This window comes from Hydra vulgaris, chromosome 08, assembly GCF_038396675.1.
Source record: "Hydra vulgaris chromosome 08, alternate assembly HydraT2T_AEP".
Taxonomy (NCBI): domain Eukaryota; kingdom Metazoa; phylum Cnidaria; class Hydrozoa; order Anthoathecata; family Hydridae; genus Hydra; species Hydra vulgaris.
The window spans coordinates 6,030,613-6,102,701 of NC_088927.1; the positions used below are offsets into that span (position 1 = coordinate 6,030,613).

General features: G+C 27.3%; 4 protein-coding genes across 5 annotated transcripts in view; 3 read left to right on the plus strand and 1 right to left on the minus strand.

Moving 5' to 3' along the window:
• The first annotated feature begins 3,395 nt into the window (after window positions 1–3,395).
• On the plus strand, window positions 3,396–44,510 carry LOC100212233 (cytokine receptor-like factor 3). Its single transcript, XM_065802805.1, has 7 exons — window positions 3,396–3,470; window positions 12,355–12,599; window positions 29,304–29,385; window positions 40,269–40,440; window positions 42,212–42,473; window positions 43,644–43,798; window positions 44,144–44,510. The coding sequence occupies exons 1-7, from the start codon at window positions 3,409–3,411 to the stop codon at window positions 44,486–44,488; spliced, it is 1,323 nt and encodes a 440-aa protein (XP_065658877.1). The 5' UTR covers window positions 3,396–3,408; the 3' UTR covers window positions 44,489–44,510.
• Window positions 44,511–56,474: 11,964 nt separating this feature from the next.
• LOC136082946 (craniofacial development protein 2-like) lies at window positions 56,475–56,915 on the plus strand. Its single transcript, XM_065802365.1, has one exon. It carries the CDS (start codon window positions 56,475–56,477, stop codon window positions 56,913–56,915), a length of 441 nt encoding a protein of 146 aa, XP_065658437.1.
• Window positions 56,916–56,923: 8 nt separating this feature from the next.
• Window positions 56,924–57,970, plus strand: LOC136082948 (uncharacterized). Its single transcript, XM_065802366.1, has 3 exons — window positions 56,924–57,040; window positions 57,236–57,399; window positions 57,457–57,970. Exons 1-3 carry the CDS (start codon window positions 56,924–56,926, stop codon window positions 57,968–57,970), a joined length of 795 nt encoding a protein of 264 aa, XP_065658438.1.
• Window positions 57,971–67,576: 9,606 nt separating this feature from the next.
• LOC100205183 (uncharacterized) overlaps window positions 67,577–72,089 on the minus strand; it is an 8,042-nt gene continuing 3,529 nt past the window's right edge. Inside the window, exons 1-8 of one of the 2 annotated variants that reach the window (XM_065802829.1) lie at window positions 71,094–71,834; window positions 70,845–70,916; window positions 70,661–70,754; window positions 70,460–70,543; window positions 70,197–70,365; window positions 69,343–69,725; window positions 68,395–68,618; window positions 67,577–68,269 (exon numbers count right to left, since the gene is read on the minus strand). In XM_065802829.1, the coding sequence (XP_065658901.1) occupies window positions 68,021–68,269; window positions 68,395–68,618; window positions 69,343–69,725; window positions 70,197–70,365; window positions 70,460–70,543; window positions 70,661–70,754; window positions 70,845–70,916; window positions 71,094–71,252 (1,434 nt within the window). In that variant the 5' untranslated portion in view covers window positions 71,253–71,834 and the 3' untranslated portion in view covers window positions 67,577–68,020. Of the gene's footprint in view, window positions 68,270–68,394; window positions 68,619–69,342; window positions 69,726–70,196; window positions 70,366–70,459; window positions 70,544–70,660; window positions 70,755–70,844; window positions 70,917–71,093; window positions 71,835–72,089 lie in introns of those variants that run through there. The other variant, XM_065802830.1, reaches the window with a different exon arrangement.

Sequence of the window (72,089 nt, forward strand, 5' to 3'; positions counted from 1 at the left end):
ATAAATGTTTGGAGTTAAATATATATATGTATGTATAAAATCTTTGAGATCACTTAAACCTACTGCATCTAATGTTCCAGAAGGCATTCCAAATATTTTATTAAAATTCTGTGCCAAAAATTTAGCAGTTTCCTTATGTCATTTGTTTATTACCTCATTTAAATATGGTGTATTAAAGATGTTGTTGAAAATAGCAAATGTTGTTCCAAGTAATTATTGACCTATCTCATTGACATCTACTTGTTGTGTAATGAAAAGAATTATTAATAATGCGGTAATAAATTATCTTTTACTCAATAAAATTATCACAAAAGAGCAACATGATTTTATTCGTTAAAGCATTACTTACACTAACATTCTTGAAAGTCTTCATTAATGGGTTCATGAGTCTCCAGAATCCTAAATTACTAACAAAACTACCCACTTATGACACAATTGGCACTCTTCTGAAAGATAACCAATTTTTTACATACGAGATCTCAAGTAGTTAAGTTAAACAATGTTTCATCTCACGCAATATCTGTTACAAGTGATGTTCCACGAGGACTTTATTCTTATTGTTCATCAATGATATCAAAAACATATGTAAATAGCTTGGCGTTAAACTTTTTGCTGATGATACAAAACTTTATTTCACTTGTGATATAAAGTTCTGATGATACAAAACTTTATTTCACTTGTGATATAAGCATTTGTATGAATGAAGTTGTACATGGTAACTTCAGATAGCAACTGAAAAATGCTTTATTTGCACCATTACTAACCAGAATTAAAATTCAACTTATCATGTTTATAGTTTAAATAACTAGGAATTTAATATTAATATTATTTGAATTTAATATTAATATTATAATATTATATTATATTAATTAATTTAGTGTTAATATTATTGGCAATCTTAGAGTTATGATTGGTAGTCACTTGAAATTTGATCAGCATATTCTTCTTATTGTACATGATCTATGTTAAAAGTCTATCTTGTTCTGAAAGCTTTTCATGTACAAGATAGATCACGAATGCTAAATGCCTTCTTGTACTTATGTAAGTTATGTGAGAATATTGTTTCCCGGTATGAAATTGAGAAAGTACATCTGTTTTTTCACTAAAAAAATAGCTGGTCTGTGGTCAGTATCCTAGAATAAAGTGTAGTTGTTAATGATTTAGTTTTATGCTGTAAAATTCTTAATAGTAAAGTAGTCAAAGATTTATCAAATGTTTTTAAATCTTACTCAAATAATGAGGTCATATATAAATGGGTCATGCTTTTAAACTTTGCAAACTCTGTTTTAAGTTTAACGGTACAAAATTTTACTTTTCCAATTGTGTGATCAACTTATTGAATAGTTTACCAGACATTATAGTATCTGCATCGTCTGTATCAATGTTTAAAAACCGTTTTGTCCAACTACATTGTTCTATATGATGTTGTTCTATATGATGTTGTTCTATAATTTGGTCTTAACTATTGTTGATCTTAACACATATTTATTAAATTGTTATAATGTGTTCTTTCTTGTCAACCCAACTTTTATTCATAATTGTTTTATTAATTTATATGTAAGTTTGACAATTTCCATAAAATGTTGGATAAAATTACTTAAGATGACCAGTTTAGTCACATTTAAAGCCTTTTTAAATAATTTGATAAGACCTAAAAGTAAATACACATAAAAATGGGCCAAAAAGCAGTAAGTGAAACAACAAAGTGGCAAATAATAGGTATAAAGATGGCTCTATGATTAGTAATAGAGAAATAGCAAGAAAATTAAAAATTCTAGAGAATTGCATTAGATATACTCTAAAGACATTTAAAACGGCAGGTGGTATCCAACGCAATGCAGATTAGGAAGGTTATATTTCATTAAGTAAGAGACAATCTGATGTTAAGTTATTGTGAACTCACTGACGCATTCAATGAATACCATAAAAAAAAATATTTTGTCAATACAGTTAGAAACATTTTACTAAAGAAAAAAATTGGTGTCTATGCAGCTGTTCGAAAACTGTTGTTAATGGCCAGAGATTGGCTTATAGGATATAGGTTAGTAATTGGGTGATCTTTGCAGAAGTGGAAGCAAGTAATTTTTAGTGATGGAAGTAACTTTGAAGTAATAAATAGAAAAAGCAAAGTTCTTGTTAAAAGATTTAAATCAGAAAAGAGGTTGCAAAGTGACAGTTTTGATATTTATGAGACAGTTTTGGTATTTATGGCTGCTTTTTTCATAATGGAGTAGGAGACTGTAACATTTATACAGGTCGAATTAACCAACATACATATGTAGAGACGCTAGAGAACTGCATGGTTCCATCAATGGACTTGCTGATTAATTGAAACGAATAGTGGCAATTTCAACAAGATTTAGCGCCTGCTCACACAGCTCGTACAGTAAAAGCATGGATGAAAGGAAATGAAGAAGATTTATTCCCTGGCCAGCTCGATCACCAGATTTGAATCCAATCGAATCTATTTGGGCTCGGAAGGACAAAGAATTAGTCAAGGTGCAAACATGGTTCATAAATAGCCTAAAGCAAGAATTAGATACCTTTTGGAGAAGAGTTTCAAACAAAATCTGCAACAATCTTGTAGAATCAATGTAAAAAAGATGTTGCTTGCATAAAAGGTTGTGGGGGACGTTTTAAATACTAGCTTAGATGTTGTTTAATTTTTTATTTATTGCAGTTTTTTATTGATATTTTTGTTATTATCCTTGATAATGTTTTTATATACTATTTTATGCTCTAGTATGCCATCTAAGATACAAGGTTTGTTTAAAAATGATTTTTCTTGAAAATAAATAAAAAATTTGTTCAATATCTTCTTTAGTTTTTATTTTATGGTAGTTTGAACGTGATATATATATATATATATATATATCACGTTAAACGGTAGTTTGAACGTGATATATATATATATATATATATATATATATATATATATATATATATATATATATATATATATATATATATATGATATATATATATATATATATATACACACAGTGCTATCAAAAAAGAAAAAGGAAAATAGGCAAAGTAAAATTTTGTTGCTTAAAGCATTTAGCTTTAAGCAACAAAATTTTACTTTGCCTATTTTCCTTTTTCTTTTTTGATAGCACTGTGTGTATATATATATATATATATACTATATATATATATATATATATATATATATATATATATATATATATATATATATATATATATATATATATATATATATATATATACATTATATATATATATATATATATATATATATATATATATATATATATAAATATATATATATATATATATATATATATATATATATATATATATATAAATATATATATATATATATATATATATATATATATATATATATATATATATATATATATATATATATATATATATATATAGATGAATGATGCAAAAATAAATGACATGATTGACCGCTGTGAAAATCGTTTATCTTTTTTAAAGTAAGTACTTTATTTAATAAATGATAAATTAATGTATATTTGTATTAAATTATATATTATATCATTATTTATTATCTAAATGATATTTTTATTAACTATAATTATTAACTTGTTTTATTTATTAATTCTAATTATTTAATACTAATTGGTACCAAAATTTAATTAGATAAAATCAAGTCTTTAACATTCAGGTGCAATTACCATAAATGTGATTTCAATTCCATGATTAAATATCTTTAAAACATCGATTGTTCAAACGAGTTTAGCAACTTAAACATAAATGAAACTTAACTACAAATAAGTATATTTGTATCAAAAAATATCATATATCATATTTGTATCATAAAATATCATATCATAAAACAAGTTTATTTGGCTCAATAGTACACTATTAATGCTTAAAATTAAGTAAAATAGATTATGGCGGGAAAATCTTCTAAATAGAAGAGCTAGTTAAACAGTGAAAAAAATCTACAAATACAAAAAAGATTAAAAACTGTTAAAAAAATTAAACCTAGTTTAGATTTTAATACAAATAATTCCAAGCACAACAATAGCTCACAATAAATCAAATAAAGAATCAAATCAATTTGGAATAATCAGGAGTTGTTAGCAAAGATGGTAGATGGTAGTTGTTAGCAAAGATGGTAGACGGAAAAAAACATATCTAAACTTCTTACAGTATTTGCGTCAGTAAGTAGGTATAAATAGTATATATATAAAACAGTATGAAAAAATGTTTACAAATATCTTAACTTGCAACATGTGACTGGCTACACATCAGTGTTGTCAGTATTTAACCAAGAAATGCAATCAGATTATTTTATGAAATAAAAAAAAACAAATAAAAAACAACAAAGAAATTGGAATTTAGAAAAAGAACTTTTAATTATTTGCCATCCATCAGCGAGTCAAGTAAAAAGAAGAAGAATTGAAGAAGTTTAAGAATTTACAGTTATATTTGAAGTTGTATTAACTTTTTATTTTTATTTTTTACTGTTTTTTCTTTTCTTTTTTCTTTTTTTTAGCTCATTCAATTTATTTTCTTCTTTACTTATCTATTTTATCATATTAATTACATTATTATCAGCTATATAATTGTATATTTTATTATTAAGTGTTAGTCATATTTATAGTATTTATATTTTTATTATACATTACTATTACTTTTGTTATTACTGTTATTACTATTATTATTTTTACTATTATTTCTATTTTTGTGATTGTTATTACTATTATTGTTGTTATTATTATTGTATTGTTATATTATCCGTTATTATTGTTATATTGTTAATATTTTTATCATTAACTTCATCATTGTTATATTATTGTATAGTTACTACAATTGTTATATTGTTTCTGTTGTAATAATCTTATTATTATCAATATCTTTATTTCTAAATTAATTTCTACTTATTATTTTTTTAACTCTGCAAAATTTGTAATATAATTATTCGTGCTAATCATCATTCATTTCAATGCAACCACTGTCTAAGTTCAATCGACAAGAAATGCAGTTCTTTAAAAAATAATGATTTTAGTTTATTAAAAAACTCTTCCATGAATTATTGGCTCTGTATTACATGTTGCTACAGTATTTTTCCTTTTAGTTCTATATCGGGTAATGAACTACATCTTCAAACTTCAATTGACAATATATTACATCTCAATGATCTGCCAAATGACCTTTCCCTCTTTTCCTGCTCCCAAAAATCTGATACTTTTAATCAACTTAATAATTACTTTACTTATCAGCTAAATAACAACAACGATGATGATATGAACATAGTTGAGAATCCAATCAATTGTAAATATATCGATATTGAAAAATTTAACTCTTCAAACATCAATATTAATTGTTTTTCTCTATTTCATTTAAATATAGCTTTATTAGTTAAACATTTTGGCGAATTAACCTCACTTTTTTCTCTAATAAATTATGAATTTAGTATAATCGGAATTACAGAAACTAAGCTGAAATCTGATTTACTCCCAACAACTCCAATTAATCTTAGTGGATATGTTTATGAACATACTCCAACAAAAACTTCATTTAAAGGTGCTCTACTTTATATTTCTAATAAACTAGTTTATAAATCTAGAAATGATTTACTTATGTATTTGTTGAAATCATTTTCCTTGAAAAGTCTTATATCATAGTAGGCTGTGTTTATTGCCATCTTAACATGGATATTAATGAATTTATTGTTTCATATCTATTCTACTTGAAAAACTTGCTGTTGAAAAAAAAAACAATCTTTATAATTGGTGATTTTAATATAGATCTTATAAAAGCAAACTCAGATAATTCAATCTCGGAGTATTTTAACACCATTGCTTCAAACAACTTTCTTCCTTTTATATCTTTACTGACAAGAATTACCACTCACTCTAATACTTTAATTAATAATATATTTTCTAATTCAACTTCTAAAGATATTTTTTCTGGCAATCTAACTATTAGAATATCAGATCATTTGCCACAGTTTCTAATTTATTCATCTTTAAAAAAAAGAATTATTAATTCTCGAAAAAGCAGTATTATTCTTCGAAACTTCAAAAATTTAAATAGTGAAGAATTCAGGAATGGTTACTTAGAAATCAACTAGGATAAAGTAGTCAAAGTTTCCAATAGTAATACAAATAAATCACATGAAGATTTCTTCACTACCTTTAGCACTTTTCCAGACAAACGCACACCGCTAAAAAAAACTAAGTAATCATGGCTTAACTCAGAGCCTTGAACCATGGATTACTTCAGCAATTTTAACTTCAATAAAAAAACAAAACAATATATTTAAGAAGTTCCTTAAAACAATGGGTTTTCAATCCACAAGTAAAGTTATTAACTATGGTGTCCCACAGGGTTCTGTTTTCGGACCTTAACTGTTTTAATATATATTAACGATCTGCCTCACTCTATAAATAATTCGATTGTTCATCATTTTGCTGACGACACTAATCTTCTATGCATAAATAAATCACTTGCGCAGCTTGTAAAAAAGTTAATTCAGATCTCCATCATTTGTGTCATCGGTTAAATAGTAACCGTCTTTCCCTAAATATCAATAAAACTGAATTTATTATTTTTCACCCTCCAAAAAAAAAGATTGATAATAATAATGTGAAAATTAGAATTAATGGTAAAGGGCTTTTCCCATTGAAATATATAAAATACCTCAGGGTATTTCTGGACAAAAACCTATCATGGTACTATCGACTAATTCAATTAAATAAAAAACTCATGTGCCAATAGTATGCTGTCATTAATATGACACTATGTTCCCCAACATGTTCTAATATCAATTTACTATTCCTTTTCTCCTCACATCTAAGTTATTGTTGCACTGAGGTCAAAAAGGTAGTTTTCTATTACATCGTATAAACAGTTTACAATGCACTTCCTTAAGAATTATGACGTTTTCTCCTTTACAATCTAATATCGAAAATAGATTTTCTGAATCAAAAATTCTAAAATTTCAAGATCTTGTAAAGCTTTATAATTGTCTCTTTGTGTTTGATTTTCTTCAAAAAAAACTACCAAATTCAATCAATAATTTTAAATTCAATCAATAATTTTTTTATTAAAACAAGTGACACACAAATATTACACTCGAAATACTGAAAATTTTAACTTGCACACTTCCTTTTTCAACACTTCAAATATGGCAAGCTCTCTATTAAAAATCAATGTATTTTTCACCGGAACCAAATAATAGCATCTATAAAAAAAAGATTTTAACTAAATAACCTTTTATTACCAACATTCTTCTACTCAATTAAAACCAAATTAAGAAATTTTTATTTGAGTATATATTTAATGAATATTAATTTTATCTTTTATTATTATTGCTTTTTTTATATTACTGTATTTATAAAACTATTATTACTTTTATTTCATACTGTCTTTTTTAACTCTACTAATATTACTATTATCATTAATTTACCTTTGTTTTAAAAATCTTATTAATATTACTTATAATGATAGTGATGGTGATTCAATTGTAGTAATAGTTTTATGGTTATTGTCCTAATTTTTGCAATTGTTATGTTTATTTTAATAATTTCTGTCAAAGTTATAAACTTTACTATAATTATTTTTACCATAGTTTTTATCATTAGTTATAATTTTTAGTAAAGTTATCATGATATAGTTACTATTTGTAATGTTTTTTTATTCACATTATTATTATTTTTATTATATTATTATTGCAATTATTAATATTATCTTTATTTATTAGTGGTTTATTTTCCTTTCTTTCCTTTTTTTTCTTCTTTTTTTTCCTCTTTATTTTATTTTAAGTTCTTCCTATGTTTTATTTATAGTTTTTTTTTTTGTTTTACTTTTTTTTTTAGGTGTCACTCCATTGACTAGTTTTTAACTATATGAGTGACACCTAACCTTATTTATGTGAGTTTATAAAATATTATTGTAAATTTTCATATTTTATGGTTAAATAAATGGATTAAAAAAAAAGACTTCTGACACATAAAATGATCAGTTTTAATAATCTTTCTCACATTAATCTTTAAGCTGAAAATATATGGTATTGTTGGAAACTTTTTTAATTAAACATAGACTTTCTCTATAAAAGTAAACAGACTTTTTCTATAATAGTAAACAGCTTGGACTATTAAATGATGTACTGAATACTATCTCTGCTTTGAGTCAAGTTCTTTAACAAATTCAAAAATAACTAAAGTATAAATAACAACAAACCATTGTCATCACCAAGTTCTCTAAATCTATCATTCACTAAAATTTGTGGTCTTCGAAAAAACTTTTCTCTTCTGTTGAGTCTTATCTCTTGCAAAGTTCACCAGACCGACTTGCTCTTTGTAAAACTAATTTGAGTTCAACTTATCTTGTGATCTTAGTGTTAATGGTTATTTTCCTTTAATTTGTAAAGACTTGAATAACCACATGCTTGGCCTGATATTGATCTTTCTAAAACTCTTATCTCATTCTTCTTCATCATAAGAATTCCCATATTATTGTACCTTTTACAACTACCTTAAAGCTAACTAAGACACTTTCCTTGATTTTTTTTGTGATGGCTCTTGGGTAGAAATCTTTTGTCCTGGTGACAAATGTGTTTCTTATATAACTTCTTGGATTCAGGCTGGCTTGGAATCTTTTATTCCCTCTTAATGATTCTAAGTCAAGCATCCACGATATGCTTCTCATTGTGCTGCTGCAATTTCCAATCGTAACCATTACCTCTGTATCTATCACCAAAACAATTCTCTAGAAAACAGTCGTCTGTTTACTATTGCTAGAAACCATTGTAAAAATGTCTTGTCTAATGCCAAAGCAGGTTATTATCAGGTCATGAAATCTCATATTTCTTCTCAAAATATTTTCTCCCAAGACTTCTGGAGAGTCTTTAACAGTGTCTATAATAAGGGCAAATTTGTTATTCCTCCTTTCTTCTATGGTTCAGATTTACCTCACCTAAAGACAGAGCTGAATTGTTTGCTAAGAATTTTTCATTGATTTCATCTCTTGATCACATCCTATCTAAGAGAGAGATTATCTAAGAGAGAGACTATCTAAGAGAGAAATCCTATCTAAGAGAGAGTCCACCAAAAGGTTGATCCATTACTTGAAATTCATATCACTTTAGCTTCTATATCTAAAGAGATTTCCTGCTTAGACTCTTCTACAGCTTGTAGTCTAGACAACATACCTGTTATAATCTTGCAGAAGTGTTCTCCAGAGCTGTTGTCTATACTTTCAAAATTAATTAACAAGTGCTTATCAGAGCCTTGTTTAATAGCCTGCTGGAAAGCCACAGCTCTTGTCCCTATTTTTAAAAATTCTGTTATGACCATCTGACTGCATTGAAACAGGATGTTCACAATTTCACAATATCTAATGAATTAACAAAAAGTTGCAAGTTAGCTTATTCTCGATATGTGCTATATTTAAAAAATAAAAAGGAAAATATTATTACTAAAAAAGCAGAAAAAAGAAATCACTAAAGAAATTATTGGTGTAAAAAAGTGAAAGAAAGATATTCAGATATTCATAAAGTTATTGTTCAAAATTTTTAACTTTGTTAATTTAACTATTCATACAAAAGATTCATATCAGTAATTCTTGCACAAAAAAAGTTATAGTTGATCATTATTTGTTATTCAAAAACCTAAAATGTTTATAGTAAAGTTATTTTAGCACTTGAAGAGCTTAGTCCTAAAAGTACTAAAGTCACAAAATAAATGTTTTGAGAAAATCTACTTTGATCAGTTATTTTAAATCCTTATTTTAAAGTCTTTAAATCTCTGATCAAAGTAGATTTTCTTAAAACTTTTTTTTTTGTGTGACTTGAGCATTTTTACCTCTAAACTCTTCAGTTATTTTATGTGTATATAACTGTTATATATTTGTTAATAAGTTTATCTAATAAAGATTATTTTTACTATTTATTTTTGTAAAATAATGTGCATATTGTCGGTAAAATATATATTTTTTTCAAAATATTAAAAAGGGTAATTTTTTTTTCACAAAAATTAGAGATTGTCATAAGATTAGGGTAAAACACCTAGTACTTCCTATGCATTCTTGTCGTCGCTACTTGGTCTCTTAAAAGATACCTATACCTTTATTTTTAAAGTTACAGTTATCAAACTTTAGTCAGTTATAATGCAAACATCAGAGTTTTTTTCAGACATGATTTCAGAACTTACTAGCAATTAGTTTTTAGTTTGCATGTTTTTTAATGACCAAGTGGCAACAGCTAATTGCATGACAAATACTGAATACTTTACTCTAGTGATTTATCATAAAAATTTATGAAGTTCGTGAAAAGTCACGGAAAAGTCATGGAATTTCATTTTCAAATTTGAGTGGCCGCCCTGAATTGATAAACATTCAATCTCTCATTTTGAATCTTGAATCTAATAACTTACTTTCTGATCATTAACATGGATTTTGATCTTCTGGTGTTACTGCTGATTTATTAATGGTAATAACCAATAGGTTTTTGGTGCATTAATTAGATTTAGAGAGGTTAGGGCTATTGCTCTCAACATTTCTCAAGTCTTTGATAAAGTTTGGCATGCTGGTCTTCTCCATATGCTCTCTTCTTATGATGTATCAGGTAACATCTTTAAGATTATTGAATCCTTCCATACCAATTGTAGTATAAAAGTTGTCCTCGAGGAACAGCACTCTTCTTCATTTCCTGTAATTTCAAGGGTTCCTCAAGGTTCTATCCTTGGATATATTTTTTAAATTTACATTAACAATCTCCCTGAAATTCTCACATTTAAGGTGGCTATTACTGATGACTACTATTTATTCCTGTCATGATAAGTAGCCAACGCTCTCTAGTTGCTTGGAGAGGCATTTGAGCATGAAAAGGATCTCACTTTTGCTACAGCATGGGGTTCTCAGTGGCTGGTGCCTTTAACTCAGATAAAACTCAATTTTTTTTGGCTAACCGTTATTGTAACAATCTTGATCCTTCTATATTTATGAACGATAATGTACTCGATGAGTCATCTACCCTTCGCCTTCTAGGATTAACTCTTCCAATGTTTTTTTTGGAAACCATATATCAAATCAATTGCAAAATTAGCATCTGCTAAGGTTGCATCTTTTTATTGTGCTTGCCACTTTCTTACTCCGGACTCTATTCTTTATTTCTATAAATCTCAAATCTGTCCTTCTATGGAATTCTTTTAACTCTAATATTGGTTGCTTGAAGCCTTGTTGGATGTGAAGATGTTTAAAAAAAAACAAAAAACAATTTGATTCAAAAGTTTAAAATTTTAAAGTTTAAATTTTGCCCAGCCCAATCTGATAAAAGTGAACAGCTTGTACATAATATAAACATATATTGTGAACATTATCATTTCTTTAGTAATCTTGTTGCTAACCATTGAATTCACTCAATTATGCAATAAAAAACTGTTCTACAACAGACTAATTCAAATAAATGGTTGTCATTTCAATAAATTTGTCTATTTTAATTTTTTTCTGACTTTAATAGAAACTGTATCCTACTTGCAACTTGAATACTATTATTTTTAATAATAATATTAGTATTATGAAAAATATCACAAACAATATATTGATGTTGTAATAATATTGATAACTAAGAATAAATAATATATTGAAAATATGAAAATGTACTCAAAATAAGAAATAAGTATAATTTTCTAGGTTTTAGGTAGGTTTTAAATTTATATATATATATATATATATATATATATATATATATATATATATATATATATATATATATATATATATATATATATATATATATAATGTTAATTCACCTCCACAAGGTCATGAAGGTCACTACAGTTGAGGAGGCTCTTTTAGTTGTGGTTATAATCCTCTCTCAACTCTATATCTCCAAAACACAAACCTTGACAAACAAGGCTGCTTGTTTGTCAAGGTTTGTGTTTTGGAGATATAGAGAAACAAGTTGAGCAAGATACTACCAGGTACACAGTGGGAAACAAAGTTTTGAATGTTCGTTAAAAATTTTTTTGAATTGTTGTCTCTGAGTTAGCAAAATCTCTGAATTTCTATTGTGATGTATAAATTATGCTAAGTTACAATTGGAATCTTGTGACAAAACAAATTACAGTTGTTTTGTCACAAGATTCCAAAATTGTAATAATGTAAATATAATAATTTTAAACTAAGAATATTAGCAAAAATTTATGAGAAAAGTTTTTCTATAAACATAAAGAAGTTTTTTTCTACTTATTTATTGATCTATAATTAAATAAATTTATATTGTTTGTAAAAGTTTAATAATAAATAGTTAGAAATTGCTTAAAATATTTACTAAGATTTTTTTATCTTATAAATAAAAGTTTAGTTTTAATGTTAGTAGGGATTATTTTTACATTATTTTTTTAGTAATAAGCTTTCGGAGTATCGGAAAACAGGTCATGCAGTGCAGTTGACATCTGAAAATACTAAAAAGGCTCTGACAAATCATGTTACCCTTATTGAAGCATCTATAAGTCGTGCATTGAATAGCAAATTTAATGAACTGTGTCATACAATTGATGAAGCAGTTGCAAAAGATTTTCAACATTTAAATGAAGCAGAGATTGTTTTTCAAAAGGATATTGCTATTCTTAACTCATTGATAACTGAAGGTTTGAAGTTTTAATAGTTTTATTATAATGAAAATTGTTGTACTGGAAAAAAATACTGTTTATGTATATGTTAAAATTATAATATATCTCTATATATATATATATATATATATATATATATATATATATATATATATATATATATATATACAGGCTTGGTTGGGAAGCGGGAGTGATCGCTCTCGATTAATGACCATGGAAATAATATTTAGTTGGGAAAAACTGGCCAGGTTTTGTAGTCGTTTTGAGATCGTTTAAGTTTATGTATGTCTGTAAAAAAATTTTTTTGTTTTACAGACATACATGGAAACATACATAAACTTGAGTGTTCTGAAAACATCTTGGTGTGTTTTCCCGCCAAGTCTTTGAACAAACTATTTCTATTGGTTTAAAAAATACGCTGACTAAGCAAAATAAAGTTCAAAAGCAAAATAGAGTATTTTCAGTTCAGCACTGAAAATAAGACAAGAGTATATAAATAAAAGTTATATTAAACTTTAAATCGTTCGAGAGTGGATTCGATCGAGAGTGGATCGATCGAGAGTGGAATCGTTCGAGAGTGGATTAAATCGTTCGAGAGTGGATTCGAAAGGAATAGTAATTATTATTTTTTTTATTTTTATTTATATTTGTTATCTTAAATTTATATTTTTAAAATGGAAACTAATCGATTATTTAGGAATAATTTTGATAATAGCGCTTTGAATAATATTGACATAAGTAATCTTGAACCTTTCCTAATAAACAAATATATACCGTTAAAAAATCAATCAGATATAGATATTAAATTTTATAATGATGAGGAGGGATTATTAAATATAAGTCCTTATTACTATAGTTCAGATATCTCATGTATTACTGCTGACATAAATTTAACTGCATTATCTATCCTACACCTTAATATAAGGAGCCTCCAAAAAAATTTTGAGAAATTTAAGCAATTTTTATTCAGTGTCAAAATTAACTTTCAAATTATATGTCTAACCGAAACATGGTGCCGCGATAAGGAAATTGAAAACAATTCTAATTTTCAACTTAATAATTATAAAGTTTTGCATCAAATTAGAGACTCTGAAAAAACAGGCGGAGGATTATGCATTTTTATCCACAACTCCTTAGATTTCAAACTACGCAAAAATTATTTTGCTGTTACGCATGATTTTGAATTGTTATCAATAGAAGTTGTAAACAAAACTTGCAAGAACGCAGTTGTACACGTCATATACAGACCGCCTTCTGGTAATAAAAAAGCATTTAACAAACAAATTAAAAGCTTAATTATAAGCGAAAAATTATGTGGCAAATGCGTTAACTTCGTAGGCGATCTGAATTTAGATTTACTTGAATACAACAAAAACAAAGACGTCAGAACTTTTTTTAATATTATGTTTCAAAATGGATTTATTCCTACTATAAATAAACCTACTCGAATTACAAAAAATACTGCTACTTCAATTGATCAAATTATAACTAATAATTTCAAAAACATAAAAATTAAAACTGGAATATTTATTACAGACATATCTGATCATTTTCCGGTTTTTATAACAGCACAAAAATCGTTAAATCAACCTTCTAAAAAAGTAAAAACTAAAAAACGAGTAATTAAGGACGCTTCTCTTGTGACATTTATTAACCTTTTATCGACAACAAACTGGGAATCCGTTTTGAAAACAAAAAATGTTAATGAAGCCTATGATAAATTTTATCATATATTTGAATGTCACTACAATAAAGCATTCCCAATAACAACTAAATTTATTAAAACAAAAACTCTACAAAATCCCTGGATAACACCCGGAATCATAAAATCTTCGAAAAAAAAAGCAACGATTGTACGAGAAGTTCATTAAAAAAAGAACTTTTAAAAATGAAACAAACTATAAAAGCTATAATCGCCTTTTTGTGACGATTGTAAAGTGCTCAAAAAAATTTTACTATAGTAGCCAATTGCTAAAATACAAAAATGATATGCAAAAAACTTGGAACATAATAAAAGAGGTTATAGGTAAAAAAGATATGAGTATTAGTCGTTTACCAAAAAAACTAATTATAAATGACTGTGAAATTATTAACGACACAATAATTGCTAATTCGTTTAACCATGCATTTGTTAGCACAGGTCCAAGTTTAGCATCAAAAATAAATAAAAGTAAAACTTGCTTCAAATCATACCTAAACTCTAATGATAATATAATGGACAATAATATGCTAACAGAAACAGAATTGCTAGATGCCATGGACTTACTTAAACCAAATAAAGGTAATGGAGTTGATGATGTAAGCAGTAATGTAGTAATTAAATCAATGCCTTATTTAAAAATTCCGCTTTTGCATATATTTACACTCTCTTTAAACCAAGGAATCTTTCCCGATAAACTTAAAATTGCAAGGGTAATACCTATACTAAAATCAGGAGATGAGACTAGTGTCTCCAATTACAGGCCTATCTCCATATTATCATGCTTTTCAAAGTTATTAGAACACATTATGTATAAAAGATTGTATTAATTTTTAGATTTAAACAATATTCTCTATAGTAAGCAATTTGGGTTTAAAAAGAGCCACTCTACTGATCAGGCTATTGTTCATCTTGTTCATGATATTTTTAAATCATTTGATGAAAATAAATATACATTAGGTGTATTTATTGATCTCAGTAAGGCTTTTGACACTGTCGATCATTACATTTTATTAACAAAATTAGAAAACTATGGTATCAAACATATAAATATTGCGTGGTTTAAAAGCTATTTGTCAAATAGAAAACAATACATTTCTTATAATGAAGGTAATACAACCAATATGAACATAACATGTGGGGTTCCTCAGGGATCTATATTAGGGCCACTCCTATTTCTCATTTTTATTAATGATTTAAGCAAAGCTTGTACTGAACTAGATACAATTTTATTTGCAGATGACACAAATCTATTTTATGCACATAATGATATAAATATTCTGTTTAAGTCAGTAAACAAAGAGCTATTAAATCTTACTGAATGGTTTAATGCAAACAAATTATCTCTAAATGTAACCAAAACAAAATATACTTTTTTCCATCGTTTTCATGACCGAGATAAAATTCCCTTGAAACTTCCAAAACTTTGTATTGCCAATCAGGACATAAAAAGAGAAACCACTTTAAAAATTTCTCGGCGTGCTTCTTGATGAAAATGTGACGTGGAGATATCACATACAATATCTCGATAATACAATCTAAAGGAACATAGGCCTGCTATGCAGAGCTAAGCCTTTTTTAAATCCAACTTGCTTAAAGCTTTTATATTTCTCGTTCATTCATTGCCATCTTAATTATACAAATATTGCTTGGTGCAGTACAAATAAAAATAAAATAAAAAAACTATTTAATAAACAAAAGCATGCAATCAGAATCATTTCCAATGTGGGCCGTTATACACACTCCCAAGCATTATTTGTTAATTTAAATATAATGAATGTTTATCAATTAAATGTCTATCAAGTTCTTATATTTATGTTCAAAATTAATAAAAATATATCTCCTAAAATATTTTACCCATTATTCAAAATAAATCAGAATAGATATCTCACCAGATTTTCAAATAACAGTTATATTCAACCCAAAAGTTATTTTGCGGCGACCGAATTTTCAATTTCTACTAGAGGGCCGAAATTATGGAATAAAATATTAACTAATGAACTTAAAACAATTTCTATGCTAAATGAGTTTAAGAATAAATTAAAGCAAAAACTACAGATGATCGATGTAGCGCTCAGCTTTTTCTGAAGTTTTAATGAGGTTTGAAAAAAAAATATATATATATATATATATATATATATATATATATATATATATATATATATATATATATATATATAATTATGGTTTATAAGAATTATTCACATATTTAAAGGTACATGCTGGTGTAAAAGGAAAGCTTCAGGATTATGCGTATTTACTTGCTTGCTTTTTAGTAATATAGTTTCTTTGTACAAATTCTTTTTTCTCTTTTTTTTAATTTTTCTTAACCAACACAAAAACAAAAAGTTAAAGTAGGACTTTAACTTTTTGTTAAAGATTGATTTTTATTCTATTAAGTCTTTAGAAAAACGTTTTATATTATATAGTGTTGTGTTTTTTAATTTTTATTGTCTTATATTTACGGTATAGACTAAGGGGCTTGGTGATAAGACCAATTATGACTTCTTCTTGCCCCTGCTATTTGTATTTATATTATGCTTTACGACTTTAATAAATTTATATGGCAAAAAAAAAAAAAACTCTTTATTAAATAAAAAAAATATTTGTTTCCTTATTAAGCAATCGTGAGATGTTTTTTATATAAAAAGATGTCGCTTAATTTTATAAAAAAACTATAAAAGAGCGATGTTTCAAAAATATTGGTTCTAAACGTAATTTATTTTGCTTAAAGTTTTTTCGCGTTAAAAGTTATTCTCTCATCGGTCCAATTAATCTTTTTTGCGCTTTCTTTTTGTTTCAAAAAAAAGAATTTTGAGTAAGATTAAAAGTTAAATCAAGGTAGTTAGCAATTTTAAGATTGCAATTGATAGAGATGTTGAGATGGTTATGTTTTGAAATGTTCTCAAAATGGCTAAAAAATCTGGCCAGCTTTTTGCAACTAAATATTATTCCCGTGGTCAGTTATTGAGAGCGATCGCTCCCGGTTCATGACCAAGCCTGTATATATATACTTAAATTTATCTTAATTGTGTTTCTGTTAAATATTTTGTGTAGTTTGTGGTTTTTAGGAAAATGCTTGTCAATTAGGGTTAAAAAGCATTGACCAATTTTGGTTGTAACATTTTTACTAAATGGAGGATTGTACCAGATTATGTTTCGTTTGTAGTTATTTTTTGGAACATTTTTTATGCTTAGTTTATATGTCAACTTATAAGTGTATTCCAATTGCTTTAATGCGTCTTCATAAAGGTGTGTCGATTCATTAAAAATAACTTCACTTGATGAGTTGGCAGACAATCTTAGCTCTATATTTTTTATTATGCTAGGTTGATGGTTAGAATCAGCATGTACATAACTTAGGTTATTTTCAGGCTTGCAGTATGGTTGAAAAGAATTTTGAGTAAGATTAAAAGTTAAATCAAGGTAGTTAGCAATTTTAAGATTGCAATTGATAGAGATGTTGAGATGGTTATGTTTTGAAAACTTGAACAACATGCTTTTTTATTTGTTCCATTTGATGGCCATTTTTGTTCTTAAAAACAGCTAACTCATCATCTCGATATAAACCAAAATTATTTTTGTTGTAAAACTGCAAAAGTTGATCTAAAAGAAAAATCCCAACTAGTTCGCAAACTTCCGTGCCATCATAGGCTCCCATGGTAACATCAAACAATCCTGCTTTTTTCTTAATCCATGTTATGCCACCGTTAAAAATGAAAGATTTTCTTGCATCGCGTATAATGGATTTGCTTTGCTTGTCTATAATTATATGTTGCTTGACGAAGGCAATTGCGTTATTTAGCATGTTTTCATCAATTGACGGATAAAAATCCTTTATGTAAAATACTAAAAATTTATAAAGGTGTTTATCATCAATTTTTCGGAACCAATTTATCACATTCTGCGTATTCTTGCCATTGGTTTAAACAGAGCCTGATTCTTAATTCCAAGTTGATATTGGATAAAATAAATTTGGACAATCTTCCTACCTCATTCTTTGCAGGATTTAAAAGACGCACACTAGGGTTGTTTATGAAGTAGGCTTTGTGATCTTTTAAAGTTATAAAACAATCAGCATTTCCATTTATCTCAATTCTATTAAGAATATCGTGATTTCTCAAAATTTGGTTACTTTATTTATTTACTACGTCCTTTAGATTAGGGTCGGCCTTTTTATAAATGGAAGTGATTGCATTTTTTAGAAGATGGTTGTAATCATCTTTAGATATTTTGTACATGTTGGAAGTTTTATCAGCTGGAGTTAAAGTTTTATTAGATTTGCGTAAAGATTTAATGTCATTATTTATTTTTTCTTGAAATGTGTTGCTGAGATTGCAAAATTTGATAGTTTTAATGAGATTTATTAAATCTTTTTCAAATAGTGACATTTCTTTAATTTGTGGAGGACACTTTGAAGATTTTACTCCATAGTTAGTGAAATCATTACATTTAGATGCATTACCGAGTTGTTTGTTAATAAAAAATAACGCTTTCCGTCTCATGTGTTTTTTTCAACACATGAAACTCAACTTTGAGTTTCATGTGTTGCCACAATCCTCAGACAAGTATATATATATATATATATATATATATATATATATATATATATATATATATATATATATATATATATATATATATATATATATATATATATACATATATATATATATACATATATATATATACTCATTATGTAAGGGGTAGGAGTTTAAGAGTAGGAGTTTCTAAACCTTGGATAGTAATTGTCATTGTAATAGTATCCAATAAAAAAAAACTCAGTTCTGTCATGCAAAACACATTTAGCCCAAGGAGGGTATCCTGTCTTAAAAAATTGCTCAAATTTTACCATAATGTCATCTTTAAATATTTAATAAAATATCTTGTTGATAAATACAACATTTTAATGAGTAATTTATTTTGTTAAGGTAGAAAAATGGTACATTTTGCATCACTTTTACAAAAAGTAATTATAATTTTTTTTTTCTTTCACTTTATAAAAATGTCAATATGTCATCCTTAACTAAGGTTAACTTTCTTGTAATAAATAAAACAAGTTCAAAGAATTAGTTTATCATTTTTCCACAAAACCAAATGGTATGAATAAAATAGCTTTCTTTGAAAATTTTTTCAAATCTCTGATTTTTTTTAAATACCTTGAAAATAGTTGTATAAATTAAATATATATATATATATATATATATATATATATATATATATATATATATATATATATATATATATATATATATATATATATATATATATATATATATATATATATATATATATATATATATATATATATAGATCTATAGTTTGTTGGCTTTGGGAAGAGCGGAAGGAAAAAAGTGATTCTTACGCCAACACATACGTCACTTTTAATTACTTTTGACTTTCGTCCAACATTTTAGTGTTGGACGAAAGTCAAAACCATTAATTTAATTACAAATTAATTGTTATATAAAAAAACCCCAAAAACGCAAATTTAATTGACCAGAATGTTTTTAAAAACATTCTGAATGTTTTTAACAATATAAACAATGTTTTTATTTTTATTTTTTTTAATAAAATGTTTTTATTTTTATTTTTTTTAATAAAATGTTTTTATTTTTTTTACTGTAAATCATGCGCGAGTGTTGCTACATCGACTATCTTATAGCCTGACTCGCAAGGGAGTGCTGCTACATCGACTGACAAATAGCCTGACTCGCAAGGGAGTGCTGCTACATCGACTGACAAATAGCCTGACTCGCAAGGGAGTTCTGCTACATCGACTGACAAATAGCCTGACCCGCAAGGGAGTGCTGCTACATCGACTGAGGGTTTGGTTGGGGCAGGCAGTCTATCATTAATATAAAAAAAAATTCCGGTCTTGCATTTTAATTTTTACTTTTTGTCAACAAAATATGGAAAAAACTTTCAGACAACATCTAAGGGTTCTATATATATATATATATATATATATATATATATATATATATATATATATATATATATATATATATATATATATATATATATATATATATATATATATATATATATATATATATATATATATATATATATATATATATATATATATTTCTTTAGATACACTGTTATTAATATTTACTAGAAGTGCCATTCATTTTATGATATTATACCTATAACCTTTATATATACTAGCAGAAAACAACCCGTAATACAGGTTATGGTCAGTCTGTTACATAATTAATTTATGGTGGCTGTTTTCCACAATTTAAAGTTGCATAACCTTAACTAATACCTTTTAGAAAAACACCTTTATATTGAAAAAATTACATCTGTAAAATTAACATAAAAAGTATGAGAAAGGTCTGTTGAAAAAAATACATCTGTAAAATTAACATAAAAAGTATAAGAAGGTAAAATAATTTACCAATTATTATTTAACATTAATTTGATGATGTAAGTTGAGTAAAAAATGAGTAATTTACAACTGACATAGGTCATATCAGTGTAAGGCAGTACCATTTTCCTCGAGTTCAACACAATACGTTTTTAGTTACTGACACAAAATAATAACACTTCATCATGCTTTAATATGGCGAAAATATCAACTAAATTCTTGTGATATTTTTTATAACATGAACTTTAATTAACTATTAAGATTAATATGAAGTTAACTTATATTATACAGGAGTTATTAAATTTTTGGTATCCCCTTGATTCATTTTTCTTTAAAAAAGAAAATTGTTATCAAAAAAACATTAAATGCGCACAACTAAATAAATTTATTAAAAATAACTTAGTGTATTATAAATAACTAAGCAATTTAGTACAAATACGTTTCAAACAAAAAAAAAATTAATTTACAATTAAACAAGTGTATAAAAATTTTAAAAAATATGTAAACTTTGATCTTTTATATTGCATTAATGCGTCATATGACAAACCTAAAATAAAAATTGTAACAGATAAGTAGACAAAAGAAAAGAAAAAAAAAACAAAAAAAACTGATAAACAATCTGCTTGCTTTGAGTAACCTGTTGTCATACTTCAGTTGCTGTCATGATGCAGCTTGTCAGTGTTGTTTAATGACGTTATTTCATGTTGGCTTTCAGTAAACTTTAGTTTAATTTAAAAGACATCACAATAGATTTAAAATATTTTAATTAAAAAGCAAAATAACAGATGCTTCAAGGAGCCAAACTATAAACATTAAAGATAAAAAATCAAATTAAGATATAAATAAATTGCATTAATACAGCTAAATATATTGTCTTGGCTTATAGTAAAATTTATAAGCAGTGAGTTCAAATAATTACCAATTATACTATAAATAAACTACCAATTAATTATTTTTAACAATAGAATGTAGCATCATTATATTATGATAATTGGATAATGAATCAATTTAACTATATTTAAGTTTAATTGGTGAAAAAACAATTAAAATTTTAATTAAAAAAGACTAAAAAAAATCAAATATACAACATAATAAATTATTTTTTAAAAAATTACAAATTAAAAAAAAATTACAAAATAAAAAAAAAATAAAATAAAAAAATCACCGAAGAAAAAGCGGCAACAAAAAAGTTATAAATATCTTCACTGATAGAAGACATTTTCAACCTTTTGGTTGCTATTTTTTCTTCGGTGTCTCCCAACACCCCAGTATGGATAAGCCCTCAATTTGAAAGAGGGCTCATCCATACCACCATTACTACACCACTTGTTGAAGGACCTCTCCGAGAGAGGCCCTGGGTGTTGGGAGCGATAATTTATGTACTGCTCAAATGTTAACGAATCTAAAATTACAAATAGAAGAATATAATAAGAATTATAAATATTTGCAGTTTTATTTAATCAAATTATAAAGCATAACCTCACCATTTTCACAGGTAACAGAAGGTAATTCTAAAAATATTTAAAAAAATGAGAGTAAATTAAAAAGGGTTAAACATGTGAAAAATTTTATTTTGATAAAAGTCTGAGTAAAGTGCGAACAGTTGATATATAAAATATAAAACGCAGCCCTACCAGTTATGCTTCTACCAGACACTAAAGACAAAAAAAATATACCTCAGAGTAATCGATAAAATAATATTTACATATAAATAAATATAATTTTTCACCTTTTTCCCCTCATTTCCTCCATAAAGTTGTCTAAAGTAAGAAAAAAGATAACTGAAGCTAAAATTAACTAAAAATAATCTCAAAATAACTATAAACTAAACCAAAACTATAAACTAAAATAAACTTTAAATCTTAATATCTGTACTTCAGAAGACAAAGGTCGGTTGTCCAGTTTTTTGTGAAAGTGAGTTATGTATGAGACCTTTTTAGTTTTTTCTGTATCTACACAGAGGCATAAAGACTGTTGTCCTACGACAATGTAAAACAAAGTTAGGTCAATATAAAAGGTCTGGTGTCTCCACAATGTTCAAAGAAAAAAGGTCTGTTGAAAAAAGTTAAATAAAAAAAGTAAAAACCAACTTTTTACTTTTTTTATTTAACTTTTTTTTTTTTTGTCAAAATTATATTTCATGTGCCTTAAGACAAATTAAATAAAACACGAAAAAAATTACATAAATTTAGGACTTCCTCCATAAGTTGATGGCAAAACTACAACACTCCCTGGTCTAACATTATGATCATTTCCAAGGTTGTTTACATGTTGGTGTGAGGCATCATTCTGCTCGCTTTTCAGTTTGTTTTGATTATTTCTGATGAAAGTAAGGCGCTGGCCTTCAATATTAACATACACAACAACAGCATATTGCTGAAACAGTTTTTTGCCATAAAAAAGGAAAGTAAAAAGCTGTCTAACCAAAAGTTTATAATTGTAATACTGAGGTAATGTAACATGATTTCTAACCAATGTACCACATTCCGGGTTGTGAACCAATTGATTATGCCAACCAGCATCACTCCTTGGAAAAATATAGGATAAACCATAAGATCTAAGTTGGCAGACATACTTGATATAGTTTTAAAAGGATGACCTCTTGGGTAAATAACTTCCCTGGAAGCAGGTGGTGCACCATCTTCACCAACAAATACAACTGCAACTTCATTATGTGAAGGGAGATTATAGTGACGTCTATCTTGCCCTTCAAGTAAAGATATTTTTACAACTGACACTGAGCGACCTTCTTTAGCTGCTCGATGAATTTCTTCATGTTTCACTTCAGCCATGTTTTTAAATGCAAGAGCAAATCAGCTCTCTTCGCTAATAATAGTTTGCAATCGAAACATTAAATCATTTAAGCAAAGATCATTACCATGTTGTTGCATTCTAAAATTTACTGCTGTGGATCATAGATGTATAGCTGACAATATGTGGATCATAGATGTTTAGCTGACAATATGTGGATCATAGATGTATAGCTGACAATATGTGGATCATAGATGTATAGCGGACAATATGTTGGCGGAACATCTTGATCTTGCCTAAGATTACCTATACGATGAAAAACTTGACCACATATTCTAAAACATGGTGGACCATGATTCATGCGTTGAACTACGTTAGTTTTAAATGAAGCAAAAGAAAGACAGGCATTATAATTTCTAATATATTTAAAAAAATTCAGATTGGCATTTCTATCTGCATAATTTCCTTTTAAATAAATCTTGTAAATCTTGTGGAAATGGTGAAGGTTGTGACAAAACTACCATTCCATTATGGCAACATAAAAATTATGTTTTATTAGGAAATTTCTTAGCACCACAATGCTGACTAATATAATTAACTTCTCCTAAATAATTATAATTTGGAATAGTGTTACTTCTTGCTATACAATGCATTCTTTCGTATCTAACAGCATATCTCGTATTTTGTTGACTACTAATTTTATCTTGCCTAAGCCTATCTCTTTCATTTCTGCGATGATTATTTTCATTTCTGCGATGATTATTAGTTTTATTTCACCTCAGATCTTTCATTTCTGCGACAATTAACTTGCCTATTAACATTTCCATTTTCTAAACTAATATCTGCTTCTAGCCTAATACCATCCATTTAATTGAAAGTAGTAACAAAAAATCTTAAAAGAATCTTGAAGATTGTGATCTTTTCTATATAATTTTTTTTTTCTTCTCTAAATAGCACAAACAGTTTTTATATATAACAAACTGTCATTTAAAATAAATTATGCAATAAATTATGGCTTTAAATAAATATATATATATCAGCTAGAAGATGTTTGAAAAAAAATTAACTTCTAAATTTTTTTATTTAAAAAAATTAATCTAAATAAATAAATTAGCAAAAAATTATTAAAAACCTGCAATTCTAATAATAAACATACTGCTAATACAGAAAAATTGAATAAAAAAACGTTGTAAACCTTTTTTGCAAACTTCAATATTATTTCTTTAAAAATTATTAGTAAACGTTTTGAAAAAATTCACAAAACCTTATAATATTTTGTTCTTCTATACCACATAAATACATCATCTGATAAATCTGAAATAAAAAATGTAACGAATAAGTAAATAAATAACAAAAACATTACACACAAAAAATGAAAATCAATGTACTTTATAGAGAAAAGTTGTTGTGATTTACCAGAGTAGTAGTTGTTAAATATTATTATTTCATATTTTTAGAAAATAATTTATGCTGGTACATCATGATTCCAATATATTTATAGCAAAATCATGTAATAAACAGCACTAAAGACAAAAATTAAATTGAGATAAAACAAATTGTATATATGACAAAATAATTTGTCTTGGCTTTTAGTTTATAAAATAATTTGTATCGGCTTTAAGTTTTTAGTTTGATAAAACAAATATATATATAGCAAAATAATTTGTCTTGGCTTTTAGTGAATGATTAAAAGCAGTGAGATCTAATAATGAAATTACCTATTTATCATTTTTAACAATAGACACCAGCGTGAAGGTAAGCCAAATGTCTATTAACTCAAAAGATTACAAAAAAACAGCATCACAACAACAACACACAACAATAGCACACACCATAAGTTAATATAATATATATATAACATAACTTAAGTAACATAACATTCATATATAACAGAACATAAGTAACAATATTACGCAAAATATTATTAAAATACATTATTATGTATTTTCAGAATAATCAATAATAAAGGCTTGAAAACACCTAGACCTAAAGCAGTAACAGTTTGACATTAAACACTGGTGTTTAACCCTCTGCTTTAAGTACATCACTTGGCTGGCAAGGTTGACAAATCTTGCTCTACACATTTACCAAGTCACAGCACTTTGAAAACAAGTAAACAACAAAATATAAACATATGTACCAACAATAAACACAATATATATATTTAACCTTAAATAAACATATTTAAATACATTTATAAAACAATTATATAACACATATTACCATATACACAAGCAAAAAAACACTTTACATTATTATAAAAACACATTGATAAAACAGCTATAAAGCGCATATTACCACAAACACATACTTATTAAAAAACCATATATGTAAGCAATAAACATATATAACTTGAATTGTGCAAACAAAAATTCTAAAAATGACATTAGAAAATTTAAAAAAGTTCAAAGTGAACAAAGTATAAATACATATATACAAACAACACTCTTTACCTTTAGATTTTTTTTCTGTACTTTTTTTACTGTAATCCTCATAACAAAATTTAACCTTTACATACAATAACATGTGACATGTCATGTCAGTGTTGGAACAAAATTTTAATTTATTTTTTAAATTTTCCAAAAAAGAACAAAAATAGTTAATAGCATCACAGAAATTTCAAAGTAGTAATAACCAATTTTTATGAAATAGTATTAGTATAGCTTTTTGCATAAAAAAAATTAGGCCTCATCCATACCCTTATTTTTCTTCTAAAAAATAACATATAAGCTCAATAAAAACAAAACTGCTAAAAAAAAAAAAAATTAAAGCTAAAAGAAAAACTAAAACAAACAAAATGTAAACAATTTAAAAAATTAAAAGGAGTGATCCTTTCTACTTTATACCTAATAAAAATTTATATATAAATTGCTAAATTTTTTTCTATACTTACTTCAATTATAATGTGATTAATTCTTTATCTAAACTAATAAATAATAAAATTACAAAAGGTAAAATGTTTTAACTCGCTTAATATATCTTTCTGCAATGACCGCATGCATTTTGAGAACGCGCTCTTTCAAATTCAGAAAAGCCTAGTAACTAATTAAAACTACTTTAAAAACAAAAATGAAACGATGTTGAATGTTAAATGTTAAACATTGACTCTAGCAATTATATCAAAATACTTTACTTATACTTTGTGTGTTTCTTTTAACTATTATCTTTTATTAACTATTATATATATATATTTAATATATTTAACTAATATATTATTTATTATTATTAATATTATTATATTATATTATTTATTACTGTTATTGTTTTAATTACTGTTTTCTAGCATGTGTTTTCTCAATAAAAACTTTCTATTAACTAGATTTGGAGTTCAGGATGGTCCCACTATAAGTATTTATAAGTAGTTATAAGTATGTATTAGACAAGCAAAAGTATGTATTAGAAAAGCTTTTTTTATTAGCAAGATTTCTTATTAGCAAGAGCAAAAACAAGTTGTCGAAGAACCTATAGTTACCACGTCTAACATTTGAGGCTTAAGTAATATACAATTCTCATGGCAGCAATTTTTTTAAACTCATCCACTGTTTATATTTTGAAGCATTTAATGCCACCAAATTGTTTGAAGTTAATTGAGAAACAATCAGGCTTTTCAAAATGAACGATTCATGAAAAAATGCAATTCAGTTGGTTGCAGCCTCCTGAGGATTCAGTGTGTCTTTTTGAACTGCCTTGGAATTAAAAGGGTGGTATTGGAGTCATCTGAAAAACTAGCAAGTAGACACTGTCAACCATAAATTTTATTTTATGTTGAGCCTCCAGGCTGTTTAAATGAGAAATTTAGTGACTCTGTTCCTGTTAGAAACTCACAAAGCTATAGATAACTAGCTTTCTAAAAAGTTTATTTTTTTAAAAGCTTTTAAAAGCTGTGGTACAGAGTTCTTTAATATGTAAGGCTTTTACAGTAGAAAAACAGGCCTAGAAGCAACTTAAGACCTGTTAAAATTTAAATTTTTAGAATCATGTTTTTTTTTTAATATAAAATTTCAGCCACAGTTTTAGAGTATGGAATAAATTTTTTCGTTTAGACCATTTGTTGGACTAAAAACAATTAAAATTGACAATTAAAAAACTTTGATTTTTTTGCTTCTTATATACTTTGACTAAACAAATGTCATTAAAATGAAATTAATTACCCAGTAAACACACGACGTCTTAAAAATGTCTAAAAAACGTCTAGACGTCTAAAAGAAGTTTTTTAGACGTCTTTAAGACGTCGTGTGTTTACAGGGTAGGTCTAATATTAAAAATATTGGCAAAGATTGTTTTCCTTATATTTCGCCAAACTCATAACTTAAATTGACAATATTTAAGCAGAGCTTTACTTAAATTATTACTTTACTTTATAAAGACCCTTTTAAGTACCTGTATAATAATTTTCTGTAATAATAAAGTATATTTATTTATTTATTTGGCTGAAACCGAAGTCCTCTGCATTACATTGCTCTTTTTTTCTCTATCTTGCCTATCGCCAAGACTACTGAAGTTAATACTGCAGGTGCTCTATGGAAGATGATCTATGATGATCACAAACAGTTACTAAAGGTGGAAGGTCTACTTTCAGTTTTACTGGATTTTGACTAAAACATGGTTCTAGTTCATTAAATTGAGAGTTAACATAGTTTAACATAATTAACATAATCACGATATTTTTTCAGTTTTGTCGAGCTCAATCAAAACAACTATTTGTATTACTATGATATTTGTTTCATTAATACTTTCTTTATGAAAGTATTAATGAAACAACTGGTAATATGTAATCTAGTGCAACCTGTTCCTTGTCCTGCTGCTTTGTAGGATTCACTTTCTACGCAAAGGCTAGTAGAAATGTACTTCCTGTAATCAATGCCAGCTAATATCTGTCATGTCTATAGTGCTATTTTTTTTTTGTCTTTATATAATCAGAGGTGTCTAGTTACTATGTTAGCTCACCTGTAATTTACTATATATGTATGTTTTCATTTTGTCTAAACCTCTGGTGCAGTGATTGCTCACTTGTAAGTTACTATATAATTACGTTTGTGTTAAATATTATGTTGTGCTTACATCTCTGATACAGAGTGAGCTCAGTTACCAAATAGTGACTTTAACTATAAAACATACGCTCTCCTTAATCTCTAGTATTCTGTTAGATGTTATATTTTTCCTAATGCTTTTTCAAAGTATCCCCATCAAAGTACTGCTAACAGGAAATAACTTCTTTTATCTACTCCAGGTCAGGCTCAGGATCATCACAATCACACTGCTACTGGTATCATCTAACCTAGCACTGCCTTTCCCATGTCATGCTGCTTGTAGGGTTTGCTTTTTTAAGGCAAAGGCTAGAAGAAATAAACTCCTACGGAAAATTTCCCTACCTTTGGGCTCTTGGTTGAGTAAAGAATAAAGATGGTGTCTCGTTAAAAATACTCATCTTGGGCAGGTGTTAACTGCATCCAGCTACGGTCTTGTAGATGGCCTCCTAGGCAAAGACTTAAAGGCTAAGCAGAATAATTCTGTTGACCAGCATAAAACCACTTTTTTATTTATTAGGCCTGCATAGATGTAAACCTGTGTTACATTGTTTCATGCCTAGAATGATGAAAGCTGGGTTATCTTGACTTTACTTAGGTGCGTAGGTAACTGTGATGTAAGTATCTATGTGATTTAGGTATCAATTTGATTTAGGCATCAATGTGAGGTAGGTAATTATACAAAGTATGAAAAATGTCTGAGGCATTTTCTCTTAGAATATCTCAGCCATAATGAAATTATTCAAAAACCTGTGATGATTGTTATTAATTACCATTACAACAATTTTTACAAAAAATCTAAAACTCTAAAGAACATAAGAAAAGTTAAAATCACGGGTTTAATTAAATGTCTTTATTTTTATATCCAGCAAAAAAATGTAGTATTGAGAAAGATAAAGGAAATGAGACAATAGATTACATATCTCAAGCTTTAGCAGATATTGGAAAAGTGTAAGTTTATTTTGTTTTGTTTTTTAATTTATAAAGTCCTTCAATAAAAACATGTTTTTTTACATCTCTTGTTATTATTATTATATATAATAAATTTGAATAATTTTTTTTATCAATTGTTGTTCATTAAAAATTATTTATACTGATTTTAGGTAACATTAAATCAATTGTAAAAATGATTTTTTTTGATTCAAAACTTTTTAAATTTGTTTTTCTCTGAAAAAAAGTTATTTTTTCTAATGTGTTTTCTAAAATAAAACAAAATTTAAAAAAAAATTTTTTTTTAAGTTACTTGTTAGAAACTTTTCTTGTTATAAGTTATAAGTTTGTCTTATAACAGTAAACATTCGGAGCTTATGGGTCATTCTATGTCAAATCATTAGGCAAATGTCATTTTTAATGTTGTATTTTCGATTTTGATATATGTTTGTTTTCATTTATGGCTTAGTTTTCATATAAGGCTTATCAATGTTTAGAAAACCTTAAAGTTTAAATGTCCAATTTTTACGATTTTTGAAATATTTAAGCTGATTTATGCTGACTAAAATGATTTTCTAATGGAAAGTAAATAATACAAATCAAGCACTAGAACATAATTGACATAATTGATTTTTAGACATTTTAAAGAAACTATTATATATATATATATATATATATATATATATATATATATATATATATATATATATATATATATATATATATATATATATATATATATATTTATATATATATTTAAATATATGTTTATATATATATTTATTTATATATATTTATATATTTATATATATGTTTATATATATATTTATTTCTATATATATATATATGTTTATATATATATATATAAACATATATATCAATATATAAATAAATATATATATAAACATATATATAAATATATCTATAAATATATATATATATATATATATATATATATATATATATTTATATATATATATTTGTATATATGTTTATATATATATATTTATATATATGTTTATATATATATTTATATATATGTTTATATATATATTTATATATATGTTTATATATATATACATATGTTATGTTATACTTATACATCATATGTAAGATATAATACAATATTTAATTATCAAAAAAAAAAAAAATTAGAAATATAACATAGGTTACAATGTCGATTCATAACACTTTGACCTAATTTCTTGTTAGGTCAAAGTGTTATAAATCATTACTTAAAATGTTATGTCTTGGTTATGTAAAAATAACTTATAAATGTGTGTATATATATATATATATATATATATATATATATATATATATATATATATATATATATATATATATATATATATATATATATATATATACAGGGGTGTACCCTCATGGTTTTTGGTGGCATGGGACAATTCGTTTTCTCCTAGGGCAATTGAAATTTTAAAAAAAAGCCTGTCAGTAGCTCGGCAGGATGACCAGACAGTTTGTTACTTACAAAAGTGTGCTTATTAATAAAACCGTATTTTGATATATAAAGATTTTATTCCTTGCGATTATTTAAAAGAAAACTCTAAAATGCATTTAAAGTAGTTTAACAATGAGTACACTATGGTGCGTATTTCACCAGACATAATAAAAAGAAGTTAACACGTGATTTAATATTTTGAAGTGCGACTGTACTGTTTTTTTAAACATTGTTGTTGAATTTTGAAGCACGTTTTTTCTCAATTTAAAATGAGTTTTAAAATTATATTTTCTTACATTTCCAAATGCTGTTGTATCATTTTTTAAACCTTAAAGTTTAATCATTAATAACTCTCTCTTTTGTTTTTTCATTAGTAAAATAAATTTTTCTTTTAACTTTTTCAAACAAAATTAACAAAATTAAAAACATTATTAAGATTCACATGAAAAATCATTATTAGAACGCAATTAATAATGAAAAATGTACAAAACATTAAAAACATACAGATGTCGGCTACATCAAAAACGACAACACATCTTTAATTAAATTAATTAATAAATTAATTACTTTACTTTTGAATAAACCATTTCTTATTAGACGTATTTTAGTAGCCAGATATTAAAATTTTTTTCAGTGTTTTTACCTGAGAAAAAATACAAAAAAAAAACCTTTTACACCAGACTACTGCTTATTATAGCTGACGACTCAAATAAGAAATAAAAACTGTTTCAGTTGCCCGTAGGGCGACCAGGAAACAACCGGAGGATACACCACTGATATATATATATATATATATATATATATATATATATATATATATATATATATATATATATATATATATATATATATTTAAACAACTTTAAAAAGTATTCTACACAATAGAGTGCTCAATGTTCTTAAAAGAACAGAGCAATTATATTAGTAGTAGAAAATCACAAAATGTGTTTATATATATATATATATATATATATATATATATATATATATATATATATATATATATATATATATATATATATATATATATATATATATATATATATATACATATATACATATACTATATATATATATATATATACATATATAACATATACATATATAACATATACTTTAAACACTTCTAGGTCAGTAGTTAGGTCAACATTGCCAAATGCCAGCCCAAATTCTATGGGTTGTATGTATATATATATATATATATATATATATATATATATATATATATATATATATATATATATATATATATATATATATATATATATATATATATCAGGCCTTGTTACGAGGTTTCGCTGCGTATTTAAAAAATCATTTTTATTATTTTTTTCAAATATAACCTAAATTTTATTTTGAAAAAAATATTTTTTTCATGAAACGTAAAATAATGTTTGTTTATGATTTTTATGTTTATTTTCTTATGATTTTGGTTTTTGGTTATTTTATTAACTGTTAATAAATTTTTTCTTATTTAATATGTGAACTCATTTTAATGTTTTTAAACAAGAAAGAGTTTTTTTTTGTTGTTTATCAGTTACCGATAACATATTCGTGATCATAATTTATTTTCATAAATTAAACGAACGTCGTTAAAACTTTACGTTATTGAATTAACAATAAACAAAATATCTTATTAATAAAATATTTACATCAAAATGAATCGTGCATTTTTTAAACTATTATGACTAAAAATAAATTTTATATTTAAAAAAATTTATATATTTAATTCCTTAAGATAAAACTTAAAACACTTAATTTTTTTTAACTAATTTTTAACAACAACAAAAAAATTATTTAACAAACTGTTTCTTTAACAAAAAATCTATTAGTTTACAATTGCGGTTAGATGCTTTTACTTACGACTTTATTTCTTCTGAATTAACGTCACGTTAACGACAATCAAAAGATAATTTAAATATTCTAAAAGATATAAGTTTTTGCGTAGCGCAAAATTGCTGGACGCGTAGGCAAATCGCCTTTTCGCAAGCAAAATGCGAGCTGCTTAACGCTTCTTAACAAGGCCTGATATATATATATATATATATATATATATATATATATATATATATATATATATATATATATATATATATATATATATATATATATATATATACATACATACAACCCATAGAATTTGGGCTGGCATTTGGCAATGTTGACCTAACTACTGACCTAGAAGTGTTTAAAGTCAGCAAAAAATCACCAGCCTTGTTTCTATGTTTCCTGGTAAAACCTTAGTATCAAATTTTTTAGCCAACTTGATGCCGATCTCTAAAAGATTAGGGTCAGCAAATTATTGCCGACCTCATTTTTCCTAATTTTGAGGGCTGGATAGATATATTATATATATATTTAATATATATATATATATATATATATATATATATATATATATATATATATATATATATATATATATATATATATATATATATATTATTACATATATATATATATATATATAAGCATATATATAGATATATATATGTATAGCAAAAAGCAACATGTAATACGGCTTAGTAATAAATAAATAACTAATAAAAATTTAACTTGATACATTATCATCTTAAAGATCATCTTAAACTATAAAAGTATTATTTTACATACTTATTATTGTGTTTTAGAAAATAAGTTTATTAATAAAGGGGAACATTATTTTACATATATATTATTGTGTTCATGAATTAGTAAGTGACTCATAAAACATTTCTTAAGCGTGGTCATAATCAATTATGTTACCAAAAAATATGTATGAGCTTAGTAATAACAGAATGTTCTCCTTCATTAATAAACTTTCGTTAAACAGAGAGGAGACAGGCTGTGTATCAAAGGCACTGTGTTAAATAAAAGTTAAAAAGTTATTCTAATCATAACCTTAAGTTATTGTTTTTAATGACAATGACAAAAAAAAATATATTATCACAAAATAGCTATAGCACAATTAACCTTTAAAAAAACGGCTTTTAATGTTACAACTAAAGAAAATTCTTTTTACCTCAATAGTTTAGAATTCCAATTTCTTCATAACTGTTGAATAATGATTAGCACAGTAAATTTCATATCATATAAATTTACTAAATTAAATCCATGTTTCAACAGTAAGCAAACTAATAAAGCAATGAAAGCTAAAAAAAAAAAAAAGAATACAATTATGTTTGAACTTCAAAAAGTATATATAGTTATTTAATTTTAGGATAGTTATAATCAGTTATATCAAAATTTAATAAAACTTAATTCATAAAAAATGTAGTGATATTAAAACTAAAAAAATATAACAAATCTGATAACAGTCTAATTAATAATAGTCATAAAAACTAATAATAAAAAAGTCATTATAATAATCTTAAACTTATCAGACGTAATTGTAATTGTAGAATACCCTGAAAGTATTTGTAAAATACCTGAAAGTAATTGTAGAATACCTGAAAGAAATTGTAGAATACCTGAAAGAAATTGTAGAATACCTGAAAGAAATTGTAGAATACCCTGAAAGTAATTGTAGAATACCTGAAAGTAATTGTAGAATACCTGAAAGTAATTGTAGAATACCTGAAAGTAATTGTAGAATACCTGAAAGAGATTGTAGAATACCTGAAAGAAATTGTAGAATACCTGAAAGTATTTGTAGAATACCTGAAAGTAATTGTAGAATACCTGAAAGTAATTGTAGAATACCTGAAAGTAATTGTAGAATACCTGAAAGTAATTGTAGAATACCTGAAAGTAATTGTAGAATACCTGAAAGTAATTGTAGAATACCTGAAAGAAATTGTAGAATACCTGAAAGAAATTGTAGAATACCTGAAAGAAATTGTAGAATACCTGAAAGAAATTGTAGAATACCCTGAAAGTAATTGTAGAATACCTGAAAGTAATTGTAGAATACCTGAAAGTAATTGTAGAATACCTGAAAGTAATTGTAGAATACCTGAGAGTAATTGTAGAATACCTGAAAGTAATTGTAGAATACCTGAAAGTAATTGTAGAATACCTGAAAGTAATTGTAGAATACCTGAAAGAAATTGTAGAATACCTGAAAGAAATTGTAGAATACCCTGAAAGTAATTGTAGAATACCTGAAAGTAATTGTAGAATACCTGAAAGTAATTGTAGAATACCTGAAAGTAATTGTAGAATACCTGAAAGTAATTGTAGAATACCTGAAAGTAATTGTAGAATACCTGAAAGTAATTGTAGAATACTTGAAAGTAATTGTAGAATACCTGAAAGAAATTGTAGAATACCTGAAAGAAATTGTAGAATACCTGAAAGAAATTGTAGAATACCTGAAAGTAATTGTAGAATACCTGAAAGTAATTGTAGAATACCTGAAAGTAATTGTAGAATACCTGAAAGAAATTGTAGAATACCTGAAAGTAATTGTAGAATACCTGAAAGTAATTGTAGAATACCTGAAAGTAATTGTAGAATACCTGAAAGTAATTGTAGAATACCTGAAAGTAATTGTAGAATACCTGAAAGTAATTGTAGAATACTTGAAAGTAATTGTAGAATACCTGAAAGAAATTGTAGAATACCTGAAAGAAATTGTAGAATACCTGAAAGTAATTGTGGAATACCTGAAAGTAATTGTAGAATACCTGAAAGAAATTGTAGAATACCTGAAAGTAATTGTAGAATACCTGAAAGAAATTGTAGAATACCCTGAAAGTAATTGTAGAATACCTGAAAGAAATTGTAGAATACCCTGAAAGTAATTGTAGAATACCTGAAAGTAATTGTAGAATACCCTGAAAGTAATTGTAGAATACCTGAAAGTAATTGTAGAATACCCTGAAAGTAATTGTAGAATACCTGAAAGTAATTGTAGAATACCTGAAAGTAATTGTAGAATACCTGAAAGTAATTGTAGAATACCTGAAAGTAATTGTAGAATACCTGAAAGTAATTGTAGAATACCTGAAAGAAATTTAACCAAAAAGAAATTGCACAGTACTAATAAATAAAACTACTCTATCAGTCATTTTAGTTCAAACTTTTTCTAAAATAAGAAAACTGGCCATAAAAATTAAAACAACCAACAACAAACAAACGGTTATTTAAATTTTTGTTTTAAAATTAATCAATAAACAACATCAATTCTTCTTAAAACTAAAAATTATCAGCTCTAATTTGCTTGCAGACCTTGTTTGAAAGACCGTGTGGAATATAGAACCGTGCAAAGAAAAGTCTAGAAACTTTAAAATGACATAAGACAACTATTAACTACTATTAAATTATGATATTATATATTATATACATAATTTATAATATATTTATTTACACACATAAACTTTTTTTTTCGCCACAAACTTCAGTGGGGGCCACTACAGTTGAGGAGGTTACTTACTACTTACTACTTTATTTATCTATCAATTAGGAGATTACTTTATTTATTTATTTGCAATTCTCAACACTAAACTCTTAAACATCACAGGACATGATGATAAACAGATGGATAGTTTTCTCCAGTGTGTTTTTTTGCATTTAAAATTTGAATTTACAAAAACAATAAAAGTTACGATGCTTATGATATAATTAGCCTCAGCAACAAGACTTTGGGTTGGTTACAATAATGCTTCTAGTTGGTTGCAAAAACACTTTCAGTTGTTGCAATAATGCTTTAGGTTGGTTACAATAATGCTTCTGGTTGTTTGAAAAAACACTGTCAGTTGGTTGCAATAACCCTTCGGGTTGGTTACAATAATGTTTTGGGTTGGATCAAGTCCTTCATTTATCTGTTATAAAATGTTCTTTCATATATATGTTTTTTAAATGTGTTTTTCTAGTTGCCAGAAGTAACTACGGTAACAATAAATCAATTGTAAAAATCAAACTTTTTGATTCAAAGGTTAATTATAACTTTGAATATTTGTTTTCAAACTCTCAATTAAAAGAATTTTTTAAATGTGTTTTTTAAAAATTATCCTGCAAAAAAATTATTTGTCACAAAGAGAATTTTTTAGTTATTTGTTAGAAATTTTTGAAATCTGTTAAAGTTTGTCATGAGTAATGCTTTATAACGGTAAACAATGAAATTGCTTAATTCTCATTCTGTGTCAAATGATCAGACTAATGTCATAAGGCGTAGGTAGATTGAACCTCTTTATTGTAAGCATTGTGCTCTACCACTACCACATAACATTTACACGCACACACTTACTGTATATATTTAATAAATATATTTATACAATATAAATACTGTATAAATATATAAAAATTTACTGTATAAATATTATTTATACAGTAAATTCTCATTAACTCAACCTCCAAGGTACCAAGAAAACAGTTAGATTAAACAAATGTTTGACTTACGTGAAGTAAAATAATTCTTCTAGGGGCTTTCTAGAAAACAGTTCAAGATAACAAAAGATTAAGTTAACTGGTTTTGACATTTAGAAAAAAGAAGGAAAGAACAAAGAATAATGGATGGAAAAATTGCTACCACAACCCAAACTCTTAGTTGATGTACCGGCACTCCCTCCAACGTTCTACCTAGCTAGTCAGTCAATGTATGTACTGAAGTTCTCACGGCTACCTATTTCCTTATAACATCATATGGCTTAGCTATATACTTAATATATATATATTCATATATATATATATATATATATATATATTTATATATATATATATATATATATATATATATATACATATATATAACAAAAAACACACACCCCCACAGTAGCAAACACACCTATCTCATTTTAGTCTTCAACAAAATGATTTACCATTAGTAGGTTCATCAGGAAGACGTCCTGATGAACCTACTGATGGTGAAACAATTTGTAGAAAGAAAGAATTAGATAAGTGTTTTTACTAATTTATTATTGCTCTGTTATTTAAGAGCATTGAGCACTCTATTTGTAGAAAACACTAACATAATATATATATATATATATATATATATATATATATATATATATATATATATATATATATATATATATATATATATATATATATATATATTCACAAAAATATAGACATACAAGAATGTGTGTGTTACCTAGTGGTTGCAAATAGCATAAAACTAATAATAGTAAAACACATGTAGTTTTATATATATATATATATATATATATATATATATATATATATATATATATATATATATATATATATATATATATATATATATACAGTATCGGACAAAACGAGTGCAACCAAATAATGCTTATATAGTTTCGTTATATTAAAGTGCTGCATTTTTTCAATTTAGAGAAATAACTATGCAACTGTTTAGAGACAAAGTTCTTCAAGTTTTATTCATCACAAAGTTTATTATTTGTACACGAAAATTAATAAATTAACCAAAAGTATTAAAAAAAGTTGATTTCCTTCTGGACAAAACAAGTGCAACTCGACAAAATGTTGACCAAGCTGTATTTCGCTATCAATATTTCGTAGCGAATCCTTTGTTGTTGATCACAGCCTTGCATCTTCGAGGCATAGATTCGATCAGATGATCAAATAAACTTTGTGGAATCGCTGCCCAGGCCTTTTGGATTTGTTCAAACAGTTGATCCATATTACGAACACCTTCACGGTTAACTCTGCGGTTGACAATCTCCCACAGGTTCTCGATAGGGTTGAGATCCGAAGATTGAGGCGGCCAATCCATCACCGATAGGTGGTTGTCTTGAAACCACTGCTTGACTACTTTTGCAGTGTGTTTCGGATCGTTGTCTTGCTGAAAAACCCATTTTATTGGCAAATTCCATTCAGCATTAGGTAACATAACATCTTTCAGGATATTTTATTACATGCAGCGGTTCATTATTCCATCATTTTGATGTATTGGACCTAGACCGTTAGCAGAAAAACTCCCCCAGACCATTACATTGCCTCCACCATGCTTCACTGTCTTATGGCAGTAACGTAAAATGAGGCGGTTTCCGGCCGGTCGACGTACACGGCAAATGCCATCGCTGCCAATGATGTTGAACTTCAATTCATCACTGAACAGGACAGTTCGCCATTTCTGCACATTTCAGTCAATATGAGATGTAGCAAACAGAAGTCTTTTCTTCTGGTTTTTTAGTGAAATCAGCGGTTTCTTTGCAGGGCGTCGAGAAAACAATCCGGCTTCAACAGCACGTCGTCTGATTGTTCGATCCGATACAGCCAGCTCTAATTGCTTTTGTATCTCGACTGATGATATCCAGGGATCCTTCTTGACGGATCTGACAATCATAGAATCCTCTCTAGAAGTGGTGGAACACAGTCTTCCAACTTTGTTATCTGCTGCCAACTTCCCCGTAGAACGATATTTGGAACATAGTCTTGATACGGTCCATTTTTTCATGCGATATTTATCACAAATACTTTTTTGTAACATTCCACTTATGTAATCGCCAATAATTTTCTTTCTTAGTTCCAATCCAAGACTGTCGGGAGCCATTTTTGCACTTGAAGTCATAAAAATAAAAAAAATAAATAATCACGCTTCTCAAGGCTTACCGTGTTACAGTTACCTTGTGATGATACAATAATGCTCTATGGAACGCAACGTCTTGGTTGTATGTGGACTGTATTGATGTAATGAAACACTTGTTGTATTTCACTTGTTGTATTGATGTTCTTCGATAAAACACTTTGATAAAACTCACTTGGATAAACTGTCTTGATAATTCTGACTGATTGACTTCCATATACTGACTGAATTACATGTCGATTTACATGTCTCTTATATAGTAAAATGAACCTGTGTAAACCTGTTCTGGAAGATTCTAGATGCTTCTTTTCGATGCTTCTGGAAGCTTCTGGATGCGTCTGTATGCTTCTGAGTGTTTCTGGATATTTCTGGATGCTACTGGATGCTTCCAGATGCTTTTTCTGAAAACTTCTGGAAGCTTCTGCATGCTTCTGGAAACTTCTGGATACTTCCTTTAATTATTAAAAAACTTCCGTGACACTGACACGGACCAGACTTAAGAAAATGAAACAAACCAAAAAAGTTGCACTTGTTTTGACCGCTGCAAAATGGCACTTGTCAACGAAATTCTGCCTGTGTGCTGTCACCTGTCAGCTGATTGCTCATGTCATGGCATGCTATGACTCCAGACTCCTGAACTGTTTGCTGTGGTAGTATAGTTCGTTTCGTTTTAAGGACATGTTAGATTAGGAACACTTTTTAGCATTGTTCGATGTTGGTTGCAAATTTTTTGTCCAATACTGTATATATATATATATATATATATATATATATATATATATATATATATATATATATATATATATATATATATATATATATATATATATATATATATATATATATATATATATATATATATATATATATATATATATATATATATATATATATATGTATGTATGTATGTATATAAATATAAATGTATGTATATAAATATGTGTGTATGTATATAAATATGTATGTATGTATATAAATATGTATGTATGTATATAGATCATCTGAAATGCCTATTATATCATTATCATTCTCATCAAAATTAGAAGAAGCTGCACTTAGTAGCATTGAAGATCAAGCTGCTGACTTATTGAAATTAACTATGACTGGAAGTGTTCAGATTGTGGAATGTGTGGAAAGGCCAGGAGCTATAATAGTCCGTTGGGATGAAGTAAGATTAAAAATTATTGAAAAGTATTATTAATTAAAGCAAAATAGTTTATAAATACTACATAGTCTAAATATACAAAACAACTTTTAATAATTTAGTTAAAGATTTAATGACTTATATAATTAAATGTCTTTTTGTTTTGTTTTGTTTTTTTTTCCTCATCAAACAAAGATCTTATTTGTTTAAAACTGAATTTCATGTGTTAGAGGCAATTTCTTAAATTTCAAATGTTGTAATTTCAATAGTAGCATATTTGCTTTATTTTTGAAAATGTTTCCCAAAAAAAGTCGTGTTTTTGTTAGATTTTTTTTTTTTTTTTTTTTTTTTGTAATTTCAAATGTGACAGTCAAAATATGACTATAAAAAGTATGGTAGCTGGTATGTTTGACCACAGGTCAAGAAGAATATAGAATGTGTGACCAGTTTGTTAAACTATAATAAATAGATATTATAAAAAGTTTGAGATCATGTTGAGAAAAGTTTTGCCCACATCTCTCCAAAATTTTGTATACTGATTCATATTAAAATTAACTTGCGTAAAGTTGTGTTTATTTAAGTAAAATAAGTTTAAAACATATGACTTTTTTGTCATTTTCATTTGTTCAAAGAACATAACACTGAACTATAAATTCTATATGATTGAATGTAATTTTGGAAAGCACATTTCAGACATAAGAATTGAGATAAGTTGCATTATGAAATCTAGTTAAAAAAAATCTACAAACAAACATTGGATATTTTGAAACTCTAAAATTAAGCAAGAATCTAAAACTCTATGTTCATTTTCTCCTTGTTCTCCTTTAGGTGGTTCCGACCATGCAACGATCTCTACAAATCTTTCATCTCATGCTTTTTCTTTGACTCACCTTATCACCACACTACTTACTACTACCCTAAAGCTGATTAGGATTCTTTTCGTCATTTTTTTAATGAAAGTCCTTGGGCTGATGACTTATGAAGGTCGCAGATATGGAAGCTTTTGTTGCTTTTTGTGGGTTTCAAGTCCTCATTCTACTTGGTTTTCACCATCTTGTGCAGCTGTTATATGTCATTGTAATCATTTTTTTTTTTCATCTTTTTCACAAGGCCATCTTTCTCAGACCAAGCATCTTTTTATAATTGCAAGAAATCAATGTAAAATCTGTCTGATACTAAGCCCTGTTATTCCCAGTTTACTATATCTCGTTATATTAAATCAGAAATAAGGCTCCAGAGATTTTTGAAAAATTTTCAATAGTTTTGATAAGTCTAACTAAGGTAAGTTGAACATATTATCTTTAATTCATGGATATGATCTTATTACCTCTCCCAAGGATGAGGCAGAACTTTTTGCATAGATATTTTACTTTTCAACTCTTGAATCTAATAGCCATACTCTTCATGCCATTCCATTTAAACAGGTTAACCGATTGTTAGACATCCGAATCACTCTGTTTTTGTTGCTAAAGTCATTTCTAAATTTAACTCTTCTACAGTTTGCAAACTGCTGTGGCTGAAATATTCTAACTAATCTAAAGATTCTATCATGAATTAGAAAGTGATGGCAAAGCAAACGCTATTAATCTTTTAATATAAAAGCTTTTTATATTAAAATATATTAACATAAGCAGAGTTCAAGACGTATTACCATTAGCAGAGTTCAAAAAAGTAAGTCATCTAAAATAAAATTCTGTCATGATAATTTTATGTTAGATGAATATTTGCTTCATAGCAAAGTTTAACTTTGATTTTATATGAGATAATTTTTTTATTTGGAAAATACCTTTTTTAGCAAGAAGCTTCTGATTGTGAATCTATTGCTACCGATAACAGTTGTGTTGTGGAGTATATATTACAAGTTTATGAAGATGGTGGTAGTCAAGATGGAATGTTTCATAGTATCTATGAGGGTGATGAAATGCAGTTTACTTTTACGTTTGCAGAGCCATACAAAACATACTCATTTCGTGTATGTCAACATACTGTTGCAGGTGCTGGAGTATATGGGCCATGGAGCATGACAAAAAAAGCTTGTACTACTCTTTCACCTCATGGTGAGTCAAAAGTTTAATTCAGGTATTGTGTAATTTATTTTTGTGGTTGGTTGGCAAAGTATCTACTGTATGAGAGGTCTTGTAATACCATGCTCAACTTGTTTATCTGTAAAGCAATGGTAAAATTAATGTTACTCATGATTAATATGTTGATGTTAAGATGATTAAGTAATTTTCTTCATAGAAGTGGCCTCCAGCTTTAAAGTAAGTTAAATTTTAAAATAATCGAGGCCAAAACTATGAAAGAAATTAATTTTTATGTCGTTAAAATACTTTTATATATAAAGATATTTGTTCAGTGTGGTATCTATCTGGGGGTGTGGTATGTTTTCATTTTGTTCTCTTTTGTTGAAGAAAATCTACTATTGTTCGGCTTCAAATTAGTTTATTGCATATTACTGCAGTTGTGTTCAATATACAGTAAATTTTATTGCATATTACTGTAGTTGTGTTCAATATACAGTAAATTTTATTGCATATTACTGTAGTTGTGTTTAATATTCAGTATATTTATTGCATATTACTCTAGTTGTCTCAATATATTGTCTACAGTATATTTAGGCATAATTTATGAGTATAACTCTAGCAATATAGATTGCAATATTGATTGCAAGTAATATTGATCATAACTCTATTTAAAAAGTGGTATTGCTTTTATAAGCAATTTAATCTCATTTGATTCAATAATAATATTTTTAATTAATAATATTTTAATAATATTTAATAATTAATAAGTTTTAAACTTGGTATTTTTATTCTTCCAAATTCTTATAATCCTAAAGACTTTTTTGATTAGAATATTTAATACCGATAGTAATGATACCAAAATACCGATAGTAATGATACCAAAATACCGATAGTAATGATACTAAAATACCGATAGTAATGATACCAAAATACCGATAGTAATGATACCAAAATACGAGAATTTTGCAATACCTGTATTCTAATACCGGCAGAAATAAAAGTTCAATTACAAATATTAACACTACCGGTATTCGTGTGTGCCAAAAAAAGGTATTGAGTAAATAATTATAATGTTTATATAAAAAATTTTCTACACTATTTCTACAAGTTTTATACCGCTAAGCAACATTAAAAACATTCAAAATACTTCTACTCTTTTATACTAGAAATTTCTAAATGACTCATTTTTGTTAAATTGTTTAGTTTGGCGTGAGGAAGATTGTATTACTGAAAGTAACCTACAGCTTTATCAATTAAGTAACAAATGTCGAACTACCACGAAAATATTTCCTGAGAGTTCTCATATTTTGCGTTCCAAAGTTGCAAGTTATATTTTGGGTCAACATATTCAATTTAAAGTAAATTTTTTTGTTATTATTTTGATTTAAATTTTTTGTTACTTTTGTCTCTATTGTAGCTAAGGGCAATGTTTCTTTTGATGCAGCCACCTGTGTTCGTGGCGTCATAATCTACTTATTTTAAGAAGTTTTAATTTATAAAAATAATTTTAAAAAATTCTGAGATTCTCTGAGATTCTCAGATTATCTTTTAATTAATCAGCACACTAATTATCTTTCTAATTATTTTTCTCATTATCACTAATTTTATATTATGATTAATTAATTATTTTTCTAATTATTTTTTCATTATCACTAATTTTATATTATGTTGCATCTATTTCAAAACAAAGTGTTTTTATTCAGATAGAAGAAGCAGGAGAAAGTAGTATAAACGATGGCATTGGATTTTTATCGCACAATAAGCAAATATTTAAACAACTCACACATTCTCCTAACACCGCTGTTATGAATACAAGAGGGACAATATTTGTTAATGGGTTACCTATGGTAACTAAACTTCCTGCGCTGAAACGTGGTAGCGTTATGTTATGTCATGCTTCACGTCAAAGCTCTGGTAAATTGCGCGTTACAATATCAATAGATGATAAAGAAGTTACGTTTGATTGGAGCACTCAATCAGAGCATTATGACGCTTTGTATTTTGCCTGTGGTTTTGAGCATACTGGTTGGCAAGTAAGTGTGGTGTAAAAGTTGAATGTAAATAAAAACATGGAATTTTGATACACAGAATTTATTTAAATGTTATGATTTAAAATTAATTTTTGTTATAACAAATACTCCCTCTGTTCCGAAATAATGTTCCGATTTGCATTAAATTCAAGGTAATACTAATAATGTATTAAATATTTAAAATGTTCAAAAAAAAAATGTATATAAAAAAAATTAACAACAATTTAATTTCAATCATTCTTAACGTTGAATGCAAATCGGAACAGTATTTCGGAACGGAAAGTTTATAAAGCACAAAGTATTGTGTCTTATAAATTATCGTTATTATCGTTAGGCATTTATAAACTTTTTAAACGCTCTTCGATATTGGACGTTTGTACAAAGTATTGCAAATGCAGTTGACATTTGGTTTCCTGGTTTTTAGTTATTATTTTATTGTGTTATTTATTAAAAAAGTTTGTTTATTTGCAACAGAAACAAAAGCAATCCATGGATTGAAAAATAACTTCAGGTGTCGCGGGACGATGCTCTTAACCAGTTTAATTTTATCTTTATACATGCGAGTTTTACTGATTAAAATTTTTAATTGCTCTAGTTTACAGTTACAGTATAAAGATGTAATACATAATTATTTTATAGTTACGTAATACATAATTATTTTATAGTTTATTTAGATAAGTGTGTCAAATTACAACATAAATGTATTCCTTAAACATATGTATCATAGATATACTATATATTTCCTAGTGAAAAAATGTACATGGGGTACGCGTGGTTTTTCCGCATGTAAGCCATGTGGGAATTATTATTTTGTCCCACGTGGGTTTCACGTGGCAAATCCCAATGGCAATTCCCTATAGTATACGAGTGTTTTTTCCTGCAAGTAACCCATGTGGGGGGATGCATACTCCCTGTCACTGACTTGAAGCCCATGTGAGATATTTAACATAAACATAACAAAATTAAAAAAACGTGTTGCAAAATGAATTTATTTTGAAAGAATAACTAATAATAAATAAATATTAAAAATAAATGTTAAAAATAATTTTTGCTCTTTTTACCATTACATCTTTTGTCTCTTGAGTTTACGAAGTAAATCGCTTCGACTTTTTCGATATCAAAATTTTCAGAATCTTCGAGCGTTCTTCAATCATTTTCTAAAAAATTATAAAATAAATGTTAATGAATACAATTCTATAATAATAACCTTAATCAACCTAAATTAAAAATAAATTTTCTTAAGTTTTGCTTACAATAAATCAAAATAACTTAGATCTTAATGATTTCATCTTGAAGTTTAATTCACGTTCAATGCTGAATAATCAATATCAATACTGAATAATCTAAACTTAACTTGAGAACTTAAGTTAAGTTAACTTAAGTTAAGAATTATTAAATATAAATAAAACAAACAAATTATATTAAAAAATGTAAGAGTGTCGTTACACGAGTATAACAAACATTGTAAGCGTAAAACAGTTTCTAGCTTTCTTTACTTTATTTAGGGTATTAACGTAGATATAGATAACGGAAAGTTGGTATAGGTATAGACAGGAAAGTTGGTATAGGTATAAACAGGAAATTTTAATACTATTTAGACAAGGTTATAAATGAGATACCAAAAGTTACTCAACTAAGTTTTCTGATACCACAAGGTTCTATCCTTAATCCTGTATTTTATCTCTTCTATATTAATGAACTTACGAACAATCTTACATCTAGTGTGGCTTTACTTGCTGACAACTATACATTCAAGTCTTGAAAAAAAATCGTCTTTTGATTGATTACAACAGCTGATCTTAAGTGTGATAATTTTTAAATGGCGATGGTGAATTTAAATCTAAGCAAAACTCAGTTGTTAGTTGTTGATAATATCACGATGTTGGTATTGATGAATAACAATACTTTTAACTGAGTCTATACTTTTACGTCTTTGTTTAGTATTGACCTCTTATGGAAACCTTATATACAGTCCATTGCAGAATTAGCATATGCTAAGGTAAATAATTATTATTTTCAGCGAACTACTGAGTTTAGTTTGAATTTAAATTAACCAGTCATTTGCCCTCTTTATCGTGCTCACCATTTTCTTACTTTTGATTCTACACTTTACTACTACTATAAATCTCTTAGACCTTGTTTAGAATGTTGTTGTTAAATTTGAGCCAGTTCATCTAATGATGCCTTTTCTCTTCTAGACAAGGTCAAAAAACATTTCATAAATGTAACATGCTCTAACTGCCAAGCTTGAGCATCTGTCTCATCGTTGTAAGGTTGCATCTCTTGTTTACAAATACAGCCTCTTGTTCCATCAACGAAAATTCTCGCATCGTTCAGCAAAAGTCTCATTCTTTTTACTGTACCAGCTCTTTCATGCTTTAAAAACTTTTATTCATGTTTTTTTCCTCACTCGTCATTGATTTGGAATTCTCTTTGGTCTCCATGTTTTCCCGAATGTATGATTCAGTAAAACATGGAGACGAAATCTACACTCTTTTTAAACCAAATTCTTAATTTTTAACTTTATTCTTTGTTTTTTATAACTCCCAACTTAAAGTGGTTGCTTGCACCCTAGCTGGAAATAAATTGGTTTGAAAAAATTTCATGATTTTTGCAATAAGCATATATATATATATATATATATATATATATATATATATATATATATATATATATATATATATATATATATATATATATATATATATACACACACAGTATCGGACAAAACATTTGCAACCAACATCGAACAATGCTAAAAAGTGTTCCTAATTTATCATGTCTTAAATACGAAACGAACTATACTACCACAGCAAACAGTTCAGGAGTCCGGAGTCATAGCATGCCATGACATGAGTAATCAACTGACAGGTGACAGCACACAGGCAGAATTTCGTTGACAAGTGCCATTTTGCAGCGGACAAAACAAGTACAACTTTTTTGGCTTGTTTAATTTTCTTAAGTCTGGTCCGTGTCAACGTCACGGAAGATTTTAATAATTAAAGGAAGTATCCAGAAGTTTCCAGAAGCATGCAGAAGCTTCCAGAAGTTTCCAGGAGAAGCATCTGGAAGCATCCAGTAGCATCCAGAAGTATCCAGAAACATTCAGAAGCATCCAGACGCATCCAGAAGCTTCCAGAAGCATCGAAAAGAAGCATCTAGAATCTTCCAGAACAGGTTCACAAAGGTTCATTTTACTACATAAGAGACATGTAAATCGATATGCAATTCACTCAGTATATGGAAGTCAATCAGTCAGTATTATCAAGACAGTTTATCGATGTGAGTTTTATCAAAGTGTTTTATCGAAGAACATCAATGCAAGAAGTGAAATACAATAAGTGTTTCATTACATCAATACAGTCCACATACAACCAAGACGTTGCGTTCCACAGAGAATTATTGTATCATCACAAGGTAAATGTAACACGGTAAGCCTTGAGAAGCGTGATTATTTATATTTATTATTTTTATGACTTCAAGTGCAAAAATGGCTCCCGACAGTCTTAGATTTGAACTAAGAAAGAAAATTATTGGCGATTACGTAAGTGGAATGTTACAAAAAAGTATTTGTGATAAATATCGCGTCAAAAAATGGACCGTATCAAGACTATGTACAAAATACCGTTCAACGGGGAAGTTGGCAGCAGATAACAAAGTTGGAAGACTGTGTTCCACCACTTCTAGAGAGGATTCTATGATTGTCAAATCCGTCAAGAAGGATCCCTGGATATCATCAGTCGAGATACAAAAGCAATTAGAGCTGGCTGTATCGGATCGAACAATCAGACGACGTGCTGTTGAAGCCGGATTGTTTTCTCGACGCCCTGCAAAGAAACCGCTGATTTCACTAAAAAACCAGAAGAAAAGACTCCTGTTTGCTACATCTCATATTGACTGAAATGTGCAGAAATGGCGAACTGTCCCGTTCAGTGATGAATCGAAGTTCAACATCATTGGGAGCGATGGTATTTGCCGTGTACGTCGACCGGCCGGAAAACACCTCGATTTACGTTACTGCCATAAGATCGTGAAGCATGGTGGAGGCAATGTAATGGTCTGGGGGTGTTTTTCTGCTAACGGTCTAGGTCCAATTTATCGAAACGATGGAATAATGGACCGTTTCATGTATAAAAAATATCCTGAAAGATGTTATGTTACCTAATGCTGAATGGAATATGCCAATAAAATGAGTTTTTCAGCAAGACAACGATATGCAACACGATGGATTGGCCGCCTCAATCTCCGGATCTCAACCCTATTGAGAACCTGTGGGAGATCGTCAACCGCAGAATTAATCGTGAAGGTGTTCGTAATAAGGATCAACTGTTTGAACAAATCCAAAAGGCCTGGGCAGCGATTCCACAAAGTTTATTTGATCATCTGATCGAATCTATGCCTCGAAGATGCAAGGCTGTGATCGACAACAAAGGATTCGCTACGAAATATTGATAGCGAAATACAGCTTGGTCAACATTTTGTCGAGTTGAACTTGTTTTGTCCAGAAGGAAATTTTTCAAATACTTTTGATTAATTTATTAATTTACTTGTACAATATATATATATATATATATATATATATATATATATATATATATATATATATATATATATATATATATATATATATATATATATATATATATATATATATATATATATATGAAGACCTCAGTGGAAAAACCGGCGTTGTCACATTTAAAAAGTATTGAGAAAGTATTTATTGATCATTAATAAAAGTCTTTATTTAAAGCAAATGAAATTAAGCAATTTAAAAAAATTTTTATTATAATTATTTTATTTAAAATTTATTCAAAACAAAACATTTTGTAATTTTTTATACAAAAATTTTTTTTCCTCGCTTTAAATAAAGACATTTATTAATGATCAACAAATACTTTCTCAATACTTTTTAAATGTGACAACGCCGGTTTTTCCACTGAGGTCTATATATATATATACAGTGGTGGCACAAAGTATGGACAAATACAGCAGAAATTAAATCACTGCAACTTTTGTCCAAATAATTACCAGATGAAAGTGTCATAGCTAAATTTATTGATCTCTGTTGTGTTGACACGTCAATATCTTTGCACTTCCTATTTACCTTAGCAACAAGCACATGTTTTTTTAGATAAATTAATGTAACACATTGGAGTAAGTTGTTTATCATATTTTAAACAAGACAGTAGAGGTAAGTGATGTGCCTTCATTGTGATATTAATGTCATCATTAATAATTGGTAGAAAATATGTGTTCATTGTATTACCAATCACATATTGAGTCAGTATATACCATTTAAGGTCATTTAAGGTCATCTAAAGCCCGATATGGTTACTGAGAACCAGCAGTCAAGGGTAACTATTGAGTTTTAAGGTATTCTCCACCAAGTTTTTTTACTTTAGCCAATTTTTTTGTGTTTTATTAGCATCTGCTTCCATTTTGACAGCTTCACTATCAGTATTAATATTATTTTGTCTGTTTTAGTTTTATTTAATGATCTAATACCAGTATTTTTTGTTGTAAAAAAAATGGTAAAATATCATCGCTTGTCCCAGGAAGAGCGCCTCCGTGCTGTTTTCATGGCAAAAAATGGTAAAAATTATAGTAAAATTGCAACAATTCAGTTTGGATGACCTGTGGGTATTGTTACAAGGCGCGTGGAACAATATCCCACAGACAACAATCGATGGTCTTTTTGCCTCAATGCCTAGCCGTATGAGGTGTGTGAATAAAGCTCGTGGATACCATACCAAATATTAATAAAACAATGTTTATTTTACATATGTGTTCACTCTGTATGTAGTGTTCAATAATTTAGATAAGAAAACATACATCTCTTAAAATCTCTTTCGTTAGAACCTCTTAAATGTAAAAAATGCTAGATTCTGTCGGATTTGTACTTACTTTGTGCCGCTACTGTATATATATATATATATATATATATATATATATATATATATATATATATATATATATATATATATATATATATATATAGTGAAAATAAGGTTAGATAAAAGGTATACAAAGTAGAATAGAATCAAAAAATGTAGAAAAAAATGACAACATCCTTGCCATTTAAGAACCTCTGTTCTATGTTTACATTTTAGAAGATATATACATATATCATAAGATATTTGATAACGAAGAATTTAAATTAAATTATGTTTCATCAGGAACTTGAAAAGAGAAAAGGAAAGAGCATAAAACCATTTCTGAGATTCTGAATCGAAAAAAAAGCCTTATTTACAAAAATCTTCGATTTCCAATTTGCCTATTAGTCACAAATAGTCACTATTCGGCAAAAGTCCAATTTTACCGACTGTAACTAACTAAGCTAACTTTCAACTTTCCAACTAAATATACAAAAAGGTCTCAGTTTGCTAACTAATGGCGCAAATATTCATTAAATTCATTAAAATACCCCTCCTCCCCCCTACTTCGCGCCGGCCTTGACTTGAAACCTTAACCTAATATATTTTGAGACTAAGTCTTTTGCAAATGCAGAATTGGTCTAAGTGAGGATATGACCCTTGCGAAGAATCTTTTAATTAGTAATCATTGCTTTTGCCAATGCAACTTAAATTTAAGAAATTTACAAAACGATATGAAAAACCAGTTTTTTCATAGTAATGGCCTCCAGCTTTGTTGTAAGTTAAATTTTAAAGTAATCGAGGCCAAAACTATGTAGGAAATTAATTTTCATGTCATTAAAATACTTTTATATATAAAGATACTTGTTCAGTGTGGTATGTTTTCATTTTGTTCTCTTTTGTTGAAGAAAATCAACAATTGTTTGGACTCAAAATAGTTTATTGCATATTATTATAGTTGTTTTTGATATACAGTCTATTTATAGCATATTACTGTAGTTGTGTTCAGTATACAGCATATTTATTGCGTATTACTGTAGTTGTGTTCAATATTCAGTATATTTATTGTATATTACTGTATTGTGTTCAATATATAGTATATTTATTGCATATTATTGTAGTTGTGTTCAATATACACAATATTTAGGCATAAGTAATGAGTATAACTCTAGCAATATTGATTGCAAATAATAATGGTTATAACTCTATTTAAAAAGTGGTATAGCTTTTATAAACAATTTAAACTCATTTAATTCAATTTAACAAGTTTAAAATTTGTTATTTTTTCTCTTCTTATATTTCTTATAAGTCTTATATAATCCTAAAGATTTTTTTGATTAAATAGTACATTACCGATTGGTATCGTTACCAATTGGTATCATTTCCGATTGGTATCATTACCGATTAATATCATTACCGATTGGTATCATTACCGATAGTAACGATACCAAAATATGAGGATTTTTTTAATACCTGTATTTTGAAATAAAGAAAATAAAAAGCTAATTGTAATAAATCTTAATCTTATAAATTACAATAAAGTTATAAAATATTGAAAGGAGGGGAAAGTTTTGAATGTTGACTCCAATTTGATATACCCTACAATATAAATAAATAACATAATTATATGAGAGCAAACTTTTTGAAAACATCTATACTTCACTCTGACACAGCCAAAAGACCAACCTAGGGGAAAAGTCATTTCCGAATTTTGCGACATTCGCAAGAAATAATTTTCAATCACATTTATAACAAGTTCGAATGTAATGAATTAATCTTAAATATCCTTAAAACAAAATGGGTTCTTTTTCATTTCATCTTAAAAAAAGGCTTTCTACCAAACAAAGGCTATTTTAAAAGGTTTAAAATTTTTACACATAAACAGATAGCAAACTAAAATAAATGTCAACTGTTCAAATAGAACGATAACACTTGCAGTGTAGTGTTCAAATGGTGCTAAATTCCTAAGCTTAATAAAGCTTGCTATAGCCTGAGTTGGGAGCACTAGTAGTAAAAAACTCTTGGTGATTAACACTTGGTTTCATTTCTAGACGCGGAGAGATTGCGGTGGCTTGCTTTAGATGATTTAAGTGGCGTTAAACCCTACGACTTAAATTAGTAAAAAAAACTCTCCATGGCCTGAGTTAAATCAGTCGATTGACACAAGTTTCAAAAAAGTCAGATGCCATCAAACTCCCATTTTACATCTGAGGACAAAAAGCAAGCAAGTAATGGTTTAGATTTGAATAAATAGTTTAATAATTAGAAGATTAAATCAACAGAATAGAGTTCGTCGTGTTAACTTCTAACACAAAAAATTATAAAATTAAACAAAGTTGTGAGTAAAAGAGATGAATGAGTTTTTTTTTATATACAACTAGTTCAAGCGATTATTCGACAGGAAAAATAATTCGATCTAATGGTTATACACCATCTTTTGCATTAAAGTATTTATTTGAAGATGCAGAAATTTTATTTTTATTTATAATTTTTAAATATTAGGATAATAGTTCAAGCTTTAAATATTTAAAGTTTAAGGTTTAAATATTAAGATACATATGTTAATTAAGCTATATTAAATATTAAGATACATATTTACATTATTGAAAGCAGTAAAATAATTTTATGTAATTAGAAGTCGTAGAAAGTTATATAAATTAGTTTAAAAAATAAGTTATATAAATGAATAAATAAAGCTATAAATGAATTTGAAAAATAATTTACAAAGCGATTGATTTTGAAAATAAATAAAACTATGTAAACACTCAGGCTCACAGTGACTAGACTCGGTGACACTATTCGTAGAAAGTCTAAGTGACGCCTAATCTTAAAGCTTAAAATCAATAAAAAGCTCTTTTTAGCCTGGTATGGCAACACTAGTCGAAAAAAAGTCTTCGTAACTAATTTCATATCTAGTTGCAGAGATCTCGCGGTGACTTGTTTTAAATGGTTCGAGTGGCATCAAACCCTACGGCTTAAATCAGTAAGTAAAGCTCTTTATGACTTGAGTCGGTCAATCAACACTCGTTGCAAAAAACTCAGTTGGCTTCAAACTACCATTTTACATCTACTTCTTCCAATCACACTTCAATCAATTTCCAATCAACTACATCTACTTCTTCCAATTAGCTACATCTATTTCTTTCAATCAACTAAATCTACTCCATCCAATTAGCTACATCTACTCTTTCCAATCATACTTATATAACTTCTTTTTTAAACTCATTTAGTCTTTATAAATAAATAATTTCTTTTCTTCAGTTTTATTTATCTTTTCTTTATAAATTATTCATTTATTCAATTATGATTGCTAAAACCAAGCTTTTAAAGTATTGTCTTGAAGCAAAGTCTTTTAATATTACCATATTATTAACACATATATTATATGTGTGTTACTAAATATAAACTTTTTAACATAGTTAACAAAGAATTACATAAAATAAACGATTGGTTCAGGTAAAACAAATTCTCTTTGAATGTCAAAAAGACCAAATCCATCCTATTTCATGAACCAAAAAAAAATGAAAATATTCCTGTTAAACTACCTGATCTAAAAATAAATGATACTAATATAAAAAGAGAAACTTTCATAAACTTTCTTGATGTCGTCTTGGATGAAAATTTGACGTGGAAGCTCCATATAAACATTTTAGAGAGAAAGCTCTCAAGAAATATTTCATTAATGTATAAAACAAAATCTTTCCTAAATATCATTTCCTTAAAAAGTTTATACTTTTCATTAATACATAGTCACCTAAGCTATGGTAACATGGCCTGGGCAAGCACAAATTATACTAAGCTTAAAAAACTCTAGAGTAAACAAAAACATGCCTATAGAATTGTCGTTGGAGTAAATAAAAAAGTGTCTTGTGAACCTCTCTTATGCAAACTTGGAGCGTTGAATATATACAAAATTAACATACATCTTGTTTTACAGAACCTTATTTGTGGAAATTTTTTCCCCAGATTAGTACTATCAAAAGAAATACACTTGAACAATTTAAATCTGAATCAAAACGTATTTTATTATCTACGGACTTAAATTTTCTTTTTCTTTTTTAGTAAAAAAATATAAACTAGCACAATTTATTTCTTTTATTTGCTTTTACTTTCATTTTTTCTAAATTTATTTTACAAAACGAATTTATATATTAACAGTTATATCAATTGTGAAACGTAGTTTTACACATTTTATATATATTTTATCACAAGCATTTATCATCATTTTATATATTTTATTGAAAAAAAAGTGACCTGTAATGAAGCCAAAATGGGGCTCGGTGATAAGACAAACTGATGTCTTCTTCTTACTCCAGCCATTTGTTTTATCATTTATGTAATTTTCTACGGCAAAATTAAAATATAAATAAATAAAAAATAAGTAAATAAAAAATATAAAAAATTTTATAATAATATGATAATATAATGTTGATATATATCTAATTAATAAATACAGAAAGTTGATATATATCTAATTAATAAATACAGAAAGTCGACTACATTAAAGTTAAACTATTAACATTTTTACTAAATAATTAAAGGTATAATATAAAATATGAATATTTACATTATATATAAGTATGTATATATGTAAGTGTGTGTATATATATATATATATGTATATATATATATATATATATATATATATATATATATATATATATATATATATATATATATATATATATATATATATATATATATATATATATATATATATATATATATATATATATATATATATATATATATATATATATATATATATATATGTAAATTGGATTGAGGTAATTATGAATGAAAGTTTTCTTTTAACTCTATTGGAAAAATAAAGATAATAACATTGAACCAAGCTTGAATGTTATGAACTTAATAATGAATGTGGAAATAAAATACTTGGTTGGAATAATAAAAAAGTTAAAAATCACTTTTTAACTTTTTTATTATTTTTAAGCAATGTTATTCTGCAAGCCAATGTACTTTTAAAAAACCCAAATGCACCTGCAGCTTCTGTTAGTTTCATTATTTAATAAAAAACAAAATTTACTACAATTTTTAATTATTCTTCATTTTTAAACTTTGCTTAATTTAGAATATAAAATAATTTAATTTGCCGATAAAATTCTGAAGATGTGCAGTACGTCTAAATGTGCCCCATAAAAATTGTCCAATGCTGTCTCAACCCTGATTTCAAAGTAATTTTTGTGAAAATTTTATGTCTTGTAATTGAACTTTTTATTTATATCGTAGAACATATCCTTTCACTGAAAATGTAAAAAATAAATTTCTTAGAGAAGTAAGTTCCTCAGTAAATCCTTACGTTTAAAAATTTTAAAATCAAAAGTTATAATACGTTAGTAAAAAACCTATTTAAGTGCTTTCCTGAAAAAAAATTCTGAGACGGTTACGCGCAAAAGTATTTTCCAATCGTCTCATATGAAACTTTGTTGATAAGTTTGTATTTTTTTTTTTAAATTTCGCATTGTCCATAACTACCCCTGTGACTAAAGTGCCTTCTTCCCCTATGTATATATATATATATATATATATATATATATATATATATATATATATATATATATATATATATATACATATATATATATATATATATATATATATATATACATATATATATATATATATATATATATATATATATATATATATATATATATATATATATATATGTATGTATGTATGTATATATATATATATATATATACATACATTCATACATATATATATATATACATATATATATATATATATATATATATATATATATATATATATATATATATATATATATATATATATGTATATATATATATATATATATATATATATGTATATATATATATATATATATATATATATATATATATATATATATATATATATATATATATATAGGAGTTAGACACACTGTGTGTACAGGAGACCAGGTGGAAGGGCAGCAAGGCCAGGAGCATTGGTGGTGGCTTCAAACTCTTCTATCATGGTGTCGACAGGAGGAGAAATGGACAGGGGTAATTCTAAAAGAGGAGTTTAGTAAGAGTGTAGTGGAGGTAAAGAGAGTAAAGGTCAGAGTGATCTGTGCAAAGTTAGAGATTGATGGGCTGGTGATGAATGTTATCAGTGCTTATGCTCCTCAGGTAGGGTGTGATACGGAGGAGAAAGAAGAATTCTGGAGAGTGTTAAATGAAGTTGTTCTGCAGGTCCCTATAGAAGAGAGATTAATTCTTGGAGCATATTTTAATGGACATGTTGGTGAAGGGAACAGTGGTGATGAGAAAGTGATTGGTAGATATGGGGTTAAAGAAAGGAATACAGAAGGACAAATGGTGGTAGATTTTGCTAAAAGGATAAAAATGGCTGTATTTAACACTTATTTTAAGAAAAAGGAACAGGTCGACTATATCCTCTGTAGGAGAAAAAACCTGAAAGAGGTTAGTGTTAGGATAGGAAAGAGGATAGTGTTAGGATTAAGAAACCTGAAAGAGGTTAGAGTTAGGATTGCAAGGTGGTACCAGGAGAGAGTGTGGCTAAACAGCATAGGATGGTGATTTGTAGGATGGATTTGGAGGTGAAGAAGAAGAAGAAGAAGAAGAAGAAGAGAGTGAGAGCAAAACCTAAGATCAGGTGGTGGAAGTTAAAGGATGAGGACTGTTGTGTAAAGTTCAAGGATGAGGTGTGACAGGCACTGGGTGGTGGTGTTCTGGATACCTGGGATGAGACGTCAAATACAGTGAGGAATGTGGCTAGGAAGATACTTGGTGTGACATCAGGACAGAAGAAGATAGACAAGGAGACGCAGTGGTGGAATGAGGAAGTTTAGGAAAGTTTAAGAGAAAAGCGGTTGGCTAAAAAGAATTGAAATTTTTAGCAAGATGAAGAAATTAGGCAGAAGTACAAAGAGATGTGTGGCAAGACAAAGAGAGCAGTAGCAAAAGCTAAAGAAAAGGCATATAGTAATCTGTATGAGAAGTTGAACACTAAGGAAGGGGAAAAGGATCTGTACAGATTGGCCAGACAGAGAAACCGTGATGGGTAGGATGTGCAGCAGATTTTTTTGATTAAGGATAAAGATGGAAATGTGTTGTCTAGTGAGGAGAGTGTTTTGGGAAGGTGGAAGAAGTATTTTGAGGAGCTAATGAATCAAGAGAATGATAGGGAAGGAAGATTACAAGAGACAGAGATTGTGAATCAGGAGGTTCCCCAGGTAACCAAGGAGAAAGTAAGGGCTGCAATTCGGAGAATGAAGTGTGGTAAGGCAGTTGGACCGGATGATATTCCAGTGGAGACATGGAAATGTTTGGGAGAGATAGCAGTGGAGTTTTTGACAGGGTTATTTAACAGAATCTTGGAAGGTCAGAAGATGCCTGAGGAGTGGAGACATAGCATAATGGTGCCAATTTTCAAAAATAAAGGCGACGTTCAGAGCTATAGTAATTACAGGGGAATAAAGTTGATCAGCTACAGCTTGAAAATCTGGGAAAGAGTAGTGGAAGCTCGGCTTAGAGGAAAAGTTGAGACCTGTGAGCAGCAGTATGGTTTCATGCCAGCTAAGTGCACCACAGATGCTATGTTTGCTCTGAGAGTGTTAAATGGAGAAGTATAGGGAAGGACAAAATAAATTACATTGTGTGTTTGTGGACTTAGAGAAAGCTTATGATAGAGTTCCGAGACAGGAGCTGTGGTATTGTATGAGGAGGTCAGGAGTAGCGGAAAGGTATGTGAGGGTGGTGCAGGATATGTATGAGAACAGTGTGACAGCAGTGAGATGTGCAGTAGGAATGACAGGTTTAAAGACAGGTTTAAAGTGGAGGTAGTACTACATCAGGGATCAGCCCTGAGTCTCTTCCTAATCGCAATTGTCATGGACAGACTGACGGACGAACTGATGACTGTGATCTGTAGTGAGAGTAGGGAGCAAGTGGAGGTAAACTTGGAAAGATGGAGGTATGCTTTGGAAAGCAGGGGAATGAAAGTGAGCAGGAGTAAAACAGAGTACATGTGTTTGAATGAGAGAGCAGACGATGGGCAGGTCCAGTTACAAGGAGTTGATTTGGTGAAGGTCGACGAGTTTACCTACTTAGGGTCGAGGGTACAGAGTAATGAAGAAAGTGAAAGAGATATAAAGAAGAGAGTGCAGCCAAGGTGGTGTGGATGGCACAAAGTGTCTGGTGTGATCTGTGATAGAAGGGTGTCGACTAGAATGAAGGGTAAGACCTATAGGACAGTAGTGAGACGTGCTATGTTGTATGGACTGGAGACAGTGGTACTGACAAAGAGACAAGTGAGGGAGAAGTGATGGAGATGAAGATGTTAAGATTCTCATTTGGAGTGACAAATAGAAGAAGGATAGGATCAGAAATGAGTTTATTAGAGGATCACCACATGTAGCATGTTTTGGAGATAAAGTTAGAGTGTCGAGGTTGAGATGGTTTAGACATGTACAGAAGATACAGGAGAGCTATATTGGCAGGAAGGTTTTGGGGATGGAACTTCCAGGTAAGAGGAGGAGAGATAGACCTAAGAGGAGGTTTATGGATGCAGTGGTGGAGGATATGAGAGTGGCTGGTGTGTCACTGGAGGACACTCATGACAGGGCTAAATGGAGGAAGTTTGATCTGCTGTGGCGACCCCTAAACGGGAAATGCCGAAAGAAGAAGAAGAATATATATATATATATATATATATATATATATATATATATATATATATCTATATATATATATATATATATATATATATATATATAACTATATATAATGTCTGTAGTTTTAAAAAATGACAAAGCATCGAATGTCCAGGCTGACCCTCTAATTCAATGCACAGAACAATGATAGAAATATATCATTAATGTTTTTCAGATGACGGATTATTAGAAAAGGAGTGCTTAACATTTTTACTGTCTATTTTATGAAATATTAAACTTTTATTTAAAATATGCAAGCCTTAACATAGTCGTAAATAATAATTTTTTAAATATTGTTCAATTTTTGCTATGTATTATATTCACTTCACGCAACTACTTTTGAAAAGCAGTTAGTTTGTCATGTGTTTTGTAGAAGGCCCGTCAAACTATCATAAATATAAGAACTGGCCTTAAGTCATTTGAGCCTGGTATTTTTTAATGATCACGATTACGGGTTTTTGGTAAAATACGATAAAAGCAAACTCAAATGCATATAAAAAAATATAAAAAATAAGAAAAAATTGATTTCTTTTGGAAATAATTTATTTTTACTGCTGCTAAAATATTACTGTTGCTAAGATATTTTGATTGTTGCTAAGATATTTTTACTATGGCTAAAACATTTTAAAACATTGATCACAATACTCTTTTACAATATGTAAACTTAAAATGTTATGAACTATTTAACTGCTGTATCTATGGAAACGTTTGTTAAAATCGATTTTCAATTGAACAAAAAGGTTTTTTGTCCACAAAAATATATATATATGTAAAGTTTATTAAAAACGAGTGTAACGCCAACGCAATTAAATTGTTCTTAAATAGATAATTCTTTATAGTATGATGCGATGTACCAATTATTATACAGTGACATTTCTACAGCTTGATGTCATCACAGAATTGCATAAAAACGAGTTGTTGAAAAGTTGCGGTAATAACAGTGGTTAGTTAATGCGAATGGTTCTTAAAATGAAGAACAAAAATTAGTATAAGATTGTAAATAATTTAATATCGTATAATTTAGTATAACATTAAAATTAAAATAGATATTTTTACGGTTAGAATACCAATAATATCAAACAAAAATATTTTCAATACTTTTATTTGATAATATTGATATTCAATATCTATTTTATTAATTGATTAATAATATTAATAATATTGAAAGTTTTAATAATTAACTTGTTTTTGATATATTTTATTTTAGATAAAAAATTATACCGGCATTTACAATATCAAATAGAAAATTGTTAGCTTAAAAATCTATAATATTATATATAATAAAAAGCTATTATATTTATATAATATAATATAAAAATAGTATATATATAATGTAATATAAAAAATCTATAATATCATATAATCTATAATGAGCAGTAACGGCGCTAATTATATAACCAAAAAAAGTTTTGAACTTCCCATCAAAATTAGTTTAGGTGTTATTCAATAAAATATTCAAAAATTTACTAAATAAAATAATCAAATGCTTACTAAATAAAAAAATAAAAAAAATTTACTAAATAAAATTTACCAAATGAGGTTTGGTTACGATGTGGTAAGTATAATGTCAAAATTGTGTCCGTACAAAAAGATTGCAGTTTCCTATCCCAGCTCCTCCTACTCAGCATGTGAATAATACTTCGGTACAAAAGTAATTCGTCTCGATTATTATCGTAATAACTCTGTTATTACGATATTTTTTTTCGGTAAATATATATATATATATATATATATATATATATATATATATATATATATATATATATATATATATATATATATATATATATATATATATATATATATATATGTAATCTCTTTAAGTAAATACAAAATTATAGCTATTGTTTATAATTTGTTCCGCAATGTTCTGTTTTAGAGCCACTCATGTCCTTAATTTAGTTAAACGATTTATATAAAGTCTCAAATTATTTAAGTATCGTGTTTGCAGATGATAATCTACTTATTATCTCTCTAATAATGATAATTACCAGATCCTTTAAATCATGAATAGATAACAGCAAAATCTATCTGATTGTTTTAAATGTAACAAAAACAAAACCGAATCTTAACCTTTCAGTCACTTTTTTACTAATCAAGTTACCGTAATCAAGATTGCTTCGATGAGAAAAGTATTTAGAGTTTCTTTTTTATTGACGAGAACATCAAATGGAAACAGCATAATAATTACATTTACACTAAAGTCTTCGAACTTCAAAAATTGTTAAACCTTTAAAATATAATAATTTCAACTAGCATTTTACTAAAATTATTACATTTTAAAATCTAATTAATTTTATTCATAACAAATAAAATTTACAAGTAATGATGAAGAGTGGCACGTCAGGCCGTTCTGTGATGAAAATACAGTAGCTAGTTATTCAAAGGTGTTATAATAAAGATAGTTATAGTTTGGAGTTATTTAGATTAGTTGAACTCATCGCGTTTTGTATTAAAGCGTTTCATGGTTTGACTACACTATTGTTGAGGAAATTGATCCTTTTCGCGCAATTTCAAACAAGTTGTTCTTTGAGTTTTTTAGTGCGTCTTCGAGCTCAAAAACAGTAACTTTTAAAAAGCTGAGTTTGGTTCACTCTGAGGGACCGCAAAGTTAACTATGTCGAATTTGCTGTTGATTTTGTACTGTTCAACTAGATCTCCTCTTGCTCGTCGTTCGGTTAGCATTATCAGGTTTAGTTTAAGACATTTACATTGTCTCTTTAAAAATATTATTACGAAACAAAAACAATTTTGTTTAACAATAATTTTAAACAAAAATTTTAGTAAATAGAAAACTTGTAGAAATGACTATTTTTTTTTACAGATAACATTATTGAAATTTTAAAAAAGTGTTAGTTCATTCTAGGGCAAGCACATAAAGTTTAAGACTGTTTAAATCAACCTAAAGTAAACGTTTTCGGAAAGATAAGACATCTAAAAATGTCTCCTATTTTTTAAAATTTTATAGTTATTTTATAAATATTTAATAAACACCTGTTCAAAATAAATTTTTAACAATAAAACTCATGTTATTTTAAATGGCGGTTTATTATTATGGATACTTCAGGGAAAAAATGAAACTTTGAAATAACCATTCTCAGATAGGCATGGAATTGCCAATAAGGTGAAAAAAATTTTCCTCAGAAACTTTACAATGTTTGTTTTTTTCTTCTTCAAATTATTAAAGCTATTTTTCATATTAATAAACTATAGAATAGAACATTTTTAAATAAAAAGGGTTTCATTTTTCAATATTCTTTTCATCAAAATTGTGAAATTTGTAATTATCTTCTTTACAGGGTTCTTTAGGTTTAACGAAGTTAAACATTTTGACTAGTTTTTTTACTATCTACTTTTAGAGATACCTTGAGAAATACCTAATTACACAATTCTTTAGTTTTTTGTTGTATTCTGGATGACCCAAAATTCGTTTGTAAGCACCTGTTTCCCATAGCTTGCTGAAATCTGAATGAACTAATTTGGATGCTTGCTCACTCCAAAACCCAAGAATTCTTGAAAAAACTTTCCGTAGAGTTGGAAGAAGTCTTTGCTGGGTAATATCATGCTTTTCAGCCTGATTGTAAATAAACTCAGATATGTTCTTGATTACAGCATAAACTTTAGGAGTAATTGAAATTCCAAGGGCTTTGTATGCTTTCTCAAAAAAATGTATAGAATCTGTATAAGAGTAAATTAGGATATTTCCAAAGCTTGTTTGTCTAACTGCATCTAATGTTTTAAATACAGAAAGAAGGTTTTCTTCTTCATTTCCAATTTTGGCATTTGCAAGTAATTTTTCAGGAACCCCAGCATTTAAAAGATGCCTACATTTAAAAGATGCCTACATTTTTTTCCATTGAATTCTCCTCCATAGATTGTTAGCCTGTAGATTCTTAGTTTGTTGCTTGCTGCCGAGAGCTTCAATTTTTTTGAATGAACACTGAGATCTTTCTGATAATTATTGACATTGGATCTAATCCACCCAAGTGTCCTCGATTGCCCTGTCATTTCTTGGTTTCCAAAATTTTTCTTTGAAGTTTTACACCAAAGCACAGTGGGCCAGTGACTTGACAAAAGTATAAAAACCAAAATCAGAATTTTGATGCCTAAATGGTGTAGAACCTATATAAAGACATTATAAAACCGTTTATATACACTTAAAGTTTTAATGAATATACTAATGCTGTGGTTGTAGTAGACGCAAATGTAAATTAGAAAAAAAAAATTATAAAGAGAAAAATGTTGTTTAAAAATCGATGGATATAAATAAAATTTACATAAAATATTGCGCTTTTTAAAATATTATATTATAACTCTATATATTATCTAGATTTTAAAAGTTGTTAGACTAAAATTGGTATGTAATTAACATATTTATAACAAATTTAAATATGCTTAATTTGTTATATTTTATTGTCGAACTTTTGCTTTTAATTGACAATATATTTTTTTTATTGCTACATCTTGCTTTTATACTCAGATATTTTAAAGCTTATATATGTTTGCTTTAATAATTTCATAAATCTGGCTGCCACTAGGCGCCACTTAGGTTTTCTTTTACGTTTGAACTCTTTTACCTAACAAAAAATCTGTAATTGCGCTTAAAAATTTTTATTTGCACAAAATTTTAAAAAACGTGGAAAACATATAATACGGTCTTAGTCATACAAAATGTATTACTGAACAATAATATATATATATATATATCCTAATTTAAATTTTGTTCTTATTTATTTAGCGCTTGTCAAACCAAATTGATTTAATAATCTATTTTGGTTGCTTTGGTTGTGGCTATTTATTTTAGATGTTGAAATGCTGTTTTTATTAAGGCTTCATGAGTGTCACAAGAAGCAAAATTTTTTAATTTATTTGACTCAACAGTCTTTCGTTTATTTATTTTGATTATGTTAAGAGAAGGATTCAAAGTAAACTAACCGGTGCAAGGTTTATTATAAAGAATTCAGCTTGGCTTGAAAATGATTTTAATACCACATTAATGAAGGATAGTAAAAATAAACAACTCGGCAGACCTAAATTATCATTTCAAGAATCGTCATTAAAAACAAAGAAAAGTTGCAACTTTGTCAACTTCAAATTCTTGTGAATTATTGTTTGCTAAGCTTGTACTACTTATAGATTACATTGTCAATAATTTTTGATGATTGTGAATGCATGGGAACAATACAAACATACAAATTTTAAAAATTCTGTCGACGCTCGTAAAATCTGCTAATTAGAAAAACTAATTAATTAAGCTAGAATACAATTTTTTCCTACAGGAAAACAAGTTTATCTAACAACTTGTAATAACACGTGTAATAACACTAGTTAATCATACTAAACTTAAATAAGTTTTGCTTTTCACAAGCAAGGGTCTCATAATAAAACAAGTGCTAAATAGTGTACATAGCTCAAATAAAACATATGCAACTAATAAAAGTTAGTTGCTGTTAAGCAAAATTAGGTATCCATAGCAACTAAATAAAAAATATATTCACGTTTTTAAAAAGCGCGACCTCATATTGGTACTTATAAAAAGTTTGGTAAACATAGCACTCGTAAAAATATCTGCAAATACCAAAACTAGATTTTTGCTATCCGAAATTTAGTATACATAGCAACGAATTAAAAAAATAACACCTTCATAAGAAGCGCAGACATCATATTATTACTCATCCTACTTTTAGTCAATATAGCCCTAATATTAAATTAGTTATGAATTTTGTCCAGTAAAAGTGAATTCTGGCCCACAGTGCAAAGGCAGGGATATGTGAATGCAGCTGAGCCTAATCCAAAAAAAGCATTTGCAAGTTTCATGTCCACAATTGCAGTAAAGGCAACACTTTAATGACGAAGTAACTCTAAAATTTGCTTCAAATTCTCATAAGATTTTTTTCACAAACTCAATAATTTCCAAGATCTTGAATTTCTTCGCTCCTGAGTCGATTGAGAAGATGCACCTTTTGAATAGAAAAACTTATGCTTTGTTTGTTCTTTTTGGCTATCCAATATATTCAAACAAACCTTGAGAAACCCACCACCTTCATCAATGCCTACTTTGATCATATAATCATTTGTTGGAGGATCTCGATAGTTAAGGATTTGTTCAACCAAACCAAAAATGTCATTATACAAAATATTATTACGAAACAAAATTTTCCAACCAAACCTGATTCAATTGATTTGCGCATTTTTTGTATAATAATTTACAAGATGTTAAAACTTACTACATAAAATACACTCTTTTTTAAAAGTAAGTATAAGGTCTTATAACTATTGTTGCTATCTCCTCTAAAATATATTGACAGCAGCAACAACAATAACATAAACAACAACAACAACAACAACAACAACAACAACAAAAACAATAATAAAAACAAAATAATAAAATAATGAGAATTAATTCAATTAGTTAAATACTAAAACTTGATTAGTGTTGAGGAAAATGTAAATTTTGGTTAAGAAGACTAATTTAAAAATTAAATAACTAAGATCTCATCTAGATGTCATGGATTTAAAAATTAAATAACTAAGATCTCATCTAGATGTCATGGATTTAAAAACTAAATAACTAAGATCTCATCTAGATGTCGTGGATTTAAAAGTTAAATAACTAAGATCTCATCTAGATGACATGGATTTAAAACTAAATAACTAAGATCTCATCTAGATGATATGAATTTAAAAACTAAATAACTAAGATCTCATCTAGATGTCATGGATTTGAATATATTGAAACAATTGTGAAACTATCAATGTCAAATCAACTGTTTCAGAATCCAGAACATTTTATCTCCCGCATTCTTTATGTTTTTTGATTTGCTAAAAAGACTTTTATATTAGAAAGACGCAGCAGAGCGCTAAAAGTTCTTCTAAATTTGTATAATACAACACCTAATTTATTGTTAAAATATTTTTCCAAAATCGAGATTATAAAAAACTTAAAGTTTTGAAAAATTTGTATTACACAAATTAAGTACAAGTGTACTAAACCAACAACATTTTTCTTGTGAAGAAAAGAATTAATGAAACTTACTCTTATGTACTTGTGTACTGAAAGAATTTTACACGATTCATGTCCAAGGGCATCTATTATCTCAGGTTTTAAATAGGGAGTAGCAGCTACCTTATTAATTCACAAATTGTCAAAAGATTTTTATCAAAAAATAAGTTGTTCAAGCAATAACAAAACAGTTATTTGTAGAACAACCTCTACAAACTTACCACTAATTCTAAGTTCACTTAAAATAACTTTTACTTATACTCTAGCTAAAAAATGTAAGTTGATGGTTTTAAGAGAGAACGTTGCTTATCTATAATGTCAATCTGAACCAAACTTGGTTGACTATTGATTAGCTTTTTTAGCACAATGCACTGTGCTAAAAAATTTGTGACAATGTAATCTACAATTTACTTTACCAAAGTTTTTTGTTTTTTGAGGTTTTTTTGTTCATCTTTTTTTTGTTTAAGACCTCAATCTGTTGATAAATGTCAAGTTTTAAATGTTTTTACATTTCTGTTAAGCTTTTTCTTAAAACTAATTTACACCCAACAAGGTCGCAAGTAAACACTATTCAAGTTGGGAGCTACCAGAAAATAAATAATATTGTTAAAGAGCAAGAAATAGGTTAACAAAAGACTTGAAAAACTGTAAACTATTTGAGTTGAGAAAACATAAAGGCATCAAAGAATTTAAGTAAGTAGAGGATTCAGTAAGAGTGTTTTTATTCATCAATGTAGGAGTATTGACAATATTAAAATAATTGTCGGCAATAAAGTCTTTCGTTGCTAAAGAAATAAAGAAGCAACGGAAGCCGAAGTGATTTGGATGTAACTTTACATACTCGAACTGTTTTTTATTATCTTTAGTGTTTTACAACTTATAGACTAAAAAACAAGAGGGCGATTATCAAATTTTTTTAAACATTTTTAGTAAAAAAAAAAAAATGCGATCAAAAAAAATCAAATGTCTTTTCATCATAATATATAAAATACTTTTTTCATTTTTCAAAATCTGTGAATTCTTTTGTTTGTTTTGCAAAGTGTATATTACCTAAGAAATATCGTAAATACTTCAAGTAGAAAACTTTTTTAACATCAAATCTAAGCCTAACAAGTTATAAAAATTTCATATTCTTCTAACGTGCTCATTGATTCATTTTGCAGAGGATGTCCTGTAAACTTTTTGTTTTAATGTTTCCAAGATAGCAAAATATACTACATTAAAACTTCTTGATATTAGTTTTATCTCAAAAACTCCTAAAAGACTTAAAAGGTGCTCAATTACCTTAATCAGTTACCTTGATAATCAAACCAAACAGCAACTCCGCATAGAAAATTTTAACTAAAAAAAAGTTATAAATCTAAAATTGTGAATAATTTATATAAATCGTCCAACATATCTTTAATAAGCTTGTAATTATGTCGAGTAATCGTCTAAACGTGCATGCGCGTGCGATTGCAAAACGATCATGATGGGTAAATAACAATAAAAAGGATATTTTATAAAATCTTTAGTAAAAGGCATGAAAAAAACAATATTTTTCTTTTTTCTTTTTACATACACTTCTTATTTTTTTAAAAGAAATATGTTGATGTCATTAAGACATCCTATATTTAAATATATGGTTAGACAATAAAAAGCTCAGCTTAAAATCATTAGAAGTCTAATATATTTACAAGCGTATCTTAATGGAGATCATATTAGCTAAAATTCTCTTTAAAATTACCGCCCTCAATATGAGAGCACCCATAACGAGTTTAACGCTTTTACAATCTTTGAAAAGATATGTAAATGCTTTAGCGTTTATGCTTTCCGTTTTATAATGATTTTGTTTTTTTCCATCTGATTTTGAATACTTTTGTCGCGAGTACTCATGGTTTCGTGAACACGCTACATGAGGTTTATTCTGATCTCAATCTGGAAATAATCATTTCAGATTTTCTTCATTATACATTAATACTTTAATATCACGTCGTGGAACCAGTATATACTGTTGTTTCTTGATTCGCAGCAACGGCCAAGTACACTTCGTTATTTGGCATACGAAGAAACTCCATGTCCCTTGACCAATTTGATTCTGTTTTTTGAAGTTTTACAAATGTAGTTCTAATATCGTCATACACATAAATAACTGGGTTACAATCATAGTTTATAACAGCTAAGTAAGTATAATTCCCATACTTGTTGCTAATTGTAGTTGTCGCAAAGTCTCTAGCCTAAATAGAATAAAAAAGAAAGGGTATGAAAATCAAAAATATAAATCAAATTAAAAGTCATTGCGTTCAATTCTATTATTTTAATATTTTAATAAAATATGAAACAAGTTATTATTTACAAATACCTTGCACGATTCCACTTTTTGCCATTCTTCAAATTCCTTTCCATTCCATTTAAAAATAACTGAAAAAGCTAAATCGAATTGAGCAACAGCCAAAAAATGCTCTTTTCCTGCTTTAACATAAGTCAAACCATATGGTCTAATTTCCATCAAAAGATTTTTAAATGGAACAAAGTTTCCCTCTATATACTCGTACAAATATGTAAAGTTATCTTTACTTGTTGTGCCTAAAAAACGATTATAAGGAGAAATTATAATGTGTAGTTGCAAACATTTTAGTTTTCAAGTTTATAAGTTCAAGAAAATAATAAAAATCACATTCTGAATTAGACACCGCCATTATGAGAGGTTATTTAGGAGAATAAAACCAATTTTTTTATTATTGTTTCAGTAGTATTTTCATATATCCAGACTCCTAAAATGCTCTGAATGTTATTCATAATACGAATAACATTTGGAGCATGTCTCAAGACAAATGCTCTAAATGAATAACATTTAGAGCATTTTAGGAATCTAAATGTATCAAAACACAACTGAATAATAAAAAATGGCCAATTGCTATACATAATTGTTGAGATACAGTCATTATTGTTTAAATACTAGAGTAGCATAATTTAATAAAAACACAAAACTCGTCTCGCTTTTTATAAAATGATTAGTTAAAATTTTTTTATATTTTTCTAAATTTGAACCTTGTGAATTTAAATGATGCAGAAAAAAAAAAAAATTAATAATAAATAAATTGTTATATCTTTATTAATACTCTAGAGAATAGATTTTCTGGTTATATTACGACATTTCCGGTTATCAGTTACGGTTATTAGTTAAGATCTGCAATATTTAAGCGTGTGACACAAATTGCATTATTATAATAAAGATCTTACATGGCCTTTATTTGTGTAATACAAAGCGCGTTGAAAAGCAAAAACGTAGTTTAATATAAAAACCTACCAACAACGGACAGAAAAGCACGATTTCCAATATGAAATGCTTCAATATCAGTTCCAGTAACTTCAATCTTGCTATGTTCAACAAAAGCACCAGATTTCCAAGTAAATATAGAAGAAGTGCGACCATATATTGAAACAAATGCAATGAAAATATGTCCATCTTGTTGAATTGTTGTTACACTAAATGCCGTAGCTATTTCAAGTCTTTGGAAGAGTTGAATGTCTTTGTTATATGAAGAAGACATTTTGTAAATGAATGAATATCCAGGAGCGTTGTTACTTTGCATTGCGTTGCAAGCAATTACGATATAGAGTTCTCCCATCCATTCAAACGAGGTCCACTTGCGAGCAAGTGGAACTGTTAATATAGACTTTTCAACAAATCTAAGTAAATAAATTTAATACTAATTAACAAATTGAATAGTCTACTATAAATATACAATAAAGATTAATTGAATTTGATAAATTCTATTTTGCACATTTAATTATATATGCGTACAAATATTAAATTCAATAACTAAATATTTTAATTTATTATTGATATATTTTTTGACACATTAAAGAGTTGTCAATAAAGCTTAATAATAATAATAACTTAAGTTTAACCTTAGAAAACCACAACTTATAGATAAGATTTCTTCTAATTTTAGGGATTTATCAAAGTAAATTAACTTGTTTCTTCTATAGAAACGCAAAAGTAACGGTTGACGCATTATCAGTGCTTTAAAAAATTTTTTTTTAAAAATCTTATAGGTTGACGTTTTTTTTTTCTTAAAAAAAAAAAAAAAAAAATAAGAAGATTTCTCACTAATGTCAAGGAAAACATGTCAAAAAACAAAAAATAAAAACTCTTACGCATTTTCTGCCCATTCAAAAAGTGTAAATGTTTTTCCACTCAACTGAGAAACGCCAAGGTAGGTGTTTCCTTGCCACTGAAAAGAATGCAAGTCCCATGTATCTGCATATAAAGACTGTATTTTGCGAGTCTCGTAAAACCGAGGTACTTTTGATATAAATTCCGGCACTAGACGAATATAAATCTCAGTAATAAAAACGACAATAATAAGATAACTTAACAACAGTATTTCATTTAAGATTACAAGTCTTTTTTTATTTACCATCCGGTTTTATTATTAATTCTTTATTTTTGTCGCTGGCTTCTTTTGTTGAAACGGTTTTATCAATTGGCTTACCCAAGTTGCCTAAATAAAAATAAATCTATACATAAAATGCTAGATACATATTATATATACATACATCACTTTAAATAATCAAATATTAGGATAATGAAATAGATGTAATGTAAAAATAAATGTAACCTAAACGCATGCAATATAGATTCGTTCCGTCTGATGTTATATATTCACCAGCTGTGCATACAGGCAATTTAACAGAAACCGTCCCAGCTTTCACCTAAAAGTTAGTAAAGTTAATAATGATAAAAAATTCGACTTCATTCATATTTACAATTTAATTAAACAAAAAAAAAATTAACGTTCTCACGTTTTCAAAACTTTTATCCTTGGAATTTCGTATTAATCGTTCGATTTTTTCTTCCAAATTTTTTACTTGTTGCTGAGAAAAAAAAGGGGAGATATTATTATTATAAAATTAAATCACATAAATTGAAAAAAAAAAAGCGTTTTAGAATGGTCGATAATTGCAAAAAAACAACGATTATAAAAATTCATTTATCAAAATTATTCATTTATTTAACAAAATGCTACATTTAAAAAAACAATTTTTTCTTACTTTAAAGTTAATACGATCACGACTTATGTTTTTATTTTTTTCCGAGTTTCTAATTTTTCGAAGATCTACAACTTCAGATTGGTCAGTCCAACTTTTCTCAAAAATATTTCTAGCATCGTATGCATAGGGTAAAGTTATTAAAAGTATTAAAAAAAGCATTTCTCTCGATATTTATTTTTTCTTCTGCTTTACATGTAAATAATGTTCAAAAATACTACATTAGTTTTCTATGTCTTATTTATTTTTGCTGAAGATATACTTAATAATATGTTAACGTCGCACACCAAACGTTTTTTTTGACGATAAACCATATTAAACGTTCGCTAGTTAACACTAAAGATTAGGAAAGCTTTCTAATTCAATTATACATAACTGTAAATGGATTAAAGATTTTATTGTTAAATGATTACTTCATTTTAATTTGCTCAATGACAATAATTTCTTTTTTTTTTCATTACGAAATTTATATTACTATTGTAAAATACGTTTTACAGTTGTTGATTTATATTAATTGATTTCGTTCAATAGAGCTAAGTAGTAGTTAACCATAAGCAAATATGTCCCTTTTTTAATTTCAAATTTATATCAGACTATTTGGATACGAATTTAAAAGGGTATATTCGACTCTATTATGCTATTTTTAATAAATTTTAAAATTTCTAACGACTTTTAATACCCTTTTGAATCCAAAAATAATTTAAAGTCAAATCCCATTTGATCCAAATTGTAAATTATATTTTTGACAACTGTCTTAAAAAAAATAAAATTAAGAGGGTTTGGGAGGGAGGGGGGTTCGGAAGGTAGAGAAGGAGGAGCAATTAAGAAAAACTTTTTAAATTTATAGAAACCCAATGCTTTATTATTTAAATTTAAATTATACTACACAACTATGTTAATAACTTAATAAAAAAATTAATATTTATGTACCGAATTTTTTGTAAAAAAATAGTATGATTTTTTTCGTTTTTTTTAAATATTCACGAGCTATCTGCTGTT

Bases quoted from the DNA above. Each gene is read 5' to 3' on its own strand.
- LOC136082948 (XM_065802366.1), top strand. From the start codon at position 56,924: ATGGATTTGGAGGTGAAGAAGAAGAAGAAGAAGAAGAAGAAGAGAGTG. The intron at 57,041-57,235 runs GTGTGACAGGCA...TGAAATTTTTAG, and splicing joins GTGTAAAGTTCAAGGATGAG to CAAGATGAAGAAATTAGGCA. The intron at 57,400-57,456 runs GTAGGATGTGCA...TGTGTTGTCTAG, and splicing joins AGACAGAGAAACCGTGATGG to TGAGGAGAGTGTTTTGGGAA.
- LOC100212233 (XM_065802805.1), top strand. From the start codon at position 3,409: ATGAATGATGCAAAAATAAATGACATGATTGACCGCTGTGAAAATCGT. The intron at 3,471-12,354 runs GTAAGTACTTTA...TTATTTTTTTAG, and splicing joins AATCGTTTATCTTTTTTAAA to TAATAAGCTTTCGGAGTATC. The intron at 12,600-29,303 runs GTTTGAAGTTTT...TTTTATATCCAG, and splicing joins TAACTCATTGATAACTGAAG to CAAAAAAATGTAGTATTGAG.
- LOC136082946 (XM_065802365.1), top strand. From the start codon at position 56,475: ATGAATGTTATCAGTGCTTATGCTCCTCAGGTAGGGTGTGATACGGAG.